This window comes from Thalassophryne amazonica, chromosome 11, assembly GCF_902500255.1.
Source record: "Thalassophryne amazonica chromosome 11, fThaAma1.1, whole genome shotgun sequence".
In the NCBI taxonomy this organism is placed as follows: Eukaryota; Metazoa; Chordata; class Actinopteri; order Batrachoidiformes; family Batrachoididae; genus Thalassophryne; species Thalassophryne amazonica.
Genome location: NC_047113.1, coordinates 46,557,826 through 46,628,733, shown reverse-complemented (window position 1 = coordinate 46,628,733; position 70,908 = coordinate 46,557,826). Strand labels below are relative to the sequence as shown.

Genomic DNA, 70,908 nt, shown 5'->3' with positions numbered 1-70,908 from the left:
CGCTCTCAGACTGCAGGCTTACTTGTAGTTCCTAGGGTTTGTAAGAGTAGAATGGGAGGCAGAGCCTTCAGCTTTCAGGCTCCTCTCCTGTGGAACCAGCTCCCAATTCAGATCAGGGAGACAGACACCCTCTCTACTTTTAAGATTAGGCTTAAAACTTTCCTTTTTGCTAAAGCTTATAGTTAGAGCTGGATCAGGTGACCCTGAACCATCCCTTAGTTATGCTGCTATAGACTTAGACTGCTGGGGGGGTTCCCATGATGCACTGAGTGTTTCTTTCTCTTTTTGCTCTGTATGCACCACTCTGCATTTAATCATTAGTGATTGATCTCTGCTCCCCTCCACAGCATGTCTTTTTCCTGGTTCTCTCCCTCAGCCCCAACCAGTCCCAGCAGAAGACTGCTGCTCCCTGAGCCTGGTTCTGCTGGAGGTTTCTTCCTGTTAAAAGGGAGTTTTTCCTTCCCACTGTCGCCAAGTGCTTGCTCACAGGGGGTCGTTTTGGCCGTTGGGGTTTTTACGTAATTATTGTATGGCCTTGCCTTACAATATAAAGCGCCTTGGGGCAACTGTTTGTTGTGATTTGGTGCTATATAAATAAAATTGATTGATTGATTGAAATTGATTGATTCTAGATTGGACTACTGCAATGTTCTATTTTCTGGTTTACCGCAGTCTAGCATTAGGTCTCCAATTGGTTCAAAATGCTGCAGCCAGACTTTTGACACGAAGCAGAAAGTTTGACCACATTACACCCATTTTGGCATCTCTTCACTGGCTTCCTGTCCCACTGAGAGCAGATTTTAAGGTTCTGCTACTAACCTATAAAATTATTCATGGACTGGCACCTCCCTACCTAGCTGACCTAATTAAACTGCTCTGACAGTGCAGTAGTTATTAAAAATGAACACAAAGCTCAAAACTTTACTGTAGAGTTTGAGCAGATGTCACTATATCAACCTGGAGTCCAAATGGACCTAATATCATGGAGCCCACAGTATTTAATAAAATATGATCAAAAGAAGTGAAATTGAAGACAATTTCACTTCCTTGGTTAAGGCCTAAGAAGGTTAATGCCCCAGCAATTTTTACATCATAAAATTTCAGTTGAATAAGTATAACTGTGCATAAAATATATCCAAAGGGGTCCACTAGGACCCCATGTGTTCTCATTAGGTTATGGCAAACAATGCTAATTTTCCATCAGTATAAATAAATAAATAAATAAATAATCATCAGGTCATTCAGAGTGTTTTCTGGAAAGAATCGGTTTTGTAGAAGCTGCACTCTTGCTTCCTAATGCAGACTTGTGAAATCAGTTATTTCACAGAAAGAAGAAATTAGATTATTTGGACCCCCCGCTCATATACCATATGCACATATCACAGCAATACGTCCCACAATGGTAGCGTGGGAAGAATTTAGAAGAGATTTAATGAATTTAATGAAATGAAGGGCAAAAAGCATGTAATAAACAAACAAACAAACAAATACAGCTGGAAATCTTGCAATTCTAGGTCTGTTGGCCATGCTGCCCTGCAAAACAGTAAAATATAATGATTAGAGTTGGCAAATTACAATACCATCTGAAGCTATAATGTTGAAAATCTCATAGATCTTCCCGGGGTCATAAGTGCGCCTGCACAAGTTTGGCTTATACTTGTCACATGGATGCACCAATCCTTGCAAAATTCTATGAACAACTACAGGACCTGTTGTGTGGGCCGCCAGAAGAGGAGGTACTGCTGGCCCACCACCAGAGGGCGCCCTGCCTGAAGTGCGGGCTTCAGGCACGAGAGGGCGCTGCCGCCATGGACACAGCCGGGGGTGACAGCTGTCGCTCATTACCTCTTGACAGCTGTCACCCATCTACTCACATCATCTCACTCCATAAAGACCAGACGTCATCTCCACCTCGTTGCCGAGATATCATACTTCATAGGAGGTAATACTCTCAGCCTTTTTGTGAGATTTGTAACTCTGTTATTGTGAGAATTTGCAGGAGAACCGGTCGTTTGTGAGGAGGCTGTGCAAGACGGCGCTCCTTTTCAGCTGAGACCGCTGCAACATATTGAATGAGAGGTGGAGGTGGCATTCCCACCGTTGTTGTTACTGGGTGTACACACACCCACACTTGACTGTCTTTGTTCTTCGCCAGCAGTACCAGATCCGACAGTCGGGGACGGTGATCACCTGGGAATTCGGGACTTGGCGGCTCCAGTATTCACCAGGTTCTGGCGCGGCGGAAATCGTGTGGTTCCGGCTCTTCTCAGGACAGACGTCTTCTATCCTCGAGCCTGCCCACACGTCACCTCTGTGTATTGACTGTTATGATATTCTGTGATTGTCTGTATGTTCGTTGTGCACATTCACAACATTAAATTGTTACTTTTTGGCTCATCTATTGACCGTTCATTTGCGCCCCCTGTTGTGGGTCCGTGTCACTACACTTTCCCAACAGGATATCTCGGCCAGAGCTGCAGTCTTGGACTTCTGTCACGGTTCCAAGCTCTCCTGTCATCCAGGGGTGCGAAGGACCGTGGCAGTTGTCCGGCAGCGCTTCTGGTGGGCGTCTATGGAGGCCGACGTCCGGGAATATATCCAGGCCTGCTCCACCTGTGCCAGGGGCAAGGCAGTACATAAGAAGGCCCAAGGACTCCTCCAGCCGCTGCCGGTGCCTCATCGCCCCTGGTCCCACATCGGCCTGGATTTCGTCACGGGCCTCCCGCCGTCCCAGGGCAACACCACCATCTTCACGATAGTGGACCGATTCTCCAAGGTGGCCCACTTCGTGGCCCTCCCGAAGCTCCCAACAGCCCAGGAGACAGCAGACCTCCTGGTCCACCACGTCGTCCGTCTGCATGGGATACCCTCCGACATCGTCTCTGATCGTGGTCCCCAGTTCTCCTCACACGTCTGGAGGAGCTTCTGCAGGGAACTGGGGGCCACCGTGAGCCTCTCGTCCGGGTACCATCCACAGACGAACGGACAGGCAGAGCGGGCAAACCAGGACTTGGAACAGACCCTCCACTGCGTCACATCCGCGCACCCGACGGCCTGGAGTAACCATCTGGCCTGGATCGAGTATGCGCATAACAGCCAGGTGTCTTCTGCCACCGGCCTCTCCCCATTTGAGGTGTGTTTGGGGTATCAGCCCCCGTTGTTTCCCGTGGTGGAGGGAGAGGTCGGTGTGCCCTCGGTCCAGGCCCACCTGCGGAAGTGCCGTCGGGTGTGGCGCTCCGCCCGTTCTGCCTTGTTGAAGGCCCGGACGAGGGCGAAGACCCATGCAGACCGCCGGCGATCCCCGGCCCCTGCTTACCAGCCCGGGCAGGAGGTGTGGCTTTCCACGAAGGACATCCCCCTCCAGGTGGACTCCCCAAAACTTCAGGACAGGTACATTGGCCCCTTCAGGATCCTCAAAGTCCTCAGTCCTGCCGCAGTGAAGCTCCAACTCCCGGCTTCACTGCGGATCCATCCGGTTTTCCACGTGTCCCGCATCAAACCTCACCACACCTCACCCCTCTGTGCTCCCGGACCGGCGCCGCCTCCTGCTTGGATCATCGACGGGGAGCCGGCTTGGATGGTGCGCCGGCTCCTGGACGTCCGTCGGATGGGTCGGGGGTTCCAGTACTTGGTGGACTGGGAGGGGTATGGACCCGAAGAACGTTCCTGGGTGAAGAGGAGCTTCATCCTGGATCCGGCCCTCCTGGCCGACTTCTACCGCCGACACCCCGACAAACCTGGTCGGGCGCCAGGAGGCGCCCGTTGAGGGGGGGGTCCTGTTGTGTGGGCCGCCAGAAGAGGAGGCACTGCTGGCCCACCACCAGAGGGCGCCCTGCCTGAAGTGCGGGCTTCAGGCACGAGAGGGCGCTGCCGCCATGGACACAGCCGGGGGTGACAGCTGTCGCTCATTACCTCTTGACAGCTGTCACCCATCTACTCAACATCATCTCACTTCATAAAGACCAGACGTCATCTCCACCTTGTTGCCGAGATATCATACTTCATAGGAGGTAATACTCTCAGCCTTTTTGTGAGATTTGTAACTCTGTTATTGTGAGAATTTGCAGGAGAACCGGTCGTTTGTGAGGAGGCTGTGCAAGACGGCGCTCCTTTTCAGCTGAGACCGCTGCAACATATTGAATGAGAGGTGGAGGTGGCATTCCCACCGTTGTTGTTACTGGGTGTACACACACCCACACTTGACTGTCTTTGTTCTTCGCCAGCAGTACCAGATCCGACAGTCGGGGACGGTGATCACCTGGGAATTCGGGACTTGGCGGCTCCAGTATTCACCAGGTTCTGGCGCGGCGGAAATCGTGTGGTTCCGGCTCTTCTCAGGACAGACGTCTTCTATCCTCGAGCCTGCCCACACGTCACCTCTGTGTATTGACTGTTATGATATTCTGTGATTGTCTGTATGTTCGTTGTGCACATTCACAACATTAAATTGTTACTTTTTGGCTCATCTATTGACCGTTCATTTGCGCCCCCTGTTGTGGGTCCGTGTCACTACACTTTCCCAACAGGACCAATAGATTGGCGAATTCATGGTAGGAAACGTTTTTCCGATTAAAATCAGACAAATAATGCACAAAAATATATGTCTGGGGTCACAAATGACCCCACTTGGTCGCTTGAGGGTTAAACTTTCTGCTGTCTAAGCTCTGGGCTGTAATAGATATTGTGTTGTGAGCAAGATGCATTCACGTCCGGCACATGATGTGTGCAGTGTTGCTATGTGTACAAACCTACAGTGCATCCAGAAAGTATTCACAGCACTTCACTTTTTCATATTTTGAATTTACTCCATTCCAAAATGGAATAAATTAATTTTTTCCCCTCAAAATTCTATTCACAACAGCCCATAATAACAACATGATTTTTTAAAAATTATTATTTTTGCAAATTTAAATAAAAAATGAAGAAATCAGAAGTACCTGAATATTCACACCCTTTGCTCAATACTTTATTGATGCACCTTTGACAGCAACTACAGCCTCAAGTCTTCTTGAATATGATGCCACAAGCTTGGTGCACCTATCTTTAGCGGTTTTGTCCATTCCTCTTTACAGGACCTCTCAAGCTCCATCAGGTAGGATGGGAAGCGTCGGTGCACAGCCATTTTCAGATCTCTCCAGAGATATTCAATTGGATTCAGGTCTGGGCTCTGGCTGGGCCACTCAAGGACATTCACAGAGTTGTCTTGAAGCCACTCCTTTGATATCTTGGCTGTGCTTAGGGTCATTGTCCTGCTGAAACATGAAATGTTGCCCCAGTCTGAGGTCAAGAGCGCTCTGGAGCAGGTTTTCATCCAGGATGTCTCTGTACATTGCTTCATTCATCTTTCCCTCAATCCTGACTAGTCTCCCAAGTCCTGTCGCTGATAAACATCCCCACTGCATGATGCTGCCACCACGATGCTTCACTGTAGGTTATGGTGTCTGGTTTCCTCTAAACATGACGCCTGGCATTCACACCAGAGAGTTCAATCTTTATCTCATCAGACCAGAGAATTTTTTTCTCATGGTTTGAGAGTCCTTCAGGTGACCTTTGGCAAACTCCAGGAGGGCTGCCATGTGCCTTTTACTAAGGAGTGGCTTCTGTCTGGCCACTCTACCAAACATGCCTGATTGGTGGATTGCTGTAGAGATGGTTGTCCTTCTGGAAGGTTCTCCTCTTTCCATTTCCATTTACAGATGATGGAGGCCACTGTGCTCATTGGGACCTTCAAACCAGCAGAAATGTTTCTGTACGCTTTCCCAAATTTGAGCCTCAAGACAATCCTGTCTCGGAGGTCTCCAGACAATGCCTTTGACTTCATGCTTGGTTTGTGCTCTGACATGCACTGTCAACTGTGGGACCTCATATGTAGACAGGTGTGTGCCTTTTCAAATCATGTCCAATTAACTGAATTTACCCCAGGCGAACTCCAATTAAGCAGAAAAAAACATCTCAAGGATGATCAGTGGAAACAGGACGCACCTGAGCTCAATTTGAGCTTCATGGCAAAGGCTGTGAATACTTATATACAGTAGTGTTCAGAATAATAGTAGCGCTATGTGACTAAAAAGATTAATATTTCTTATTGTTACATGGGAAACAAGGTACCAGTCGATTCAATAGATTCTCACAAATCCAACAAGACCAAGCATTCACGATATGCACACTCTTAAGGCTATGAAATTGGGCTATTAGTAAAAAAAAAGTAGAAAAGGGGGTGTTCACAATAATAGTAGTGTGGCATTCAGTCAGTGAGTTTGTCAGTTTTGTGGAACAAACAGGTGTGAATCAGGTGTCCCCTATTTAAGGATGAAGCCAGCACCTGTTGAACATGCTTTTCTCTTTGAAAGCCTGAGGAAAATGGGACGTTCAAGACATTGTTCAGAAGAACAGCGTTGTTTGATTAAAAAGTTGATTGGAGCGGGGAAAACATATACATAGGTGCAAAAAATTATAGGCTGTTCATCAACAATGGTCTCCAATGCTTTAAAATGGACAAAACAAAAAACAAAAAAAAACAGAGACACGTGGGAGAAAATGGAAAACAACCATCAAAATGGATACAAGAATAACCAGAATGGCAAAGGCTCACCCACTGATCAGCTCCAGGATGAGCAACAACACTCTGGAGTTACTTGTAAGTGCTGTGACAGTTAGCGTCACACAAATTAGCTTCACACAGACGCCTGTGTGAAGCTAATTTATTTGCAAGAATCCCCCGCAAAGTCCATCTGTTAAATAAAAGACATGTGCAGAAGAGGTTACAATTTGCCAAAGAACACTTCAACTGGCCTAAAGAGAAATGGAGGAACATTTTGTGGACTGATGAGAGTAAAATTGTTCTTTTTGGGTCCAAGGGCCGCAGACAGTTTGTGAGACGACCCCCAAACTCTGAATTCAAGCCACAGTTCACAGTGAAGACAGTGAAGCATGGTGGTGCAAGCATCATGATATGGGCATGTTTCTCCAACTATGGTGTTGTGTCATATTGCCTTATGCTGAAGAGGACTTCTTCTTTGTCTTTTGGCTGTTCCCGTTAGGGGTTGCCACAGCAGATCAATCGTTTCCATCTCACCCTGTCCTCTGTATCTTCCTCTGTCACACCAACCACCTGCATGTCCTCTCTCAGCACATCCATGAACCTCCTCTTTGGCCTCCCTCTTCTCCTCCTGCCTGGTGGCTCCATCCTCAGCATCCTTCTCCCTATATACCCTGGGTCCCTCCTCTGCACATGTCCAAACCATCTCAATCTCGCCTCTCTGACTTTGTCTCCAAACCGTCCCACCTGAGCTGTCCCTCTGATATGTTCATTCCTAATCTTGTCCATTCTTTTCACTCCCAAAGAGAATCTCAACATCTTCAGCTCTGCCACCTCCAGCTCTGCCTCCTGTCTTTTTGTTAGTGCCACTGTCTCTAAACCATACAACATAGCTGGTCTCACTACTGTTTTGTAAACTTTCCCCTTCACTCTTGCTGATATTCTTCGGTCACAAATCACTCCTGCCACCTTTCTCCACCCACTCCACCCTGCCTGCACTCTCTTCTTCACCTCTCTACCACACTCTCCATTACTTTGAACAGTTGACCCCAAATATTTAAACTCATCTACTTTCACCACTTCTACTCCTTGTAACTGCACTATTCCACTGGACTCCCTCTCATTCACACACATGTACTCAGTCTTGCTTCTACTGACTTTCATTCCCCTTCTCTCCAAAGCATATCTCCACTTCTCCAGACTAGACTCAACTTGCTCTCTACTCTCACTACAGATCACAATGTCATCTGCAAACATCATAGTCCATGGGGACTCCTGTCTGATCTCATCTGTCAACCTGTCCATCACCACTGCAAACAAGAAAGGACTCAGAGCTGATCCTTGGTGTAATCCCACCTCCACCTTGAATGAGTCTGTCATTCCGACTGCGCATCTCACCGCTGTCACACTATTCTTGTACATGTCCTGCACTACCCTAACATACTTCTCTGCCACTCCAGACTTCCTCATACAATGCCACAACTCTTCTCTTGGCACCCTATCATAAGCTTTTTCTAAGTCCACAAACACACAATGTAACTCTTTCTGTCCTTCTTTGTACTTTTCCAACAGTATTCTCAGAGCAAACATTGCATCTGTAGTGCTCTTTCTCGGCATGAAACCATATTGCTGCTCACAGATCTTCACCTGTTTTCTAAGCCTAGCTTCTACTACTGTTTCCCATAACTTCATGCTGTGGCTGATCAGCTTTATGCCTCTGTAGTTACTGCAGCTCTGCACATCAGCCTTGTTCTTGAAAATAGGAACCAGCACACTTCGTCTCCACTCCTCAGGCATCCTCTCACTTTCCAAGATTTTATTAAACAATCTGGTTAGAAACTCTACTGCCATCTCTCCTAGACATTTCCATGCCTCCATTGGAATGTCATCTGGACCAACTGCCTTTCCACTCTTCATCCTCTTCATAGCAGCCCTCACTTCTTCCTTGCTAATCTCTTTTACTTCCTGATTTACTCTCACCACATCATCCAGCCTTTTCTCTCGCTCATTTTCTTTATTCATCAACACTTCAAAATATTCCCTCCACCTTCTCAGCACACACTCCTCACTTGTCAGCACATTACCATGTGCATCTTTTACCACCCTAACCTGCTGCACATCCTTTCCAGCTCTGTCCCTTTGTCTGGCCAATCGGTACAAGTCCTTTTCTCCTTCCTTACTATTCAACTTCTTGTACAGCTCGCAATATGCCTTTTCCTTTGCTTTTGCCACTTCTCTTCTCGCCTTACGCCGCATCTCCTTGTACTCCTGTCTACTTTCTTCATCTCTCCGACTATCCCAAAACGTTTTCGCCAACCTCTTTCTCCTTATGCTTTCCTGGACCTCTTCATTCCACCACCAAGTCTCCTTGTCTTCCTTCCACTGTCCAGATGTCATACCCAGTACTGCCCTAGCTGTCTCCATCACCACATCTGCAGTACCTTTCCAGTTGTCCAAAATTGCTTCCCCTCCAACTAGTGCTTCTCTCACTTGCTCACTAAATTTCACACAACAGTCTTCCTTTTCAGCTTCCACCATCTGATCCTTTGTTGAGCTCTCACTCTATTCTTCTTCTTTACCTCTAAAGTCATCCTACAAACAACCATCCTATGCTGTCTAGTGACACTCTCTCCTGCTACCACCTTACAGTCTGTGATTTCTTTTAGCTTGCATCTCCTATAAAGAATGTAGTCCACCTGTGTGCACCTTCCTGCACTCTTATATGTTACCCTGTGCTCCTCCCTTTTCTTAAAGTAGGTATTCACCACAGCCATTTCCATCCTTTTTGCAAAATCAACTACCATCTGTCCTTCCCCATTCCTATCCTTGATACCATATCTACCCATTACTTCCTCATCACCTCTGTTCCCTTCACCAACATGCCCATTGAAGTCTGCTCCTATCACCACTCTTTCATGCTTGGGCACACTCTCCACCACCTCATCTAACACACTCCAGAAATCTTCTTTCTCCTTCATCTCACAACCTACCTGTGGGGCATATGCACTGATGATATACATCATCACCCCTTCAATTTCCAACTTCACACTCATCACCCTGTCAGACACTCACTTAACCTCCAACACACTTTTAACATACTCTTCCTTTAAAATGACCCCAACACCATTTCTCTTCCTGTTCTCACCATGGTACAACAACTTGTACACACCACCGATGTTCCTGCTCTTACTTCCCTTCCACTTGGTCTCTTGCACACACAATATTTCTACCTTTCTCCTCTCCATCATATCAGCCAGCTCTCTCCCTTTACCAGTCATACTACCAACATTCAAAGTCCCCACTCTCATTTCCACCCTTCTAGTTTTCTTCTTCTCCTGCTGTTCGTGGCAACGTTTTCCTCCTCTTCTTCATCATCTTCGCCCAGCAGTAGCCCAATTTCCACCGGCACCCTGTTGGGCAATAGCACCGGTGGTGGACGTTGTTAACCCGGGCCGCGACCGGTCCGGTATGGGAATTCGATTCTGAGTCTGCATAGTTGGGTTGGCTTGTTTTACGCCGGATGCCCTTCCTGACGCAACCCTCCTCATTTATCCGGGCTTGGGACCGGCACTCAGAATGTACTGGCTGCACACCCCATGTGGCTGAGTTTATGCTGAAGACGACATGCCCTTGAAATGGGTGTTTCAACAAGACAATGACCCCAAGCACACTAGTAAACGAGCAAAATCTTGGTTCCAAACCAACAATATTAATGCTTCGCAGATGTGAAAAAATCATGAAAAACTGTGGTTATACAACTAAATACTAGTTTGTGATTCACAGGATTGCTAAAAAAGCAGTTTGAACATAATAGTTTTGAGTTTGTAGCGTCAACAGCGGATGCTACTATTATTGTGAACACCCCCTTTTCTACTTTTTTTTTAACTAATAGCCCAATTTCATAGCCTTAAGAGTGTGCATATCATGAATGCTTGGTCTTGTTGGATTTGTGAGAATCTACTGGTACCTTGTTTCCCATGTAACAATAAGAAATACACACAAAACCTGGATTAATCTTTTTAGTTACATAGCACTACTATTATTCTGAACACTACTGTATATGATTTCTTAGTTTATTATGATTATTATTATTATTATTAACAACAACAATAAATTAGCAAAAATCTCATAAAAACCTTCTTCACATTGTCATTATGGGGTATTGTGTTGTAGAAGAATTTTTAGGTCCATATTTGAACTGTGATGAACTATCAAGTGTCCTGATCCGAACTGTATGTCCTCTGGTTGAACTAGCAGGTGTTCAACCCAAAAAAAGGGCTCTATTAGTCATTTAGTCTGTCAGGGGCTTTCCAAGGCCTTTTAGGTGCTTTCCCGCAGGCCACGTGCGGGGGCCTCAGGCCAGCTGCACGTGTGGCTGAGGCCACGTGCGGAGGGGGCCTCAGGCCAGCTGCACGTGTGGCTGAGGCCACGTGCGGAGGGGGCCTCAGGCCAGCTGCACCTGTGGCTGAAGGTCTTTTAAAAAAAATCAGTTGTAAATCCTTCATGTTTTAATGGGAGCGTTTGTCACATTGAAATAATGGCCTAACACCTGCTTAGGGTTCACTAGAGGACGCTTCCAATAGAAAACCATGTCTTGGGAATGAAATAAATAAAAAAGTCGACGGAGGAGCGATGCCCGCGGGTCTCCAATAAATAGACGAGCGCGGTTGTCATATTCAGTCTCTCTAGAGGACTCAGTTTGTCTAAGCTTTGTGTCGAAGGCTTAAATAAACTTAAAAACTCTGTGCATTTTATCTTGCTTAAGGCTGAATTATTCTAAAGTGTTGTGTCATTTTCTAGCATATCACTTGCAATTAGTTTGTGTTATCTAAAAGACGACATCCTGAGAAGACTAAAGACGAGCCGCGACAGAACTTGGCGAGCCAGCTTCAGGAGGGTCCAGGGGCATTCCGGCAGCCTGGGGCAGTCCAGCTCATCCCTCCAGACCGTAAATAACAGTGATCACGACTAAAAGGTAAGCAGAAACCTTTTATAATTTCTGCACGATCTGGAGGAGTGAGTCGGGATTTCCGCCCAAGTTGACAGGTGATATTTTTTAATTGCCTCTTACCCAAAAGAACCTGGACTAAGAAAATTGATAAGAGACTAAAAAAAGATAAGATTGAAAATTATCAGGCCTTGTAGATAAAATGCTCAGAAGGTGTGTGTGTTCCAAGGGAAAAAGAATGTCTATGTGAGTGAAAGTTCAGGAATGTTCATGAACTCTGGTGCGGAAAGAGTGCGTGGAGAACTAACCTGGATGCTTGGGGAATAATTGGTGTTGAAATTCGTTACTAACGTGCCGGCTGATAGCATGCGCTGTAGGGGTTAATTTAGGGGAGTATACTGACAAATAGATACAAGGTAATACAAGGTTATTTAAAGAGTTTAACAGAGACTGAAGTGAAATAAGTGAGAAAAAAGAGTTTAACAAGAGAATACGTGCAGAGAAAGCACAAGATAAGCGCCTGAGGGGGCGCAGTAGAAATACCGTACATGATAAAGAGATTTAAAGAGGAAAGTGCAAAGTGGCACCGCTGACAGTAAGTAAAAGAGCTCAATAAAGGACGTCATTTTTTAAGAAAAGAGAAAAACTGTAAAAAAATAAAAAAAAATAAATGAAGAGTTAGTGTAGAATACATGAGAATTAATGAAGCAGAAAATAGTGCAGTAAGGCACCAGATACACGCTTGTGGGGCGTGGGAGAAGAATAAGTAATTAAGTACACAGTAATATGAGTTTTTTATAAGACAAGAAAAATAATATTTTCAGTGCAAAGGCACATTAAGCTCATGAGGAGCTCAGTAAGTGAAGAAAAAAGGTAGAAGAAAGTGCAGAAAGGCACAGGATACGCACGCGAGGCGCGGTAAGGCGTAGAAGTAAATGAAATATTGTATGCTCAGAAAGGAGCTGGTGAAAAATAATATATTAAGCCCAGGATACGCACGCGAGGCGCGGTAAGGCGTAGAAGTAAATGAAATATTGTATGCTCAAAGAGGGTTTGTAAAAAAAGTAATATATGAAGTTGCTGACAGCGCCGGAGAAGCTGTCTAACGTGAAGAAGAGATACATGCTTAAACAGAACACATTGGTGTTAAGTGAATAAAAAGGTTGTTTAAAGCCGCGGAGTGAAAAGTGGCAGAAGTCTAGATAGAGATATATAGAAAGTTGTTTTTAATAATTTTTGTGTATAAAGCTTTTGAAGATTGGTGTGTGGGAGAGTGGAGAGTAATCTGTGTAAAGCTGTGAGAACTTGCAGGCTGGCTGACATACAAGATTAATGTGAAAGAGTACGAGGGGGAGGTATTTAGACCCAACAGGAGGACTTGGGAGGTGCATGACAGGCAGAGAGGAAAGTGTGAAACAGAGGCAGTGAAGAAAAAGACAGGAGAAGAGTGCTATGTAAATACAGAGAAGGTAGATATTATTTCAAAGAGAGAAAACTAATAAACAAACATAGCAGAAAAAGACGAGAAGCAGAAAGTTAAAAAAAAATAAATAAATAAAATAAAAATTAGAAGGGAAATAGAAAGTCGGGAGCAAAGACATTAGGAGGTGTTAGGGTTGTAAGAGGATTAAATAAATAAAGTTGGTTATAAATCAAAAGAGTTAAAGCTTAGATTATAGTGAAAAAGCTGACAGACTGATCAATGCTTGGGACAGTCATTGATGGGAGACTTAAGTGATGATGAAATAATACTCCCAGAACATTACTTGACTGACGGAGACATCGAAACCCAGGGAATCAGGACACATTTTTGGCTGGAAAGGACCTATTTTGACAGGGTAGGAGCAGAACATTGGCAGGACGAACAAGAGATCAATCAGAAATTATGGCAGATTACTAAGGTAATCAATCTGAAGCAAAAGAAAGAACAATTCCCTCTAATTAATTGGGAGCTGCTGATAAGACGTCTGTGGCATCAGGGTTTAACCCCGTGGCTGGAGCTGCTTTGTGCTGACCCTAATAAAGAACTTAGCATACCATTAAATCATTTAGTAACACTACCAACCGATCCAGGTGAAGAACTGGAAACAGGAAATGCATGGAACCATTCTCCAGCAACTGAAATCCTGTTTAAAATAACTGTAAAAAAAGGCTCTACCAGATGAGGTTCAGAAAGCCCTAGATGGAGTTGTGGGACTATCGAAAATGAATTGGGCTTTATACTCTGAGCATATTTGTCACCATCTTGAAATCTACAAGAAAGAAAAACAAAAAGAAGAAGATGCAGCAAAATCCCTGACGAAAAAATTGGTGCAGATGCAGTTGGGAGAGCTAACCAAAGTCAAGAAAGAAAAAACAAAGACCCAGGCACCAATGATGACCCCTGTTCCTTCTGAGTCGGCAAGCACAGGCCCTACGGCAAACACTGCTGCCACCATACAGGCACCTGTGGTAACAGCCACACAGAGCCCCCAAGGAGCAGCAGGGAGCACTGCTGCAGGAGAAGTCTCAGCACCAGTGGAGCATCACTATCACTACCATAGCACTGGCACACCCGGAAATGGACCCACCTACAGTCATGGGTGGAGAGGAGAGTCACGGAACTTTCAAGGTTAAAAAGGAGGGTGGCGAAGAGGATCTCGCCAACCTTCATTTGGAAGTAGATTCCAAAACTCAGCTCCCAGGAACAGTCAAGCGGGACCGCCTATGGGACCAACACCCCCAATAGGGGATCAACCCTCTAATGAGTGTTGGAGCTGTGGACAACCTGGACATCGAATGAGAAATTGTCCGGCCCGACCTTGGGTTGGACCCTCTGCCTATTGGCAATAGGGAGGCCTAGAGAAGACAGAGGGGGAAACGGTGGCATTGGCTATTTCGATGATACCTAAGGAAGAGCCAACCGTCACTGTTAATATACAAAACAGAGATTTCCCTTTCATGGTGGATACAGGGGCAACATACTCTTGCATAGGGAAAATGGGCGCTCATCTCCCCCTCTCTGGGTCTGTAATTAAGACCATCGGCTTCTCTGGGAAGACTCAAATAATACCTTTTACACGCCCACTTCCTGTAACGATTGCAGGAAAAACAATTGAAGCACCCCTGTTATACTCACAAAATACACCTGTGAATTTGCTGGGAAGAGACATTTTATGTAAGCTACAAACCCAGATAGTGTGTACCCACCAAGGACTGCAAATACACTTTCCTGACGAAGCACTCGCCAACATTATGGTGCTTATGGACATGGAAAACAAGGTCCGACCTGTGCAACCCATGGTATACTGGCTGAAGTTACAACCAGAAAATTCAAATCTTCAACTGGAATGGGAAAAATGGAAGCCCTGGGCAGAACAACACTATGAAGCAGTATGTACACCTAGTTTACCTTTACATGTCACCCTGATGTTCGACGCCAAACAAGAACAAACTGACTATGCATGCTGCTGGGATGCATTGATGAATCAACGGCTGTTTCACATAACCACCACAGAAATTTATTTAGGCCCCCAAGGGGCCGCAGCTTCTGTCAAGCTAACTTCAGCTGAACAACAATGGTATCAAGTGCCGAATGCCACACCTCATGTGACCCTTTTAGTCTCAGAAAAGTACGAATCCCATGACCTAGGTCCAATGGTAAAGACAGCCTCAGAAGTTGAAGAATGGCAAAACATGGAAAGTCCACAAGTACATCTGTCAAAAGACCAGCAGTTTATACGAATTAATTTAAAAGTAAATGATGAGGCTATAGCTCAAAAAGTGGAGCTCAATCCTAGACCAGAGGGACAGATGGTGTTATCGGCCCAACAAGAGAGATTGTTAGAGCAAATACCACCAGTGGTGTGGTCCAAAAGCAAAACGGATGTAGGACTAGTAAAAACAGCCTTACCAGTAAAAATAAAAGTAAAACCGGGAGCAAAACTGCCTCACCAAAGGCAGTATCCATTAAAACCTCAGGCTATTGAAGGCATAAAACCAGTAATCAAGGGACTAATGGCAGCTGGAGTTTTAATAAAAACTGCAAGCCCATGCAATACTCCTATCTATCCTATCCCTAAAAACAATACCAAAGAGTATCGGCTGGTACATGATCTGCGTCCTATCAATGCAATAATAGAAATGGATGCACCTATAGTACCTGATCCGCATACTATACTATCAAGCATCCCTGCTGGAGCAGAATGGTACACAGTAATAGATCTGTGTTCAGCCTATTTCAGTGTGCCTGTGCACCCAGACTCACAACATTTGTTTGCATTCACATTTCTGGGACAACAGCTAACGTATACACGGCTACCTCAGGGACTGAACCTGTCCCCAGCCATCTTTAACAAAGTCCTGGCTGAAGATTTACAACACCTTGACATACCCAGTACATTGGTGCAATATATGGATGATCTCCTTATTGCATCAGAGACTCAAGAACAGTGTGAAAAAGATTCATTAATTGTATTGCATGCATTGGCAGATGGAGGTCATAAAGTAAGTAAGGACAAATTGCAGTTCTGCAAACAACAAGTAGAATACTTGGGAAGACAGTTGTGTGGGACCACGCGATGTATAGCCCCAAGCCAAGTGGAGGCTATAATCAAGGCTCCCAAACCCCAAACAGTGGGACAGATGCTTTCATTCCTTGGGATGGCAGGGTACAGTCGGCCGTGGATTTGTGATTATGCTATAAAAACTGCACCTTTGCGTGCCATGATTAGAGCAGTGGGGCAAACAAGCAATGCAGCTCTCCTCGTCTGGACAGATCAGGCAACGGGAGCTTTTGAGGCCCTAAAAACAGACATGCAATCTGCTCCCGCGTTAGGTAACCCAGATTATAGGAAACCTTTCCATTTGTATGTTACTGAAAAAGCTGGTTATGCTTGTGCTGTACTAATGCAGGAAACAAATGAAGGAAAACAACCATTGGCCTATTATAGTACAAAGCTTGACAACATTGAAACAGGATTGCCACCATGCTATCAGGGTCTAGCAGCAGCTGCCTTTGCATTTCAAAAAGCATCATCCATAATCATGGGACATGCAGTAACGTTGTACACGTCGCATCAGTTACATGCCCTGCTAACCAGTCAACGTTTTGTCTTAACACAAGCTAGACGCACTGGATATGAAGTTGTGTTGTCCGCTCCAGAAATAACAATACAACGTTGTCACACGGTGAATCCCGCCACCAAATTGACCACACCGTTAGATGGTACTCCACATAACTGTGTGGCAGAGACAGAGAAATTTTTGAGAGCCAGAGAACATTTGTATAATCACGCCATAGATGCAGATCTAACCCTGTTCGTGGATGGCTCATGCTTTCGGGATGCCGCGGGATTGCATGCGGGTATGGGGATTGTTAAACTAAACACGGATGGCGAGACCTTTGAATTACTGGAGTCCCAAGGAATTGATCAGCCTTGTTCAGCCCAACTGGCAGAAATCAAAGCCTTAACTATGGCTTGCCAGATAGCTAAAGATCAACGTGTTAATATCTACACAGACTCAGCCTACGCTTATGGCGTATGTCATGTACATGCAAACATTTGGAAACAAAGGGGATTCCTGAGAGCAGATGGCACCCCTGTCACTCATGGAGAAGCGATTTCCCAACTGTTACAAGCTCTCCAATTACCGTCTGAGGTAGCCATCATTAAATGTGCAGGTCATCAAAAGAATAATAACATCATAGCTCAAGGTAACAATCTAGCAGATGACGCAGCGCGCAAAGGAGCACAAGGAGAAAATATGTTTCCCCTGCTAACCATCCAAGATTGTGCCCCACTGGTTTCACTTGACGCACTGATAGTGGCTCAAAGTAGGGCCAGTGGAGAAGAAAAACGAATGTGGGTTAAACGAGGCGCTATTGAGACACGCAGTCAGGGGCCAGCGGACAAGCTGTGGCGCAGTAGTCATGGACATTTTGTGTTACCCACCAATTTATTACGACATGCAATCATTTGGGCCCACGGACCCGATCATTGTTCGCGAGTCCAAATTATGAACAAACTAAAAGCTGTCTGGTGGTCACCATATATGGCAGCAACAGTGGACCGTTTGTTGAATGAGTGTGAGGTATGTGCACAGTACAAGGTCCGGAAATCATTCACAGCCCCTTTAGCCCACATTCCGGTCCCTGATGGGCCATTCAGACATCTTATGATGGATTTCATAGACATGGGAGCTGAAAATCGAGTTAAACGAATGAGATATGTTTTGGTAGTGATATGCAGATTCAGCCGATGGATTGAGGCAGTAGCCTCTGCAAATCAAGACCATAAAACGGTAGCCAAATTCTTGTGCCGAGATGTCTTTCCAAGATTTGGCATTCCAGATACTATCTCATCTGACAACGGTAGGGCTTTTGTAGCCAAGGTTACACAAGAAACATTCAAACAATTGGGTATCAAACAGAAGTTTGGGTGTGTTTATCACCCCCAATCAAATGGGGCGGTGGAACGGGCTAATGGCATTTTAAAGAACAAACTAGCAAAAATCATAGCAGACAGCAATGGCAAACTAACCTGGCTGGATGCGTTGCCGCTTGCTTTATTGTCAATGCGCTCACAAACTAACCGACTAACCCATTTGACACCATTTGAAGCTCTTACAGGTCGGCCGATGCCTATTCCATACCTGAGAGGACCCTACGAAGGACCATCGCTGGAGCAGCTACAAGACGAATGGCATAATTATCTGAGACAGTTAACCCAAATACACAAAACTATCTTTTTGCAGGTCAAAGGTGCTACAGAAGACAGAGAAGCAGAGATTCCACTTGAAAATCAGAGCATCCAGCCTGGTGATCTGGTTTACGTCAAGGTGTTCAAAAAGAAGTGGGACAGGCCCCGCCGAGAAGGTCCTTTCAAAGTTATTCTTGCCTCACGTACAGCAGTCAAAGTAGACGGTAAGGACACTTGGTTTCATTTAAACCACTGCTGTAGGGTTGGTAGCCCAGCGCCCCTGCGGCCTCGGCAAGCTCGTCTTGGCAGAGCCGCCGGGCCAAGGGGGGAAGCAGGAGAAGCCAGAGACCCTACAGCAGCACCGAGGGACGGCCACGCCTCCCTGCAGCCAGAAGAAGCACCGAGGGAAGGCCACGCCTCCCTGCAGCCAGGCGAACACCGGCCAAGGCGCTCACAGAGACTGATTGAACAAAGACGACGCACAGCTTCAGAGAGTAGTGGATCCCTGCCAGATAGAGCAGCGACAGACTCAGATGCAGACTCAGAGACAACTGGAGACGCAGGCCAACAGACAGACAGAAATACAGACCGACAGATAGACAGGCCACAGGAGACATCAGACTCGGACAGCAACTCAGTAGATTTACCGACAGAAGAACCGCAGGAAGTACAACCCAGACAAAGCACAGATACACCACACATCCCTAGTGACAGCTCATCTAGTGATGGCTCACTTAGTAGCACATCTAGTAGCACATCTCAACAGTCATCAGAGCAATGATTAAGGAATTATTCAAGGGATTGACAACACTACTGGTGGTCAGTATGGGAGAAAATAGACATCCAAAACATACAACGGACTGTGCCGTGGCCATGGCCGCAATAGCAGCTAAACAAGGCATTCTAAACACAGGAAAAACATATAATTTGGTATACATTAAATCAAAAGCCTACAAGAACATAGGAATACAGGGAAAGCTGGGGGATTACATATTAGGCGAAGCCATTAGCATCAAATGTGAAGAGGAGGGAACACTCAACATAGAGGCAATTTGTGATAAAAGAGGATGCAGGGAAACCAAGCAAGACGTAACTGTTACAGTACATGAAGCCACAAAATGGGTAAAAATCAAACCAAGGAAAAAGAGGACAATTAGAAGCCTAGAAACAAGCAGTCAATTAGGGAGATGGGATCCCAGTACAGACCTAGCCCGCACACAAGGGTTGAAGACCAATTTATTTTACCAATGGTTGAAATTTTCGGCTAGGCAGATCAGTGAAAAGCCTTGCATAGCCTGTCACCGGAAAGGTGTGATACCTCAGGCTAAACCCCTACCTGATATCAACAACTGTTATAGGAGTCCCCAACATAACTCAGACCAAGCAGAATGCTATACACAATGTGTTATGAAAATGGCAGTAGGTGATGAAAAATATGCTGCCGACAGTAAACTTTGTCCAGTGCCCCTAAGTACAGAAGGAACCGTTCCACCTATGATTAAAATAGAGAAAGGGATGATACACCCATTCTGTATAGCTAAAGGCTTAGTAGCACAATACATAAGTGATTGGCAGGTAGGGACGACCCAGCCAAAACACCACATACAGTGTATGCAAAAGCAGCAAGAATACAAACCGGCCAAAACAGCATGGAACATTACCGTCTGTCACACCCTGCTAGCAGCAGGCATACAGTGTGAACAAATAGTACCGGCCACAGGGGGGTCTGTAATTGGACTGAATCTCACCCATGCTTCATGGGTATCTACTCCAAATTTAGCTAAGGGAACGGTACCCTTAGCTGACATCTTTTGGATATGCGGACAAAAAAGGAAACTCCTGTCATCGCTGTCCCCTAATTGGAAGGGCCTTTGTGCTCCTGTGATGCTCACAGGAGCTATAACAGTAATTGAAATGCCAAATTCAATACAACCCATGCCACAGAAACTTCGTAAGAAAAGAGGAATAATGACGTTTAAAACAGACTACAACATCACAGTAAGAAACGGGATACCAGAAGGGATACCCCGACAGTTAGAAGCCATAGACAGTAGCAGAGTTAAAGCAGATGAAGATGCGGATAAATGGGGATGGGCATTGGCTCTGTTCGGGGTTACTCCAAAAATCCGTTCTAGGTTCCAGGAGGTGCAGTGGATTAATTACTTGTGGTATAATCAGCAAAGATACCTGAACTGGACATTGGCAGCAGTAGGAGCCTTAACCGAACAACTGCACGCCACCTCGCTAATGACAATGCAAAATAGATTAGCTATCGAGATGATGATGGCTGATGAACAAGGAGTTTGTATTATGATCAAAGCCACCGAATGTTGCACAGCTATTCCCATGCGTACAGGGGAAGACGGAAATTTGACAGAGCTCTTAATCACACTTGAAGAGATGCAACAGGAACTGTTAAGTAACTCCATAGGAGGGAGAAATGAAACTGACGATTCTGGATACATTGTAGGGAATGGAATGAATATTGGCCCACTGTTTTCACTGTTTGGGACTCTAAGGAGAGGGTGGATATCATGGAAAGACTGGTTGTACCAGATAGGTGTAATCTTGGCACTAACAGGGGTGGCGGTCTTGCTGGTAATATGTTGTGGTATTCCCTTGATAAAATTTCTGGTCAATAAATTGATTTCATCCACAGTAGGACAGCTCCCACTGTTAGCCATCCGAGCCCTAGAAGAAAGCACAAACGAAACAGACAGAGAACCAGAATATATGGAAATGGATGAAATACCAATTATCCTCCCCGACAGCCCCCAGCTCCCTAATATTGTGGCGTACACCCCAGATAGGGAGGACTGGGATGGACCGTGCTTGGTGATATTGTAGACGAGGAAGAAGACATGCACACACATTTACATTTACACACATGCACCCACAAAAATGAGGGATAGGATAGACAATATCTGAAAGAATGACATGGAGCTGTAATAATGAACGTATATGTATATTACTAGGACACAGGAGTATGGCTGAGAGACCAGACTCCCCTGATCAGGGACCTATGCCTGATCTGCCTCTATCAAGTCTGATTTTACTCTCAGAACTGTTTGGAGAAGAGGATATACAGGAGGGATGGTCGAGACATGATTGGTCGCCACAGCCGCCTTCCATCCAGCAGCTAAACCAGTTGGCAACAGAAGGATCTTCATCGTTCCAGCACCTGGCGATGACGGCTTCACAGAATCTGCCTGCAGCAAGAGTCGGCCCGAGGACTCCACCATCACCTGAAAGACCCTTTGGACTCAGGAACAGCCATGGAGACAGTCACATGTGCCAGTGGCAACGATACCCTCCAGGGGAGGCAGCCAAGGTCGGCCATATGCAGCAACCGCCCGAGTGCATCCTAGACCCAATTCACTGCTAGGACCTGTCCCCAGCTTTCCATCCCCAAGGCAGGAGAGATATTCTGATCAGCCCAGTACCTCTGGAGGAGGATCAGCAGGGGTAGACCTTAGCCGAACTCACCCACCAGGACAGAGGGGAGCTTTGTACAGGCTGCTAAATGCCCAGAGTGTCCCACCCACTTGCCTGTGCGACATCAACAATACTCCCCCCACACACGAAATGCCTTCCCCCTTGTACTTCCTGTCCCCTGGACAGCACAACCTTAATCTGGTCATGGTCACCCCACAGGACATGGCAATCTTGGTTCGAGAGCTTCGTCTTCCACAAGAGTCTGTTCCAAAAACCTTGGAGCAGCTCCTGCCCCTCACAAATCACATTCCCCATGAGCTATTTGAGGAAATCATGCCACAACTAAGTCAGACAGCTGCATACCTGTTCAGGATACACCGTGACAATGCCAACATCTCTTGTGCTCAGGAGGGCCTCCATACTCAACTGTGTGGTCTTCAGTCTAGTATGGACATGCTAGCCAGCATGATGGAGCATATGGAAAGGGAGCAGCTAGGACTGGCCACCACCACCCTGAATGTGGGCAAGAATTCTCTGGGGGCCCTGTACAACCTGGCCAAGCAGCACAAGGAGCTGGAAAGATCCATCAGAGAACTGCACGACTGTCTGAAAGCCAGAATTCCTGATCCTCCCCCCACTACCCCTGAAAGGCCAACCTCCCCATGTTCCCCAACTTCTCCCAAAACTTCAGATGCTGAGTAAATGCTGAGGAGCGCGGACTGACGTAATGGCACTGAACACGGACTATGATCTTGGTTCTTGAGTTTGAATTGCGGACTGGTTTCAGAAATCTGAGTGTAACTAAAAACAAAGAAGGATATATGTTAGTAACGAAAGTTGGGTAAATGTCTGTCCTTACCATCATCTGCGTAACACAGATAAAGCTAAATGCATACACATAGATATCACATTGCAAAGTTATAAAAAGGGGACCCTTACACGGCGTGTTTGTAGATTTAGTAGTAAAAATGCACCATAGGGACCCCTTTTTCTTAAATTATAGCATGCCTCAAGAGACATGCATCGCCTAAATTTGGTGTCTGGCCAAAAAGGGCATTAGAAAACAAGCTGAAAAAGAAGAAAAACAAAGTGGAGAATGTTGAGAAATGGCCTATAATGAAAACCATTATATGATTGACTAAGGCAAATGACTTAAGGACGGACATGAAGGGAAACCATTTATTGTGTTTATCATTTAACTAGACATAGCTGCGCTAACCTTAGAATAGTTTCTTGATTGGTTGACTAAATAGTGGTAACGTAGGGGTTATTTGATGCATTTAAATAATAAATGTGTGACGCTTTAACAAAATAATATGTAGAACCAAGTATAATGGGTTGGAGCCTCTGGTTGAGTGAGTCAATAGATGCCAGAAGATGATTGGTTGCACTGATGTCAATGTGAAGCCTTTACTTTGCCATGATTAAGAGGTTGATGTAACTTGTTTTATGTGGCCATTTTAAGTGCCTTGAATTACACCAAAACTCAATGTTTGAATGTCACCTTGTGTTGATATAATCCAGCTAATTGCTCACCTTGTGCCTTAGTATGTAGGTTCACCTGCACTGCAATATATTTACCGTGTGAAGTATCACTGATATTCATATCCGCACCAGAGTTATCAGTAACTCGAGTGATGTGTTTTTCTTTTTTATTGCAATGCACAAATGAGGATGTCTTGTCAGCAAACAACCCAAGAGTATAGTTGATGTAATGGGACTCTTTCGAGTCCCAGAGGAGGGACTGTAGAAGAATTTTTAGGTCCATATTTGAACTGTGATGAACTATCAAGTGTCCTGATCCGAACTGTATGTCCTCTGGTTGAACTAGCAGGTGTTCAACCCAAAAAAAGGGCTCTATTAGTCATTTAGTCTGTCAGGGGCTTTCCAAGGCCTTTTAGGTGCTTTCCCGCAGGCCACGTGCGGGGGCCTCAGGCCAGCTGCACGTGTGGCTGAGGCCACGTGCGGAGGGGGCCTCAGGCCAGCTGCACGTGTGGCTGAGGCCACGTGCGGAGGGGGCCTCAGGCCAGCTGCACCTGTGGCTGAAGGTCTTTTAAAAAAAATCAGTTGTAAATCCTTCATGTTTTAATGGGAGCGTTTGTCACATTGAAATAATGGCCTAACACCTGCTTAGGGTTCACTAGAGGACGCTTCCAATAGAAAACCATGTCTTGGGAATGAAATAAATAAAAAAGTCGAAGGAGGAGCGATGCCCGCGGGTCTCCAATAAATAGACGAGCGCGGTTGTCATATTCAGTCTCTCTAGAGGACTCAGTTTGTCTAAGCTTTGTGTCGAAGGCTTAAATAAACTTAAAAACTCTGTGCATTTTATCTTGCTTAAGGCTGAATTATTCTAAAGTGTTGTGTCATTTTCTAGCATATCACTTGCAATTAGTTTGTGTTATCTAAAAGACGACATCCTGAGAAGACTAAAGACGAGCCGCGACAGTGTGTTGAAGTTTGAGGGAAAAATTAATTTCATCCATTTTGGAATAAGTCTGTAGCATAACAAAATGTGGAAAAAGTGCAATTCTGTGAATACTTTCTGGATGCACTGTATACATGAATATAATACATTCTATTTCCTCTTTTTTAGGTGGGATTAGTACTTTATACATATCATCAGACAACTAAGGTTTGTGGGAAGGGCTAAATCTACTTTACATTGAATTAAGTAGAGATGAATACCAAATATATATTTTTAATTTTCAACCCCCTGTGCAAAACATTTTTTTAAAAATTGATGACCATCTATTATTATTTCATAGAGGGTGATTTTCTTAAAAAGAAGACCTGAAATTTCAGCTACAATTTGCCAGAAGGTACGTCTGAGATGCAAGCCTAGATTTGGTGTTTTGGTGAAAGAAAATCCTCCTCTGTGCCACTTCATCATGAAGCTGTATAACTGGGGATACAAAATACGAACTTTCATCACGCACAATTTTTCCAATGACAGCCAGAGAACCCTACACAGCAAAATCACCAGTGTAAAATTAACACTGAGAGTGTTAAATTAACACTGCCAGTGTCTATATATTCCTCACTGACCCAGTGTGGACCCATACAGACACTGTCAGGGTTAATTTAACACTTCTGATTTTGCTGTGTATAACTTTTTCTGGGTTGTCTGGGTGTCTTGGTGTCTTTCCTCACCCTTTTCCTTCTTGCTCAGTCACTTAGTTTTTGAGAACTGTCTGTTCCACGCAGATTTACCTCAGAGTGCCATACTATTTGTATTTCTTCATAACTGATGTAAATAGTCCAAGACATATTCAGTGACTTGGAAATGTTCAAGTATCCATCCCCTGACCTGTCTGAAGAAAACTGGCAATAAAACTGATTATTTTCAGGTATCATACCAAAGCATTTCATTACTTATGCAACCAGTCATCTTGGCTTTTATATTTTTAATTAATTTTCATCAAGTTGTAGAGATTTGCTTTGAGTTTGAGTTTCAAGGATGATAATTTTAGAATTTTTATTTTTTTTGTATTTGAAATGGCATAAACAAAGTGTGAAATACCAAGTGTTCCAATACTTTTGGAGGGGACCATATATGTCTTGAAGCATGAACCAAGTCTTTTGTAACATTTGTGTCTTATATTGTAATTTAACAGTTCAATTGCAGTTGAATTCAATATATTTATTTATATAGCACCAAATCACAACATAAGTCACCCCAAGGTGCTTCACAAGGGTAAGGTCTAACCTTGCCCAATCCCCCTGATCAAGGCAACACTGGCAAGGAAAATCCCCCTTGTGTGTTTTTAAGCATCAGGTTGTTCACTATCAACAAGGGCGTTATGTGTTTGTCAATTAACAACTAAATTCAAGATCAAATCTCCACAATGAGGATCAAATATCTGGATCAAAGGAGGAGCAACCAGGATCAAAGGCCAGGATCAAATGTCAGCAATGAAGATCAAAAGTCAGGATCAAAGATAATGATCAAAGAACAGCGATGAGGATCAAAAACTGAATCAAAGATGACTGATCAGGATAAAAGATCAGGATCAGTGGTCTACGATAGAGAAAACTCATGACCAAAGGAGGATCAAAGGAGGATCAAACTAGGATCGACGAAGGATCAAAGTAGGCATGGGCAGGATAATAGGTACACAATGAACATCACATATCTAATCCAAGACCAGTATAAAATGTCAGCAATGAGGATCAAAAATTCAGATCAGAGATGAGGGGTCAAGATCGTAGGTGAGAGATCCAGATCAAAGACCAGGATTAAATTAGTTAATGAGAATCACAGGTCACAGTCAAAGATAACTGATAATGGTAGAATATCAGGATCAAAGGTCAGCAATGGGAATCAAAAATCAGGATCAGTGATGAGTAATCAGGATCAAAGGGTAACAATCAGAATCAAACCTCAGCAAAGGTGAACAAAGAAAGAAAAATGTCAACAGAGACTGTAAGAACTGAGCTCCTGTGGACCTTGGTGGACCTTTTTCACTCTGAATGCCCTCTAATGGGTTTTGTTGTTCTCTCTTCCATAGCTGCTTACTTCCAAAACATTGTTGTCTGCCTGACAAAATCCTTGGATTTGACTGAAAACTACATCTGTAAAAATGAGTGAAGAAGTGATTTTTGGGCATTCTGAGCTGGCTTTTGCTGAACCGGGTGTTTTCTAGGCAATAATGAACACATTATAATCCGAAGTGGCTGAGAGTGAAAATAGCGACATTGTTGGTATTTCCATCATGTGGGAGGATCATCCAGGCCAGTCTTCACAGTAACAATCACGTTTTCTTCACCCGAGTTAATGGGACAGCTGGTTGACCATTTCTGACCACACAGCCATCGACATCGCCGGATTAAAGGCAAGGTAACGAATTTAACAGGAGAAAATTATAGTCAGCATTGGAAATGAGCTAAACTATGAGGAGCTGTGCAAGCCATAATTTATTATTAGAGCCTCACGTCATATATACTTTTCCATATACATATATTGAAGGATTTATAGTTTGTGTGGTTTGAGTTTGCATGCGTATAATGTAGTGATGGGTTGCAACAGTAAAAAAGTACATAAAAAAATAATGCATTTATGGTTGTTAAGTGAATTTTAGTGTGATAAAGATCAGCTTTATCATCAAACGCATGCACAGCTGCTGCCAAAGTCTTACCCTGTTATCCCTCTCCAACTGAGATATACGATATATATATATAGCAAGAGCTACACATTTGCTCAAAAATACGTTGACCATCTATACTTCCTGATTACTCGCTGGTATACTAAAGCAGATGCCAGAAGGGATTAGGTAAGATGAAATCCCTTGATAGGAGACGGGAAACCAAAGGTTCCTTTGAAAGATTAAATGTGCAACCTGCTGCATGTGTAAGCCATGAAAGCTGCTTTGTGCTGTGTTTCTCCTGTTTCATTAAAATTCAAAGAGTCATTATTCTGGCATGATCACTCACACCTCCAGATTCCCAAAATGCAGCCACACAAACTCCAACATAACTCCCTGTACTGCAGCAGATAACAGAATACAGAGTAATCTTTCAAATAGTTATACAAGCACCAAATTCAGTAGAAATACTCCTTAGACATTACTCTTTTGAAAACACAAACAGGCCACATGAATTTTCAGTAGGCAGCCAGGTAGGGGTCAATGAAGGATTACACAGGGGTCAAAAATTGTCTTTCTGTTAAGGGTGTTAACATTTGGAATAAGTGTCCTGATAACATCAAATTATTTGGCAACTTGGTTGGCTTTAAAAGGCTTTTTAAAAATCATTTAATTACTTATTATACAACCCCTGGCAAAAATTATGGAATCACCGGCCTCAGAGGATGTTCATTCAGTTGTTTAATTTTGTAGAAAAAAAGCAGATCACAGACATGACACAAAACTAAAGTCATTTCAAATGTCAACTTTCAGGGCTTAAGAAACACTATAAGAAATCAAGAAAAAAAAAATTGTGGCAGTCAGTAACGGTTACTTTTTTAGACCAAGCAGAGGAAAAAAAATATGGACTCACTCAATTCTGAGGAATAAATTATGGAATCACCCTGTAAATTTTCATCCCCAAAACTAACACCTGCATCAAATCAGATCTGCTCGTTAGTCTGCATCTAAAAAGGAGTGATCACACCTTGGAGAGCTGTTGCACCAAGTGGACCGACATGAATCATGGCTCCAACACGAGAGATGTCAATGGAAACAAAGGAGAGGATTATCAAACTCTTAAAAGAGGGTAAATCATGCAATGTTACAAAAGATGTTGGTTGTTCACAGTCAGCTGTGTCTAAACTCTGGACCAAATACAAACAACATGGGAAGGTTGTTAAAGGCAAACATACTGGTAGACCAAGGAAGACATCAAAGCGTCAAGACAGAAAACTTAAAGCAATATGTCTCAAAAATCAAAAATGCACAACAAAACAAATGAGGAACGAATGGGAGGAAACTGGAGTCAACGTCTGTGACCGAAGTGTAAGAAACCGCCTAAAGGAAATGGGATTTACATACAGAAAAGCTAAATGAAAGCCATCATTAACACCTAAACAGAAAAAAACAAGGTTACAATGGGCTAAGGAAAAGCAATCGTGGACTGTGGATGACTGGATGAAAGTCATATTCAGTGATGATCTCAAATCTGCATTGCGCAAGGTGATGATGCTAGAACTTTTGTTTGGTGCCGTTCCAATGAGATTTATAAAGATGACTGCGTGAAGAGAACATGTAAATTTCCACAGTCATTGATGATATGGGGCTGCATGTCAGGTAAAGGCACTGGGGAGATGGCTGTCATTACATCATTAATAAATGCACAAGTCTACGTTGATATTTTGGACACTTTTCTTATCCCATCAATTGAAAGGATGTTTGGGGATGATGAAATCATTTTTTAAGATGATAATGCATCTTGCCATAGAGCAAAAACTGTGAAAACATTCCTTGCAAAAATACACACAGGGTCAATGTCATGGCCTGCAAATAGTCGGGATCTTAATCCAATTGAAAATCTTTGGTGGAATTTGAAGAAAATGGTCCATGACAAGGCTCCAACCTGCAAAGCTGATCTGGCAACAGCAATCAGAGAAAGTTGGAGCCAGATTGATGAAGAGTACTGTTTGGCACTCATTAAGTCCATGCCTCAGAGACTGCAAGCTGTTATAAAAGCCAGAGGTGGTGCAACAAAATACTAGTGATGTGTTGGAGCTTTCTTTTGTTTTTCATGATTCCATAATTTTTTCCTCAGAATTGAGTGATTCCGTATTTATATTTATATTTATATCCCTCTGCTTGGTCTAAAAAAGTAACCGTTACTGACTGCCACAATTTTTTTTCCTGATTTCTTATAGTGTTTCTTAAGCCCTGAAAGTTGCCATTTGAAATGACTTTAGTTTTGTGTCATGTCTGTGATCTGCTTTTTTTCTACAAAATTAAACAACTGAATGAACATCCTCCGAGGCCGGTGATTCCATAATTTTTGCCAGGGGTTGTAGCAAGATGAATTAGGTGTATCGATTTTGTTTTTTTTTGTTTTTTTTTTGGGGGGGGGGGGGGGGGGTATGCATTCTGTACTGTTGTTTGCATGGTTGTGTTTTGACATTTTAGTTCAGTGATTAATTTATACATTGTATTCATTATTGTGGGTATATATACATATGTATAAATTTTTATTTTTATGGTTAAAGGGATGGGCATTTATAAGCTTTTACTTCTGCCTACACCCTTTCAGGCACATGGGTATGTTGTTAAATTGTTTTCTTTATGAGCTTTTTTTTATTATTATTGATATTTGAGTCTGTGTGTGCCAGATGAATTAATTTATTCATTCAATCACAGGAGTCAAAATTTTAAAATGCTCCAATCATATTTATCTGATCACAAAATTTCCAAAAAGGTATAGTTCAGACTATCTACCAGAGGTGGGACGAAGTCACTGTCAAGTCATTCTCAAGTCATCAATCTGCAAGTCCCAAGGCAAGTCTCAAGTCAGCTTGCAAACAATTTGTGATCATTATGACTTGAGACTTGCCTTGGGACTTGCTGATTCATGACTTGAAAGTGACTTGACGGTGACTTCATCCCACCTCTGCTATCTACGAGTAGATGGTGCAGAGTTATGGGGTAAAAACTGCAAAAATGGTGACAAAGGTCAGTTTCAGTTTGTACAGGGGTCAAAAGTTGAAGTTGCTCCAATTTTGGTAAAAAGTGATGCAAACTACTGGATGCATTAATAGTATATTTTAAAGGTAATATGCACCATGTGTTATGCTAAGCTATCATGTTACATGTAACGTATTTTATTTTTGTCATAGAAGCCAATGTAGATTGACCTTAATTTTATTAATCATATTAACTCAACCAATAATTAGAATTTTTTTTTCTTTTCTTTTTTTTTTTTTTACCAAAATTTGAGCAACATTAACTTTTGACCCCTGTACAAACTGAAAGTGACCTTTGTGACCATTCTTCCTCTTTTTGCCCCATAACTCCACAGATGTCAGCCATAGATAGTCCAAACTATACCTTTGTGGAATTGTTATGATCAGACAAATAATGTGGGAAAGTTTTCAATATGATTGGAGCATTTTTAAATTTTGGCCTCTGAGTAATTCTTTGTTGACCGCTAACTGCCCACCTGTTGTCTGTGTGCTTTTTCAAAAGAGTAATGTCAAAGGAGAATTTGAGCAGAATTTGGTGCTGATATCACCATTTGAAAGACTGTTTCAGTTGTCTGCTGCACGACCGTGAAAAGGTCACAGCCAGTTTAAGAGTCAAAACCAGTTTAATGGTGTAATATGGAGCCACAATAACCACACGGTGTCCTGTTTTTATTGAGAGTTCAGGTGACATTCACGATGTTGACTTCCTTGAAATAAAGCCAGTAAGTAAAAATAAAAATGGGTAGTTAAGTTTTTTAGTTTCTGTTGTTGCTCAAGTATTTGGTTTCAGACAGTTCCTTTTCTAAAAGGTCCAAACTAGAAATAACATACTTATATAAGCCTGACAGTTTACAGCAGCTTACCTTTATAACCACAAATCTGAAAATGTTGGGACAAAATGGAAAAATAAGCAAATAAAAAATACATAATGATTTTTACATTTACTTTGACTACTCTTTCACTGCAGACAGTATGAGCCCAAAATATTTAATGTTTTGTGTGGTCAACTTTATTTCTTAATATACAGTACAAGTCAAAGGTATGGACACTCTTTCCCTTTTGACTAATAGTGAATATGCATTGCTGCATTTCAGGACTGCACATTCCAAAAAAAGTCTAGACGCTAAAACATTTGCCACTTTGTAATGTTGTCATTCCTTCTCACAACACTTAAAAGTAGAGCTGGGCAATGACAAAAAATTTTTAATAGCGATTAATTGCATGATTTCCATGATTAATCGCGATTAATCACATTGTTATATGAAAAATGAATTCAGAAGTACTGTATAGCACAATTGTATTTTAAATGTTCTGCCATATGAATGAAAGTGCCATAACGTTTGTTCTGCAAACACTTAACAACAGCATTTTGTTTATGCAGTTGCAGTTAACAGGGTTCTCAGCACGATTTTTTCTCAGCATAATGGGATGGAAAAATCACCTTAAAACTGGAGGTTTGGGGATGCTTATGTTCCCCTGAGGCTTTTCCATTGTGGGCTTATAAAGGGCCTTCTTTGGTAGTCTAAATAAATATACCAAAATTTGAAGTTCCAGAAAAGTCATTTTCTGGAAGTTTGACCTTGTATTTTTAAACAAGACAGTGCAAAATCACCTTCTTCACACACATTATAGAGGCATAGCTCTGGAGGAAGGCACTCGTATGAGGGCACTCTGAATATCATTCAGAGCAGTCATAATGCACAGCGTGGTGGAATCTCTGGACTGTAAAAAGAGCTGAGAAGCAGACTGTGACAGCACTGGGGGAAACAAGGAGGCATTTGTGAACAGGTAACACATTTGTGGCGTAGTGACCCTCCATCTGCTTACAGAGAAACTTAAGTCTGCATTCCTCCAAACCAACAACACATGCCATCGCAGTTATACCAGTGCTTCGTTGCAGCCTTAGTGGGATGATTTTAGCAGTGTTTGGATTTGTTGCTCTAAGGAATGGTGTGGAAGGTTCCCAGTTCAAATCCCACCCCTGCCACATTTCTCCATGTAATGTGGAGTTTAGATTAGATAGAACTTTATTAATACCTTGGGAAGACTGCCTCAGGGAAACTAATGTTCCAACAGCATTGCATAGCAGCACAAAAAGTATCAAAAGTTAAAGTGAAAAGCAATTTGCAAATATAAATATACACAAATATATAGTAAATACCAGACATACTGCTTGCTGCTGGCTTATTGGCTACTACTGTTCCTCTCATTCCCGTCCTCTGTCTTCCTCTTACTCCTGCCTCCCATGAGTGAGGAGTTGCACAGTCTGATGGCCTGAGGGACAAAGGAGTTTTTCAGTCTGTTGGTCCTGCACTTGGGAAGGAGCAGTCTGTGGCTGAAGAGGCTCCTCTGGTTGTTGATGACGGTGTGCAGAGGGTGACTGGCATCGTCCATAATGTCCAGCAGTTTGTCCAGTGTTTTCTCTTCTCTGCCACCGTCACCAGAGTCCAGCTTCATGCCAACCACAGAGCCAGCCCGCCTGATCAGTTTATCCAGCCTGGATGTGTCACAAACATGTGTCAGAAAGGACATCTGGCATAAACATCTGCCAATTCAACATGCAGATCCACCTTGATCTGCTGTGGTGACCCTGAGTGAAAACAAGGGAGCAGCTGATCTCCTCTGTGAAACTTCCAAAGAGTTGCTTCATATTACAGTCAGCCCACACACAGGTAATGCAACTGCTCTGAGGAGTGGGGCAAAGTCTCTGACCTCTTCCCAATCAATTCTGGTGTTCACTAGTGATGTGGCTTCTTTTCTGTTCAATACTTACATCAACTGAGTGTTGTGTGAGGTGGTGGAGTCAAGCATCTTGGGTGGCTTTGTTGGTGAGGAATTCACTGACATTGAAAGGAAAGTTACTGACCTTGACTTTATGGGCAATACTGTCATGTGTTTGGAAATAATGAATGCCTTGATTGCAGCAATCCAAACTAAGATTCAGGCCTTCAATGATTTCCTGGACACAGGCATCATAAGTGTGTGTCTGTGGTGAAAGTTTCAAACCTGTAAAAGTAATCACTTACCTCTGCAGTGATATTCATTTAAGAGATGTCTGAGAAGATCTTATGGACTCATGAGGTCATTGGACAAAGAACGAAAGGTCCTGATACTTCTTGTGTCAATGAATGGTCGTGAGACTAGGATGCATTTGTGTTAAAAGAATGCTCATCTTGGGAGACACATACTATTTGCATTGTGTGAGAATATTAGCTGTGACATTTTGGACACGTGGTGCATGATCCAGTGTACAGGCATCTCAGTGATCAGGATACCAGTAAGTGGAAAAGGTTAAGGGAGGACACCCAAATAGCACATGGCCGTAGTAGATAGATGGCTACTTGATGTTCAGATGTGCAGTCACAACAAGGGTTTTGCCTCATAATGTGATGAGTTGGGTGTGAGTATGTGTCGATTTAAATTTTTTTTGGAGTGTTTAAAAAAACATGCCTGGCCAATACATAAGGAGTACAAAGTCAAGGAAAAATGCATATAATATAATGCTTACTAACACATTGCCTGTAGGGATCCACAGGCTCTAGATTGAGTAGAAATTTATAAAATAGATATCTGACAATTTTTCAAGGGTGGTAATAAATTATGTAAAGTTTATATAACGATTTTAACTGAAAGTGCAGGAAATGAAAAATGAGAGTTTTGTGAATAATTCTATTTATTATTTGGTACATTTAGTTGATGTCATGTTTTACAACTGGCAAGGTTGACATATTTCCTTTGTTCAGAGCTTGTCTGGTTACCAGGGACTGGTTATTGGTGATATCAATATCCATTCTTCACTGTTGTTACCTAATATCCCTAATTTTTTCAAAAATATTAGTTCTATTAACTTTCCGTTTTCGCGGCGAAATGGCAAATGTCAGCTCTCCCCAGTTTCTCCGTGATCAAAGTTACGTACATGTACACAGAGGCCACTTCGCTATTATATAATAAGATAATGCTGTAAGTTATTTCAGTGGTGAGTCAACTCAACTCAAAATTTTTAATTTAATCATTTTTATTAATTTTGTGACAAAGATCAAATGAAAAACCTAACTTTATTGCCTTATGACATCATAGAAGGAAAGTAAACATGACATCACAAATGTTCAGCATCTACACACACATGCACACGCACACACACCAAAGTTAACACGATCCAGGACAGATCCAGAGCTGGTAGTTTGGTATACTGAATATAAACTGTTCCATGAGATCCACAATGTGTTGGTTTGGAATTTGGTAAAAGTAAATCTATAATAAAGCCCTCAGCTCAGTGTGTACTTACAGTGTGTGTTGCAAAAAATGTCACAATTGTGACCACATTTCTGCATTGGTGGAGGTGTGAACTCTCTGAGTGCACATGAACGTTCAAAATTTTGCTGATTGGGGAACATTAGCAAATTAAAAACACATTTGGATGATGATACAGACTTCAACAGAAAGTTGTAGACATTGCGGAGGATCTGACAATAATTGGGTGACATGTTTGCACTGCAGTGGTCCTCTTGGTGTCTCGTCCCCTCACTCTCACTTCCCCTGTCCATAGCATTTAATTTCACTCCCTCTTGCCATTTGCTGTAATTGCCTCGTCTGTTATTTCCGTGAAAACTCTGAAAGAATGTCGTGCAGTCCTGTGAAGTCACTTTTGGCAAGTGTGTCTCGTAGAAAGCCCTTGGAACCTGAGGGTGAGCAGTCCACGTTTAACCGATGCCTTACCATTGTGGACCTGCTGGCCCTGGGCGTAGGTAGCACTTTAGGGGCCGGAGTTTACGTGCTCTCTGGAGAAGTGGCCAGAGATGCTGCAGGACCCAGCATCATCTTCTCCTTCTTCATTGCCGCCCTGGCCTCTGTATTCGCCGGGCTGTGCTATGCAGAGTTTGGGGCCCGGATTCCCCAGACCGGCTCGGCTTATCTATACAGCTACGTGACTGTTGGAGAGCTGCTGGCTTACATCACTGGGTGGAATCTGTTGATCTCCTATGTCATCGGTAAGCACAGGGTTTGTTTCATGCATTATTATTTGCGGTTTATTACAACATTTTTAATAGCAGGTTTTAAGGATTACTTTCAGAGCTTAATACACAACAAAATGGTTTAATCAAAACTTGCAATAGTCACTTAAGCATATATTCTTATTCTGTAATGTGCTATTATATGTTTCGACATGTTATAATAATATTTTAAGTTTGTTAATGTACATTTTGAATACTGTACTCTGCTAAATGTATATTTATTTTATTTTCACCAAAGTATTTCAGTGTGTTTCTCCTTGTAGTTGTGTGACCAGGTGATGGTGTAGGTTTGGTGGACATGAGCAGAGAAATGTCAGGTGCGGGTCGTCATAGACATTTTTGGCTATATTTTTAACAAGATGTAATGGATATATTCACCATAGGAGTGAATTAAAGCATCAGTGTTGTAACCAACAAGACTGAAATTAGGGAATAACCCTGTTGTGTCTGATAGTTTGCTGACATTCATGCTGGATTATGGAAATATCCACTTTACCGGCTTTGACTTAAATTCAATTTGCGACCGTAAAATCCAGCATGAACGTTCGCAAATCATCAGACACAACAGGGTTATTCCCATTCTAATCTAATTCCATCATTTGCATGGTTTATTTTTCTGTAAGTAATTCAGTCTGCAAATCGTTGTGAAAGGGTGTGATCGGTTTGTCAAAGCTTACCATCGCAACAGCGTCTTCATGCCAAACTGGAAATTCTGTGAGCAGACCCACAGATTTCTCCATCTCGTCAGCTGCATGGAGTTAAATCCATCAATCAATCCAGTTAAATCCACGCATTTCGGGATCATCGTCACCGCACTAGTTTCTGTCGGCCTCAGGTGACAGCGTCATTGTTGACACATGCGCAGCAATGCGGTCAGGGGGTGGAGTAACACATCAAATGTGAAACGGTTTTAATATTTTGCCACCGTCCACGTGATATTTTATAGTCTGAAATCTCACACGATTAACCAATCAGATTTGCAGAAAAATGTAACTGGATTAGAATATAAGTTAGTTGGCCTGCTGTAATGTTGTAATCAATATTTATTCCACCCCCTGTAGTGTGTGAATACATTGGCTTTCACAGTTAAGTAGAATTTAATTAAAACAAGATACTCTGCAGACTCAGTGGCCTAGAAATTTGGAATGTTGACATCTCTACTTAGGGGCATCCAGTGTGGCACTGGCATGGAGTGCGACATTTGATGACCTCATGGGGGGTCACATGTCTAAATACTTTGAAGAACATGCAGCCATGGGCCTTCCTGGACTGGCACCTTACCCAGACTTCTTTGCTGCTTCTCTCATCATGTTACTTACAGGTAACTGCTATTTCACTGGTAATTTCATTAGATAACACTACAGTGGTCCCCCTCATTAGGCCACACTTCATATACAGCCACATTTCTACTGCAACAACTGTCTTTCTATTGATTGTTGACATATTGATCATTGGGTATAACACAAATCTGTACTATTAAGAAAAATAACAAATGTTTCCTGTGAAGGTCTGCTGGCCTTTGGAGTGAAAGAGTCCACTACATTCAGCAAGATCTTCACAGGGATCAACATTCTGGTGCTGTCGTTTGTGATCATTTCTGGCTTCATAATGGGAGATCTCTCCAACTGGAAGATCAGTGAAGCGACTGCACTAAATGAAACAGCCATCCTGAAGTAATATCAATGACCAATCAAATCCTTTCTCCTGCAGTGTGCTGATTCTGATTGTATTTCCCTTCTGCCTGTAATGTGTTTATCCTGTTGTAAATAGGAATGACCATAGTTCTCTCTGCTTCTCTGGTGCAGAAACTTGACCTCAACTGTTAATCTGACGAGTGAGTTTGGAGTTGGTGGATTTTTCCCTTATGGTTTCACTGGAGTGCTGACGGGTGCTGCAACATGTTTCTACGCTTTTGTTGGATTTGACTGCATTGCTACAACAGGTACAATCATTTATTCTTTTGAATTTACTGGTGTGTGACAATGAAAGTTTATTATTTTTATTATAGTTATACAATTATTACAGGATGAAATATAAACAGCATGTGTGCAAAGAAGCATGCCTGATTTTTAAGTATAAAATTTTAAATAAGTGCTAATAAACAAAGGCACCAGAGGACTGATGCAAACCCTGCACACTGGGATATATCCATGTCCGATAGTTCACAGTTATTGGCAGACTGCATTGAATATACAGTGAATCATCATTTTTACAGCCAGTTTTATTTAGGCAAGTCAGGGGTGAATACATAAACATTTACAAGTGAGTGAATCTGTCTTGGGGCAGCACAGTGGCTTAGTGGTTAGCACTGTTGTCTCACAGCAAGAAGGCCACAGGATCAATTCCCACCTTTGGCCTTTCTGTGGGGAGTTTGCATGTTCTCCCGTGTTTGCGTGGATTCCCTCTGGGTGCTCCGGCTTCCTCCCACATCCTAAAATATGCAGGTTAGGTGGATTGGAAAACTTTAAATTGACATAGGTGCAGATGTAAATGAGTTTGTTTGTCTATATGTGGCATCCTGCCCCCGTCCCTGCCTAATGGCCTATGACTGCTGGGATAGGCTCCAGCACGCCGTAATCCTTCAGTAAGCGGTTGAAGATGAGTGAGTGAGTGAGTGATTGAATTCTTCTTGGACTTCATTTACAATGTCCATTAAGAACAAACAGTTTGGTACTGTATGATAAAACTGTCTGGTATAGGAAGCGCAAGAAGGAGACTAGTGAGTGAAGTCACCAAGAAACCCATGTCAACTCTGCAGGAGTTACAAACATCTGTGGTTGTGACTGGACAGAATTATAAATAAAAGTGATCATTTGCATTACTTACTCTTTATACAGGTGAACCTCATTAACTCGTGCAATTTGGGGTCTACAAAATCAAACCGACAGTTATCTGAAACAGAGAGTTAATGAGGTTGACCAAAAACATACAGCAGTCTTTATACAGTAGCCTAAATATTCAGGGTCCACAAATCAACCGTGAGTAAAGCCAAAACGGGAGTTACACATACGTGAGTTAACGGGGTTCACCTGTATATATCAACATTTTAAGGAATGGTCAACTATTATTAATGTGGGTTGCAGGGAATGACAAAGTCTTAAAGTATTAATTCATAACATTATTACTTCTTTTAGGAGGCTGTATACTGTAAATGCTCGCTGTCCTCTGTGTTCTTCTCAGGTGAGGAGGTGGAGAACCCCAAAAGGATGATTCCTCTGTCCATCATTGTCTCACTGTTGATCTGTTTCTTGGCCTACTTCGGTGTGTCTGCTGCTCTTACGCTGATGATGCCCTACTATGCTCTGAATAAAAAAAGCCCCCTGCCTGTGGCTTTTGACTACATCAGATGGGGTCCTGCCAAATACGCTGTAGCAGTGGGATCGCTCTGCGCCCTTACCGCCAGGTCTGAAACAAGACACTAGTTGTGGATATGTGATATACCGTTAGGGTCTTCTGTGTTTGGGCAAAGTGTTCTGCTGTGTGTCACAGTATGTTATTGTTGAAAGTAACGACTATGGCCCTGTAATGCAAACTGATATCTCCAATTTTTTCAATGTGGTTCCCTGTTGAGCAGATAATATAATGGTTGAGGAGTTGTTTTATAGTCAAGTGTGTGTGATCATGACTTAATTTTATCATTGACAAATCAGTCAATAAAGATTTTGGTGTTTATTTCACATCTTACATATCCAAATCAGTTCTTAAGAAATGGGAGCAGCCTGCCCTCAAAATCTGAGCCACTGTTCATGACAGACATCAAGACAACTATAACAACCCTGGGATTAGACAATTTTGCATCTACAGTGGTCCCTCGTTTATCGCGGGAGTTACGTTCTAAAAATAGCCCGCGATAGGTGAATTCCGCAAAGTAGCAGCATTATTTTTTTACAATTATTATAGATGTTTTAAGGCTGTAAAACCCCTCACTACACACATTTTCTCACTTTTCTCTCGTGTGTAAACACTTTCAAAGTTCAAACCTTAGTAGAAAAATAAGTCCAGTATTTTAGAATGAAACCAAAGATCAAAACCTGTTTTCAGGCCCAAACATTTGTTTGAGAAATAAAAATAGAACGTTTTCCTATAAATAATTATGATGGCTTTTAGAACTAACAAATTTAATTTTAACGATCAACCTACGAGGTTGGACACATAATAAATTCTTAATAGTAACTGACCAGTATTCCTCTGATCGCGCCTTCGTCGTGGCGCCGCTCCACAGCGTGTTTTTCCACCTCGGGGCAGGTGTCTTTTTCCGAGTGATATGGGTAGTTGTTGGCGCTCTTTTTTTCTTCGGAGCGAGAAGATTCTTATAAACAGACACACGCAGAACACAATGCGCATGCTTTTTCTTCGCTGCTGGAGCACTCTGCATCAAAACAGCAAGTGTAGTCTCTGGACCTGTTGCCAGATTTTGGCTGCAACTAAGCACAGATGACAGTTAAAAAAAAAGAAGCATGCAAAATTGCACTAAAGAAAATCCGTGAAACAGCGAGACCGCGAAAGGTGAACCGCGATATAGCGAGGGACCACTGTATAATGTTTTCCATGTTGTTTCACCAATCATGAAGCAGAGCAGGCGGGTCTTTGGAACAGGAGTTGAACTACCAATTTATAGACTGGGGTTTGACTGCAGTTGTCCACTTCAGGCCATGTTCCTGTGTCCACAGTGAAGACACTTCATCAGTATTGTCTCAGTCTACCCAGCTGTAAATGGGTACCTTGTCCTTGGTGCGGAAATTATGATAGACTGCCGTCCCATCCAGGGGGAGTTGTAGACTTTTGTTAACTACCTGCTACTGAAATCGCTGTTAACTCCAAGTCTGGTGGGTCACGGTTGCCCTGGTAAGGATTACTCTTCACCAGTCACAGCTTATAAAATAGTGCCAGAAAGCAAGATATTGCTATAAAGAAAATACAATGTGAAACCAAAGCAACGCTCCTCACCCCACCCACCTGTGCTTTGGAACAAACTCAAGACTTCACATTGTTTTTAAGATTGTCTTTCTCTTTGTTATCATACTATAAAATTTTTGCAAACACACTAATACCATCAGACTTATCAAGCAGTTATCAGTCAGGTGAGCAGCTGGATCAGCAGTCGTTTTCATGAAAGGTTGCTCAGTTTTTGAGGACTGCTCAAGTCTGCCAGAACTCATGAGAGATTTCATCAGTCTTCTTCTTAACAATACTTTATCTCCGTAATACCATTTTTTAAAGGAAGAAAAAGAAAAAAGCTGTTGTACTGTTAACATTAACACAGATTCAATTAACACTGAATCGGTGTGTAACTTTGCAAAAACAATGTTGGACTCTGTAGTTTTCTCTGGGCCCCTCCCCAGTCGGACCGGGAGTGACATGTTTAGCCGCATGTTCTCCTTGAATTGCTGGCTGTCTGAGTGGTGTCCAAAAAATGAGGTGGGCTTCATAGATAATTGGCAAAGCTTCTGGGGAAAACCTGGTCTTGTTAGGAGAGACGGCATCCATCCCACTTTGGATGGAGCAGCTCTCATTTCTAGAAATCTGGCCAATTTTATTAAATCCTCCAAACCGTGACTACCCGTGACTACCCAGGGACCAGGAAGCAGAGTTGTAGTCTTACACACTTCTCTGCAGCTTCTCTCCCCCTGCCATCCCCTCATTACCCCATCCCCGTAGAGACGGTGCCTGCTCCCAAACCACCAATAACCAGCAAAAATCTATTTAAGCATAAAAATTCAAAAAGAAAAAATAATATAGCACCTTCAACTGCACCACAGACTAAAACAGTTAAATGTGGTCTATTAAACATTGGGTCTCTCTCTTCTAAGTCCCTGTTAGTAAATGATATAATAATTGATCAACATATTGATTTATTGTGCCTTACAGAAACCTGGTTACAGCAGGATGAATATGTTAGTTTAAATGAGTCAACACCCCCGAGTCACACTAAATGCCAGAATGCTCGTAGCACGGGCCGAGGCAGAGGATTAGCAGCAATCTTCCACTCCAGCTTATTAATTAATCAAAAACCCAGACAGAGCTTTAATTCATTTGAAAGCTTGACTCTTAGTCTTGTCCATCCAAATTGGAAGTCCCAAAAACCAGTTTTATTTGTTGTTATCTATCGTCCTCCTGGTCGTTACTGTGAGTTTCTCTGTGAATTTTCTGACCTTTTGTCTGACTTAGTGCTTAGCTCAGATAAGATAATTATAGTGGGCAATTTTAACATCCACACAGATGCTGAGAATGACAGCCTCAACACTGCATTTAATCAATCAATCAATCAATCAATTTTTTTATATAGCGCCAAATCACAACAAACAGTTGCCCCAAGGTGCTTTATATTGTAAGGCAAGGCCATACAATAATTATGTAAAACCCCAACGGTCTAAACGACCCCCTGTGAGCAAGCACTTGGCTACAGTGGGAAGGAAAAACTCCCTTTTAACAGGAAGAAACCTCCAGCAGAACCAGGCTCAGGGAGGGGCAGTCTTCTGCTGGGACTGGTTGGGGCTGAGGGAGAATAATTTAATCTATTGTTAGACTCAATTGGCTTTGCTCAAAATGTAAATGAGTCCACACACCACTTTAATCATACCTTAGATCTTGTTCTGACTTATGGTATGGAAATTGAAGACTTAACAGTATTCCCTGAAAACTCCCTTCTGTCTGATCATTTCTTAATAACATTTACATTTACTCTGATGGACTACCCAGCAGTGGGGAATAAGTTTCATTACAGTAGAAGTCTTTCAGAAAGCACTGTAACTAGGTTTAAGGATATGATTCCTTCTTTATGTTCTCCAATGCCATATACCAACACAGGGCAGAGTAGCTACCTAAACTCTGTGAGTGAGATAGATTATCTCGTCAGTAGTTTTACATCCTCACTGAGGACAACTTTGGATACTGTAGCTCCTCTGAAAAAGAGAGCCTTAAATCAGAAGTGCCTGACTCCGTGGTATAACTCACAAACTCGCAGCTTAAAGCAGATAACAAGTAAGTTGGAGAGGAAATGGCGTCTCACTAATTTAGAAGATCTTCGCTTAGCCTGGAAAAAGTCTGTTGCTCTACGAAAAAGCCCTCCGTAAAGCTAGGACATCTTACTACTCATCACTAATTGAAGAAAATAAGAACAACCCCAGGTTTCTTTTCAGCACTGTAGCCAGGCTAACAAAGAGTCAGAGCTCTATTGAGCTGAGTATTCCTTTAACTTTAACTAGTAATGACTTCATGACTTTCTTTGCTAATAAAATTTTAACTATTAGAGAAAAAATTACTCATAACCATCCCAAAGACATATCGTTATCTTTGGCTGCTTTCAGTGATGCCGGTATTTGGTTAGACTCTTTCTCTCAGATTGTTCTGTCTGAGTTATTTTCATTAGTTACTTCCTCCAAACCATCAACATGTCTATTAGACCCCATTCCTACCAGGCTGCTCGAGGAAGCCCTACCATTAATTAATGCTTCGATCTTAAATATGATCAATCTATTAGTTGGCTATGTACCACAGGCTTTTGAGGTGGCAGTAATTAAACAATTACTTAAAAAGCCATAACTTGACCCAGCTATCTTAGCTAATTATAGGCCAATCTCCAACCTTCCTTTTCTCTCAAAAATTCTTGAAAGGGTAGTTGTAAAACAGCTAACTGATCATCTGCAGAGGAATGGTCTATTTGAAGAGTTTCAGTCAGGTTTTAGAATTCATCATAGTACAGAAACAGCATTAGTGAAGGTTACAAATGATCTTCTTATGGCCTCAGACAGTGGACTCATCTCTGTGCTTGTCCTGTTAGACCTCAGTGCTGCTTTTGATACTGTTGACCATAAAATTTTATTACAGAGATTAGAGCATGCCATAGGTATTAAAGGCACTGCGCTGCAGTGGTTTGAATCATATTTATCTAATAGATTACAATTTGTTCATGTAAATGGGGAATCTTCTTCACAGACTAATGTTAATTATGGAGTTCCACAAGGTTCTGTGCTAGGACCAATTTTATTCACTTTATACATGCTTCCCTTAGGCAGTATTATTAGACAGCATTGCTTAAATTTTCATTGTTAAGCAGATGATACCCAGCTTTATCTATATATGAAGCACACACACCAATTAGTTAAACTGCAGGATTGTCTTACAGACATAAAGACATGGATGACCTCTAATTTCCTGCTTTTAAACTCAGATAAAACTAATGTTATTGTACTTGGCCCCACAAATCTTAGAAACATGGTGTCTAACCAGATCCTTACTCTGGATGGCATTACCCTGACCTCTAGTAATACTGTGAGAAATCCTGGAGATATGTTTGATCAGGATATGTCCTTCAATGCGCATATTAAGCAAATATGTAGGACTGCTTTTTTGCATTTGCGCAATATCTCTAAAATTAGAAAGGTCTTGTCTCAGAGTGATGCTGAAAAACTAATTCATGCATTTATTTCTTCTAGGCTGGACTATTGTAATTCATTATTATCAGGTTGTCCTAAAAGTTCCCTGAAAAGCCTTCAGTTAATTCAAAATGCTGCAGCTAGAGTACTGACGGGGACTAGAAGGAGAGCATATTTCACCCATATTGGCCTCTCTTCATTGGCTTCCTGTTAATTCTAGAATAGAATTTAAAATTCTTCTTCTTACTTATAAAGTTTTGAATAATCAGTTCCCATCTTATCTTAGGGACCTCATAGTACCATATCACCCCAATATAGCGCTTCGCTCTCAGACTGCAGGCTTACTTGTAGTTCCTAGGGTTTTTGAGAGTAGAATAGGAGGCAGAGCCTTCAGCTTTCAGGCTCCTCTCCTGTGGAACCAGCTCCCAATTCGGATCAGGGAGACAGACACCCTCTCTACTTTTAAGATTAGGCTTAAACTTTCCTTTTTGCTAAAGCTTATAGTTAGGGCTGGATCAGGTGACCCTGAACCATCCCTTAGTTATGCTGCTATAGACTTAGACTGCTGGGGGGTTCCCATTATGCACTGAGTGTTTCTTTCTCTTTTTGCTCTGTATGCACCACTCTGCATTTAATCATTAGTGATCGATCTCTGCTCCCCTCCACAGCATGTCTTTTTCCTGGTTCTCTCCCTCAGCCCCAACCAGTCCCAGCAGAAGACTGCCCCTCCCTGAGCCTGGTTCTGCTGGAGGTTTCTTCCTGTTAAAAGGGAGTTTTTCCTTCCCACTGTCGCCAAGTGCTTGCTCACAGGTGGTCGTTTTGACCGTTGGGGTTTTTCCGTAATTATTGTATGGCTTTGCCTTACAATATAAAGCGCCTTAGGGCAACTGTTTGTTGTGATTTGGCGCTATATAAATAAAATTGATTTGATTTGACTGTTTTGTTTTTTCTTTCCTCTTCAGTCTATTGGGAGCCATGTTTCCAATGCCCCGTGTGTTGTTCGCCATGGCAAGAGATGGTCTTCTCTTTGAACCTTTGACCAGAGTTACTGCCAGGGGAAGTCCTGCTGTAGCTACATTAGCATCTGGAACCGTAGCAGGTACGGCTGTGTGACTGGATCTCACATTTCAACCGGGTCAGGCTTTGATGGCAGTAACCACGGAGCGAACGGTCACACCTACAATAGCTTTCACAGCTATGGCCGTGTGACCGTACAGTGCACTTATTTTCCTGTTGCTCAGTATGGCCCAAGAATGTAGACTGACAAGAAATGAAACTTATTTGGTCATTCCATTTTACAAAATCGGCATGTAGCAGCAGGACGATGCCGCCGCCATTTTAGACTATAGATGACTCGTAATCTATCAAACCTTTCAAATAATGTATCTCCCCCAGAAAATTAATTGTCCTATCTACATTACTAAAATAAATATCTCTTTACGCACTGATTTATTTGTTAATTTTATGAAAGCAGAAACCTGTAAAAATCATAAAAGAAAGTTTAATCTATTGTATTCTACTTGGTAATTAAAACCTAGGCTACAGTCTTAAATTCATAGCATGCCAGTTTTAAATAAGTAGTCAGAAGAATAAGAAGAAAAAGAAGACATAGCATGACAAGATGCAAACAGGCTAGCATTAGCATGAACTAGGTGCCGCCTTTGTGAGCAACAGGATTTATAATGTGCTTTAAAAAATTTGAATTACAATTTTGTACAGATAAATCCTATTTTTATGCTTGTTTTTTGAGTTGTTTTTGTTTGCTTGTTTGTTTGTTTTCCAGACAAACTAACATAACAGACATAGATTTGGGCCTTTGAGCGTAATGGTATGGAATACACACTAGAAGGCAACACAGTCTTGGGCTTTTACAGATTTTAATGTCTATGCCATACCAAATAAATAAATAAAAAGTTTGGCTTTTCTATTTGAAAATTTCTAAAAGTATCCCCTTTAAACCATGCCAAAAATAAATGTATACAACATGATATAAATTAAATAAAAATATCAATGCTAAAATAAGTCTTGGCACCCAGTAGTATAACAAGTAAAGTGTGACTTTGGGATGATAGGTGAACTGGGAGTATACGAGTATAACATGGATGCAATGTAAGGGGATTTGTTAGGTGCCCTGGTGACCAATGTTGTTTTGTTTCCATACAAATTATTTTTTTATCTCATTATATATGATTTGATTGATAGCAGGCGGTCCGCTCTGTGTAAGCCTGATCCGTCAACTCTCAGAAGCTAAGCAGAGTGGGCCCTGGTTAGTACTTGGATGGGAGATCTCTTCAGAAGACCAAGATCACTTAAAACTGGAGTTGTGTCAGGAAGGGCATCCGGTGTAAAACTTGTGTCAATCCCAATGTGGATCTGTGGCGGATCCACTAAACAAATGGGAGCATCCAAAAGGCAAACAACAACATATATGATTTGACTGATAATGTATAAAAGGGGTAGGAGTAGCTATGCCTATTTGGAGCATGGAAGGTGGAATGTTCTACTTACCTGTTTGAATAAAAAATGAGTTTGAAATGTTTTTTTGATGGAAACTGGGAATTCATGCAGCTTTTGCATTGTACATAATCTATATCATTTTCGTTTATATAATACTTGGAATTCTCTTTCCTGGTTATGCTTTCTGTAGGTTCTGTGCAGGTCCAGTGTCGTTCTTAAGGCATCTTCACTGCAAAATGGCAGTAGTGCTACTGCACACCATCTAGTGGATGCTGTGAGAAAGCAACCAAAAAAAAAGCTTCCAACTTTTCAACAACATTGTTATAATACAAATCAGTCATTACCTTTACATGAGCTAATTTGTGGATCTTCAGTGTTGAAGCTGGACTCCTCAGGCCAGTGGAAATGCTATTCTCCTGGAATTGCAAACCATCTTTCTTTTGATCTGGGAAACAGATATCATGCCTGTCAGATTGCAAAGAAGGACTTTTCATCTAACTCTGGAAAGGAAAGGGTGCTCTCCTGTATTACAATAACTATACATTTGTATGCACTGCTTGATGTGCCATAAAAGGTACGTGAAGGAATTATTCTGAACGCCCATCTCAGACTACATACTACCTTTGAGAATACTCGCTGAACGCAAGCGCCAATAGCGGCAGCGCTTCTTTGCAGCCTGTGTTGAGTTTCACAAAGTCATTGATTCAGGTGTTGAGGCTGCTCTCTGTGACATCCTAAAACTTTGTAGGATCCACAACAAGTTGTTGGACATCACATCGGGTTGTTGAATAGTCTGTTTCCCCAGTGACCTCTGCTGTTCATCAGGGATGTAGTCTGGCTCCCACACTGTTCAGTGCTTTCATGGACTGGGTGTTGGGTAGAGTTGGGTAGTGTTGGGTAGAGAGCAGGGGCTTAGGTGTCTTTGTTGGTGAGGATGCATTTACTGACCTTGACTTTGAGGTCATTGCTGTGATCAATAGGTGCCCTGATTGCAACACTTTAGAAGGAATTGGAATGTTTGTCCTGGATCAAGAATTATCCAGGCTTTCTGTGACTTCCTGGACTCCTGAACTATCAAAAGTGCATTTGTATGTAATGAAGGTTTCTAACTTGAAGAGGGGTTTACATATCTTGACAGTGACATCTATGTCTCTGGGTACTTGGACTTTGAGATTGAAAGACACCTTATGCGGCTGTGAGGTCACTGGATAGAGGTGTTTGGTGATACAATACCTATGCAGGAGACTGAAGGGCCGGGTTTTTAGGGTACTAGTGCTTCCTGTCTCACTATGTACAAGTAGTTGTGGGATGATAACCAGTGACCAAAGGCAATGTCTTTGGTACTCTATCTGTTCTGAGTATCCTTGGTTATCACTGAAATGACACGATTATTTAGTTGTATTATATTAAGGGGTGTACGCACTTTTAATATTGATCACGATGTAGAGATTTGTTCTGACCATGAGATAGAAGAGAATCATTTTACTTTTTTTTTTAAATGTAGCCTATTTTGTATGTATTCTCATGAATAAGAAAGAAGAAATCTAAGAATCTGTAAAAGCTCAGATGTGTGTTGTCCTTTTAGAGTCATTGCTCTGCTCATTCAGCTCTAGAAAAGGCAAAAGTCTTCCTCATGAATTTAAAACCCACCATTGTCCATTTTGTATGTAACATGTTGTGATGTCTCAAAACCAAAATTTTCACCGTCTTCCCCGTTTTGTTTGTTTGTTTTTATCTTTAGCCGTCATGGCTCTGCTGTTTGATCTGGCAGCCTTGGTGGATTTGATGTCCATAGGAACTCTGTTTGCTTACACACTTGTGGCCATAAGCATTCTAATACTGAGGTACATTTCTTTATTTCGCCTACAGAACCCTGTTGATCCATTTATTGTGTATTCTAATGAGCGTTCTTTTTTCTTCTTTTTTTTTTGTTTGGCCCCTGAAGGTACCAGGTGGTTCCAGCAGAAAACAAAGACCCAGGCCGCCATGCCAGAGAACTAAAATACAAGTTTGGCTGCCTGAAGCTTCCTCCGTCTCCTACTTCTTTCACCTCAACAACTGTTACAGTCTTGACTGTTATCTGTGGTATGTATGAGCTAGAGATTGGTAGAATTATAGTTACATTTAGGTGTAACAAATCCCAAGTTCTACTTTGTTGAACTTACCAATATAAAGTACACTATAAGCAGTGTTGCCCCAGTTACTTTGAAAAGTTACTTTATCAACAAAGTAACTAACAGTTACTTTTCTGAGTACTCAATCTTAAAAATAACCAAGTTAGATTACTAGTTACTTTATTAGTTACATTCAGCAGCTGCCAACAAGTTTTCCACAGCTGCTATTGAAGTAACTGTATAAAGTAACTACTAAAGTAACTTTTCAAAGTAACTGTGGAAACACTGACTAAGTATATAGTATACTTTGATTATACTTAATTTGAGGAAAAACAAGCACATTTACGTATTATGTAACAAATTAGTGTAATTTTTTTAATGTTTCACTTTTATTAAAAAGGTGCTGGACACAGGTTGACTACAGTTTTAAAATGAACAGTTTATCTGGAATTGCTATGTGTCTGATTTAAGTACAATAAGTTACCAATTAAAAAAAAAAAAAAAGGTAACACGCACATTTCTAAGATGAATGGATGTAAATGAAAGAAGTTAGAATCATTTAAATGAAATAATTTGGCTACTAAACACCAAAACCTTTTAATTAAGTTAGTTTGACTTCATTAATCTTGTAAGCTACTCTCTAAGGTACTTAAATAAATACTTTGCTAAACTAGCATTAGTCTTACTATAACAAATCTCATAGCATTTACTCAGTAATGGCTGAGTTGAAATTACTTCAAAAGATTCATGCAAATCATTATCATAGTATAAGCTGAGTCAGTATAGTATTATTTTTTTTAAGACTGCAGCACTATTTCTTCCTCACGTACCCCTGCCTCTCCATGTCTGTAGTGATCTGCATTTTCGCACTGTCTGTCACGCTGACCCAAGCCTCAGACGCTCTGTCCCGTGCCGACGGTTGGAGTGTGTTTTGCCTTTCGGTTGTGGTCGTCTCCCTGGTGCTCACTGTTTTCTTTATGTGGAGACAGCCGCAAAATGACATCAAGGCATCGTTCATGGTGAGAAGATTCTTATTTCATCATTCAGACACCTTCCTTTTGTCATGTGTTAAAAAACACAAAAATCCATATAGAAAAGTTTTCCACATCCCTGCTTTTCTCTGGTCACAGGTGCCTTTTGTCCCCGTTTTGCCTTTACTGAGTGTGTTTATCAATGTCCACCTGACCGTCCAGTTTGACAGAAACACATGGCTACTATACACCCTCTGGATGTTAGTGGGTAAGATCACAGAGTTGTCTGTATATACGTATAATGGTGTTACTAAAGTTATTCACTGTTTGAATTCCAAATGATGGATACACATTTTCAGAGTTGTTTTAAAGCAGCATATATTTAAGGAACAGTCAATGGTGTTTCTAGGCATAGGCAACCTAGGAGGTCACCTAGGGTACCAGCTGAAGGGGTATGTCGAATACCCCTCCACATCAAAAAAGCTGGATGGACAGACAGACAGACAGATCGATGGATCATGCCTAAGGTGCCAGAATGATCAGAAACATCACTGGGTAGAACATTTATTAACGTGTTAGCAAATGTTTCAAAGAAAGTTAAAAACCTCAGAAGCCAAATAACTATCAAAGAAAGAGCAGCTCGTAAACCATATTAAGCTGGTACAACTCTACAGACATGAACTGTACCACGGGAAGCAACAACTCAACATAGCAATTAGCAAGACAGTAAATGCAGGCCTGTTGCAACAAGGCAAGCACACCAGTCAATGCCTTGGGCCCCAACCTGGCCTGGGGCCCCAGACGACTGGTTATAAATTTTATGCAACAACAAACTGTGTGAGCGCCCCTTTACATTCTGTAACAGTCAATGCAGGAAAGTGCAGCAACATGGTTATCAAAATGATCTCCCTCAAGGTGGCCCCTCCCACAGTAACCAGCCAAGTGAGGTAGCTCAACTTGACGGGTGAGGTGAGCGCAGTTGTGCAGTGGAGCTCATCTCGATGGGTACTAGTTCATACAGGACTAGTACCCATCAAGCAGTCGACTAGTACAGGACATGATACCAGCAAAATGCAAGACTTCAGCAATTATGAAGTTATCTGTCAGGAAGCCAGAAAAGAAAGAAGAGAAAGGAAAGGTAAGAATAAAAAACAGGACAGCGGTAAGCGACCATTTACATTGATAAATAGGATAAATTAGGCCTACATGTCAACAAAATATAATGTTTATGTTATGTTTATGCTACCTGCCTGGCTGTGATATATTAACAGTGTTGCATCTTCAAAAATAATTGTCCACTTCTGAACTGAGTTTCCCAAAAAGTAATCAACTGAACCACGCTCAACTTCCTTGGTCTCACATCCCCCTCTGCTGGACTCTTATGAGCATAACATCCAAGGACTCGACATACAAACATAATATCTATGATATCTCCTAACCCCTTAACAACTTATACCTGTTCACATTTAAATATTACTTTTGTTAATACCTTATTTTTAATAACATTTTTAAAGTATGTATGATTTAGTTACTGTGCACATTTTTTGAAGTATTTTGGATTTTGTAGTTACGACACAATGTCCACTCTCTTTATTTGTTGGTTATTATGGGATGGTTGTGGGGTTTTTGCAAATAAATATTTTATTGCCAAAGAAATATTTTATTGACATAAAGTATGACCTTAAACGGTGTGTCTGTGTTGTATTTTGTGTGGGCTTTGGGCAGACAGGGTAGGGTGATGAGGCGTAGGGGGGCCTCCAAGTCCATTCTGCTTGGTGCCCCCCGATGCCTTAAAACGGCCCTGAGTAAATGACCACCTGATACTCATCGTACAAATTTGTTGACATGGCCTAAAATTAGCTTAACCTCTGTTAAAATAGCCTTACCTGATTTCTAAAAGTAGAATAAAATGATCATGCCTCCACAAAACCCTGTGGGAAGGATTTTGTATGAATGTAGCCAAAGTTGCCACTTCTTGCCCCCACTCACCCCCCACCCCCCCTCTCTCCATATGTGTGGTTATGAAGTTACACATAGCTTGTAATTAACTTCTACAACATTTTCTTTCATTTAGAAAGCCTAGGTCTGGTGGTGACTATGAAGTCCGAGTTTATCGCACTATGTAGCAAGTGATGATGAAGCAGCGCTGGCGTTGGTAGCCACCAGACCTTTGGCTTTGGAAGTTCAGGGTACAATGGCTCTTTAGTGAATTAACTGAAATGATCGTCCGCTTCCCTCTGCAGCTTTGGTCATTTACTTTGGTTACGGGATCTATCACAGCACTCAGAAGCAACGCGTCATGACGGAGAAGCTAAAATTTGAAAGAGTCGGTGGCAAAACAAACTAAATTGTGGAGGAAAAGATTGTGAGGTAAGTAGAAAGTGGAAAGCTCCAGAAATAGAGATGACGTACGTACAATGACTTACTGCTGTTAGTGTGAAACTGCTGATATGCTGATTTGTTTCTGTTTTTTAACGTCTCGCAGCATCATGGGACCAGCGAAAAAGTGAACAGACTGCTGAAGCAGCGAGACGACGTTCTGTTTTTTTTTTTCCCAACAGTCATGTGGAGACAGTCTGACTAAACTCACATATATTTTTAAAACCTAAGTTCAGTTTGTGATTTTAAAAAATATGCTTCATAAAATCCTGATTGTATGAATCATCACAGTGATTAAAAATTGGTTTAAAACTGTTTGTCTATCTACAGTTTAGACTTTGTCTAATCTCATTATTGGAGAGGTGCATTGCATCAACTCTGCTTACACACACACACACACACACACACACACACACACACACACACACACACACACACACACACACACACACACACACACACACACACAAAAACTACTTTATCCATGTACAGCTTATTATCGTGATTCATGAAACAAACCTTTACACTGTGCTGGAAATGATTAATCTCTCATTAACTTCTGGATCTGTTCCTAAATGTTTCAAATCTGCTGTGATTAAACCTTTACTTAAGAAATCTAATCTTGACCCTAGTATATTGAAAAACTATAGACCAATATCAAATCTATCATTTCTCTCTAAAATTCTGGAAAAATGGTTTCACGGCAGCTTGTGGACCACCTTACCGAGAATAATCTTTTTGAGCCACTGCAGTCTGCTTTTAGAAAATATCATTCCACAGAGACGGCTCTCACTAAAGTGGTGAATAATCTTCTGCTTGTAATGGATTCACACACCACTATGGTTCTTGTGCTGTTAGATCTTAGTGCTGCATTTGATACCGTGGATCATCATATTCTACTCGATAAGATGGAGAATCATTTTGGGATTATTGGGAGTGCCCTTGCTTGGTTGATGTCATGCCTGACCAGTCGTTCTCACTGTTTTGTACAATAACACTACCTGTAACATTAATGACATGAAATTTGGGGTTCCACAGGGGTCCGTCTTAGGTCCTCTGCCTTTCTCCCTTTATATAGCACTCCTTGGGCACATATTGCAGCATTTTGGGATTACCTTTCATTGCTATGCTGATGATACTCAGATATACATGCCGATAACTGCTGGTAATCTCATCCACATAAAATCCTTATAAGATTGCCCTGCATCCGTAAGAAGCTGGATGTCGAGCAACTTCCTACTTTTAAATTCTGAAAAGACTGAAATGATGGTTCTTGGTCCAATGAGAGATTGGCATCAATTTGACCAGTTAACACTTAGCTTAGGCTTGTGTGTCATACATCACACTGACAAAGTGAGGAACCTTGGGGTCATTTTTGATCCTACATTGTCCTTTGGCCTCCATATTACAGATATTATGGGGACTGCTTTCTTCCACCTGCGAAATGCAGCGCAGATTTGTTCCATCCAGTCTATGGCTGATGCTAAGACCCTGATTCATGCGTTTGTCTCTTCTAGATGGGACGTCTGCAATATTTTATTTTCTGGTTTACTGCAGTCCAGCATTAGGGATCTCCAATTGGTTCAAAATGCTGTTGCCTGACTTTTGACAAGAAGCAAAAAGTTTGACCACAGTACAACCATTTTGGCGTCTCTTCACTGGCTCCCTGTCCCAGTGAAATCAGATTTTAAGGTTCTGCTACTAGCCTCTAAAATTGTTCACAGACTGGCACCTGTGTACCTAGCTGACCTAATTAAACCCTACGTACCGGCCTGGGCTTTGTGTTCTCAGGGTGCAGGACTACTTTGTGTCCCTTGGGTAAATAAAAAGTCTGTAGGTCACAGAGCTTTCTCTTATTGTGCCCCTGGTCTGTGGAATAATCTCCCTGCATCAAAAAAGCCAGATTCTATAGAGACTTTCAAATCCAGAATTAAGACGCACTTATTCTCCCTTTTGTATGGCTAGGATACTGGTATAGTATGTTTCTATGCTTTTTACTCTTTTAAATTCATTTCATTAGGAAACAGAACGTGCCAATTCTGGGTCTTTTAGTGAAGCTTAGGGCTAGTGGCTGGAGATCACCTTAGTATTTCATCTGTTTTTCTTGTTGCTTAATGCTGACAACTTACACTATATTTGTTGTCTTTCTGATGCTTGATTCTGCTTTTTTCTTTTCTCTCTGTTTGTGGTGCGGCTCCATCCAGAGATGGGTGTGGTATCTGTTCCAGAAACCATCCTGTGCACCAGCAACATTTCCTATATGTTCGTTTTGTGAATTGTTTTGTCTGTAGCATGGCCCAAGCAGAGGTTCACCCCTTTGAGTCTTGTCTGCTTGAGGTTTCTTCCTCAGAGGGAGTTTTTCCTTACCACTTTTGGGGTTGGTAAGGTTTGACCTTACTTGTGTGAAGCGCCTTGAGGCAACCTTCTTGTGATTTGGTGCTATATAAATGAAAATAAATTGAAATTGAAATTACAATTTGAATAAATAGTTTAATAAAAAAGTTTACACTTTTATATCAAATTTACATTTACTTCACTTGTATACCTTTGAAATTGTGGTTCAAAAATGAAATAAAATTTGCCTTCACATATGAAAGAAATGAAAACAGCGCACACCTTGCCAAAGCCTGAGCATAGTTACGGCTTTAAAGAATTCAACTCTGTGTGTGTGTGTGTGTGTGTGTGTGTGTGTGTGTGTGTGTGTGTGTGTGTGTGTGTGTGTGTGTGTGTGTGTGTGTGTGTGTGTGTGTGTGTGTGTGTGTGTGTGTGTGTGTGTGTGCGTGTTTTGTTTGTGTATGTTTCCCTTTCAGAAACGTAAATATTTTATTTAAAGCTACAATGAATGGTACAATGATGGCAGTGAAGATATATTTTGATTTTTATATATAATAACAATAATAATAATAATAAAATTAAAATGCTCCTTGTATGGGAACCTCGTTTTCCATATTCGCAAGATGGCGCCAACGCACTCACATACTCAGCATTTCCAGTCCTGTATTCTTACCCAAGGCCAAAAAAAAAGACAACAGAAAAACAAAACAAAACCCTAATAAATATAATAACTAAGAACTGAAGAGAACAGGACAGAACTAAACTTCAGTGAACACTAAAACCAAACCAGGACCAAACCAGATCAAAATGTATTTAGAAATAAAGCTCAGGTAAAAATCACACGAAACTAGCGTGTTGCTCGTTGGCTCTAGATTGGGCAGTGTTTATAAAATAGGTAGCTGACATATTTCAAAGGTGGTAATAAATTAAGCAAAGCTTGTATAATGAGGTGGAATGTCATGTGAGTCCAAAATGTTTTTAGATACCAATTTTTAGAAGAGGAACTCAGCCCTTTGATTTCCTGTTAATTATGTAATTTTTTAAATGTTAATTTACTGTCTTAATGTATTTATAAATTGTTTTGGTTCTTGTTATCATATACACACTATTATTATTATTATTATTATTATTATTATTATTATTATTATTATTTCTATTATATCATTTGATTTTTAAATGGACCACAATGGAAATAAGTGTTTTCACTTTCTTGTGTCATCCATGTATTTTTAACATATTTACAATTATATTATGTACTCACGTTGAACTTATTAAATAAAACTATGCATGCACACACTCATGCTTTTAATATAAAAATGATTCACTGCCCCCTGCTAGAATGCCATGTTAGTCCAGAATGTAATTAGCAACGTTAGCTAATATACGTAGTTTCTCCAAAAATATCAGTCCTATTAACATTCCATTTTGGCGCCATTCATCCTTGACTCAAAATACATAAGCATACCAAATGGCAAATGTCAGCTGTCACACACATGCAGAACTTTTTTTTTTTTCTGCATTCTGCTGCAAACAGGTGCTTTTAATTTTTACAAACACACAAAAAGAGATGGTGGCAAAAGACATCAAAAGCAATACTCTTTTCACTCATGGTAATGACAACATTACACTTAATTAAACTGACTAAACCAAATGAACTACAAAAACACAATAAATCAATACAGCACTGTTAAACTAACATAAACCACAATAACAACATTTCAAACCCCAAAACCACAAACTCCCATGGTCCATTGCAGCACAATGTCCATTGTTTTGTGGTTAGCTTCCAGACAGAGGAGGTCCCACACATAGTATAAAAGAAGAAATCTTGTGCAGTGGCAGGGCTGACTCACTGGTTTACCTCACTACTTTTGACATTCAGTCTTTACTAGTCCAGACTCTGCTGACTCATGAGCCTCGTTTTGATGATTTAACTGAAATTTTGTGGAGCTGGTGAAAAAGTTAAACCTGGGATTTCTTGCCACTTCAGTTTAAATGTTCAGTCCAACATGCAGAGTTAAAATTATACAGACACTAAGCTTTTAAAGATTTAAGTCATAAAAAGAATTTTCTTTGGAACCAATATGATTTTATTCATTAGCATTTAATAAATAATATGACATTGCCAATATGATCAAAATTCACATTGTCTAGAAATAAATTAATAAATAGTTCCCGTAAAGGGGAAAACTTCCAAAGAACAGACAGCCTTGAACTAGTTATGGCAGTGAACTGTACAGTCTATGGTCGCAATGTCATAGATCACATCCTCCCCCAACTTGTGCAGGGGATGCATTGAGGCTCACGGCAGCAGCCAATCAGATTGAACAGGCACCATATAGTCAGCTGGTTGTGAGCTCAAATAAAATAGTCCAACATGGCGGAAAATACTCTGAAACAGCTGTGTTTCTGTATAAATTATGTGTTTCTCATATCGTAAAAGTTAGAAAGAAATAAACACTTCTAAATTTAAAAGGACTATTTTTGTAACTAGATAACACCTCTGAAGTGATTTACAAGACATCTCATGGACATCTGTGTGCACGCTGTGTGTGTGGGCATCACCCGAGGTCAAAGGTAGCTTTCATTCATTTCAAAAGCTCATGCATGTGCACACGCACTAACTCCTGTAGACGACTCAAGAAGGAAAATAAAATATTTGTTATGGAATTGCCCCCAGGTAAATGTGTTTTATACATTAAAATACACTGATTTTGAAGCACTTTTCAAACGTAAACTGACATTCAAATCCAGTTGCATTTTTTCACAAATCTGATTGGTTAATCAGTAACAGAATTAATAACAGTTTCATTTCCACTAGGGGTTTTCAAAGTGTGGGAGAGTGAGCTCCCCCCCCCCAGAGAACAAATGAATAACTCCCCTCCCCCACGACACACACACACACACACACACACACACACACACACACACACACACACACACACACACACACACACACACACACACACACACACACACACACACACACATACAATTTCACATCTTTGTGCATTTCTTTTTATTCTTTTACATGTTAAACACATTTTAAATGTATTTATACCATGGTCAGTGAGAATTCCATGTCTAACTGGCGTGCATTATTTTCGTGTATACGCACACGTAGTTCGGCGAGTTAAGTCACTTGTTATAATCACTCCACTCTGGTCGTCACCATAGCAACGCGCAAATGAATTTTAATATTTCTGGCCAAAATAAAACATTTGGGGGATGAAGAGGAGAGCAAACGAGAAGAACAGCAAAAGCAACGGCGTAAAGATTTAACATCGGACGAACTGGACAAGATTGAAGACAGGAAAGAAGAAGAGAACAGTTCTATCCTTGCGGGCCGCATCAAAACAGTGAGTGTAGTTTCTGGACCTGTTGCCAGAGTCTGCCACAGCTACACACAGCAGAGAGGGGGGTGGTGTGAGTGGCCCGCTGCGGCGCGAGCCCGCAGACTCGGTAAGCGCATCGGAGACAAAATATCTTGAGACTGGTATAAAATAGTCCCAAATACTTACGCATTTTTATCAAGTTCTGTTAAATAAATACGAGGTCTGTGAGAAAAGTATCCCACCTTTTTATTTTATGCAAAAAATATATGGATTTGATTCATATGTTTTTACGTCAGCCAAGCTTGAACCTTCGTGCGCATGCGTGAGTTTTTCCACGCCTGTCGGTTGCGTCATTCGCCTGTGGGCAGGCTTTGAGTGAGCACTGGTCCACCCCTCTCGTCGTTGTTTCATTGCGAGGAAATGGCGGAATGATTTGGGCTTTTTTTCCATCAGAGTTTTTTCAGAAACTGTTAGAGACAGGCAGCTGGAAACCATTCGAAAAATTTATCTGGCTTTCCGTGAAAATTTTACAGGCTTCACAGAGAATAAGGAGTGTTACTACAGCTTTAAGGACAGCCCACAATGGCGCACGGTGCGCCGCACTCCGAGCCACCATCGAGAGGCAGAAACCACCACATCATTTCTAAACAGATCGCTGTGTGGAGCCGGGACCGTCGTGTGCAATTTCTCTGGTTATCACAAGAGCTGGACATCAGCAGATTTCATCGGCAGATTTCACTTGTAACAAAAGATTTTGTCATGGAAAGCCGCACGGAGGCTTCGCGCATCACAACCGATTCGCTGATGAAGCGAGACAAAGGAACACCTCCGTTTCGAAGTGTTAGAGGACAAGTTGGGACATGCCTATCTCAGCTTTCAGTGCTTAACAGTCGAGTGAGTATAAGAGAAATTGTGGAGAGCGGGGCATGTCCCAACTTGTCCTTTAACACTCCAAAACAGAGGTGTTCCTTTGTCTCGCTTCATCAGCGAATTGGTCGTGACGCGGGAAGCCTCCGTGCGCCTTTCCATGACAAAATCTCTTGTTACAAGTGAAATCTGCCGGAAAATGGCTGATGTCCAGCTCTTGTGATAACCAGAGAAATTGCACACGATGGTCCTGGCTCCACACAGCGATCCGTTTAGAAATGATGTGGTGGTTTCTGCCTCTCGATGGCGGCTCAGAGCGCGGCACACCGTGCACCATTTTGGGCCATCCTTAAAGCTGTAGTAACACTCCTTATTCTCTGTGAAGCCCGTCGTGGTGTTTTAGACTCCGCGTCGTGCATTCAAACCGTGTAATGCATGGCTTCTTGTTGTTTAACCCTCAATTATATGTTTTTAAGGAACTGTCTATGCATTTACATATTTTACAGACTTTGTAAACATTTTAAACATTTTTAAAGAACTTTCTATTCTTTCACACATTTTACACCCTTTTCAAACATTTTAAACATATTTTGAAAACTTTCTATTCTTCTATTTTTAACTTTTCTGATATTTTAAACATCATTTTTTACATTTAAACATCTCTGTATGTTTTTAAATGTCTTTGACATAACTAGCACATTTTAATATAAATAATAATTAAGCTTTTATACATATTTAGTCTCTCATATAGTCTCACCTCTTGTTTAGTGTGAGCACGTACAGGCGGCTGATGCGGGGATGCACTGTGGAGAGGAGCAAACGAAGATCAGCCTCTACTTTCTTCTTTTTTTGGTTGCCCCAAACTCTGTCTTCTCACTGGTAGATTTATGCACTAAAAATTTATCCATTTTGCTCCTGGCATGTTAGCGAACAACATTTTCTTTTTCCTTTTTCACCCTTCTTCTTTTGTTGGTTTATGCCGCGTTCACACCAGACACCATGCGGCACCCCAAATTTGCATCCCTCGCCTGGCGATGGCCGCCACCATTGGCCGGTGTGTCGCTCTGCTTTCGCTGCGAAAATTCACCCCAATGTGTCATTAAATAGGAGGAGCTTCCATTCTGCTCACCGTCAAGTCAACATGGCAGACCTTGATCACATGGAGTGAGTTGCTGTGCCTGCCCTATTTGTTGTGGAAAGCTGACAAATGTCGCCAGCAGCGCCGTCCCTGGGTTCACAACATCCTCATGAGACGTTCCCAATTCGGGGAGTTTCATTATTTGCTGCAGGAGCTGCGTCTGGATGACGGCCACTTTCAGCGGTACTTCCACCTCTCCAGGACCCAGTCTGAGGACCTCCTGTCCCGTTCGCGCATGCACATGTGAAGAATGAAAAAAACCTTTCTGCCACTGCAGTTCCTCACTCTCCCCTCCAACTCTGTCATAATTGTGTTATAAACCAGTCACCATTTGATTTGTTATACATCAGTGTAGTTATAGTTAATAAAATTATCTTCACGGACGATTCGTTCGCACGCGCACGTAAAAAAAAAGAAACTGGCTGCTGCTGCAGTGCTGCTACTCGCTCTCCCCTCAAACTCTGTCATAATTGTGAAATACAGGATAAAAGGAACATAAGTCCTGCTCACAGGCTGGCTGCCAGAGACAGGACATGTCCACATCAAGTATAACTCCAGACATCTCCACGTCACTACATATCCAGTCCCTGATTGGTCATCGCGGCGTGACAAGACAAAAAAGTTCAGATTTTTCAACTTGGGGAAGAGGGCGACGTGACGCGATACAGCGTGATATCGTGCCAATCGCTCAAAATCGCTTCATTCGCGTCCATCGTGTCGCATTGCATGGCTTGGACTTTTGTGGCACCACAACGTGTCCTTCCATAGGGATTACATGGCAGCCTGTCGCCGCCATCACTCGCGTGGCATCTGTTGTGAATGCGGCATTACAGTTTTTTTGGGGTTTTTTTTTTGCACCCTTCCCCCCTGAAGAACTCTGGCACCCCCTGGGGGAGCACGCCTCACAGTCTGAAGAGGATTTACATTATATCCTTGTGTACACTGAAAAAAATGCTACTTTGGATCAACTTAAAAAAATTAATGTAATTTGTTACAGCTAATTTTTTTAGTTTCTCACAATGTATATTTAGGATTTTGTAAAGTGATTCCAGCAGATTTACAACCCCTGGCAAAAATTATGGAATCACCGGCCTCGGAGGATGTTCATTCAGTTGTTTAATTTTGTAGAAAAAAAGCAGATCACAGACATGACACAAAACTAAAGTCATTTAAAATGGCAACTTTCTGGCTTTAAGAAACACTATAAGAAATCAAGAAAAAAGATTGTGGCAGTCAGTAATGGTTACTTTTGTAGACCAAGCAGAGGAAAAAAATATGGACTCACTCAATTCTGAGGAATAAATTATGGAATCACCCTGTAAATTTTCATCCCCAAAACTAACACCTGCATCATATCAGATCTGCTCGTTAGTCTGCATCTAAAAAGGAGTGAACACATCTTGGAGAGCTGTTGCACCAAGTGGACTGACATGAATCATGGCTCCAACACGAGATATGTCAATTGAAACAAAGGAGAGGATTATCAAACTCTTAAAAGAGAGTAAATCATCATGCAATGTTGCAAACGATGTTGGTTGTTCACAGTCAGCTGTGTCTAAACTCTGGACCAAATACAAACAACATGAGAAGGTTGTTAAAGGCAAACATACTGGTAGACCAAGGAAGACATCAAAGCGTCAAGACAGAAAACTTAAAGCAATATGTCTCAAAAATTGAAAATGCACAACAAAACAAATGAGGAACGAATGAGAGGAAACTGGAGTCAACGTCTGTGACCGAAGTGTAAGAAACCACCTAATGGAAATGGGATTTACATACAGAAAAGCTAAACTAAAGCCATCATTAACACCTAAACAGAAAAAAAACAAGGTTACAATGGGCTAAGGAAAAGCAATTGTGGACAGTGGATGACTGGATGAAAGTCATATTCAGTGATGAATCTCGAATCTGCATTGGGCGAGGTGATGATGCTGGAACTTTTGTTTGGTGCTGTTCCAATGAGATTTATAAAGATGACTGCCTGAAGAGAACATGTAAATTTCCACAGTCATTGATGATATGGGGCTGCATGTCAGGTAAAGGCACTGGGGAGATGGCTGTCATTACATCATCAATAAATGCACAAGTTTACGTTGATATTTTGGACAATTGAAAGGATGTTTGGGGATGATGAAATCATTTTTCAAGATGATAATGCATCTTGCCATAGAGCAAAAACTGCGAAAACATTCCTTGCAAAAAGACACGTAGGGTCAATGTCATGGCATAGGGTCAATGTCAATGAGCAGATCTGATTTGATGCAGGTGTTAGTTTTGAGGATGAAAGTTTACAGGGTAATTCCATAATTGTTTCCTCAGAATTGAGTGATTCCATATTTTTTTCCTCTGCTTGGTCTAAAAAAGTAACCGTTACTGACTGCCATAAGATTTTTTTCTTGATTTCTTATAGTGTTTCTTAAAGCCAGAAAGTTGCCGTTTGAAATGACTTTAGTTTTGTGTCATGTCTGTGATCTGCTTTTTTTCTACAAAATTAAACAACTGAATGAACATCCTCCGAGGCCGGTGATTCCATAATTTTTGCCAGGGGTTGAAAAATGGAAACCACAATTTTCCATTAGACCAATGTAAATAAGTACTTTGAATAAAGTGCACTGTTTCACTTTTTTCAGTGTATTATGTATTAGTAGGCATGTGTTAGGTCAAGAATAGTTGTCATGGCTATTACAGTACGTATTCCTCAGATCATACGAGAGTGTGACTTATAAAGCACAAAGCAGAGAATGATGTAGGAAGTATAAAAGCATAATCGGATCAAACCTCTTCAGGCTCAATCTTCCACCAGACATAAATTTTTTTTGCACAGCACAGCGTAAATCTCAACAATAGTTTCTACCTGCCATGAACTGTCATTTTCACACACAGTGAAATATTATTTAAACAGTGTGTATATGTGCCCCCGTGTGCCCAACACACTCTGTTTCTGGTATTTAAAGAGCTCAAACGCTAGAAAGCTTCACATGACGGCTCCCCAAGGTATACATGCTGTACCTCGCTGCCACAGAGACACACAAAGTGCATCCATAGACCATCAAACAAAACTGAACACAAAAATGAACAATGATATAATGGCAATAACTTTAAGAACTCTGGTTCGTACCATACTCCCACACTGCTGTTCTCAGTTGGGGCGGGTGGAAAAACAGAAGCGGATTCAGTTTTCACCGGGGGGTCTGGACTTTGAACATGATCTGAAAAGAAAACAGTCTCCTGATAATGCTGATAATACACCTTTGTGAGAAAAACACATCAAAACACTTATCACACACTTCCACCTTTACAGAAAAAGTGCACAGAACACACAACAATGTGCATGGCAGGAAATCTCCAGTTAAGGACACACTGAAGAGTTTTCCACCTACTGTAAAAAATACTACAAGTGATGGATCTCAGTAGTTGCGTTAATTCTGTAATTTGCACATAAGGACCTTCTCAAAGCTGCACCATGACCGCTGAACAATCTTCATTCACAACAAATTGATCTGACAATTATTTCAACTCTTACAGCAGTCAGTACACTTTGAAGTGTTTTGTGGTACCTGTGTCTACTGTACACACACACATCATGCTAAAATAAAAATCAGCCCCTTGACAGAAAACCTTCTCAGTATGTCCTTTTGATAACAGCAAACTACAACTTGGCGCACTCTGCTTGCAGTAATAAGTGTCACTCTGATTGGTTAAATTCATGGTATGACAACACGAGCCCAACACACCCATGAACAATGTGAACTGTAATCCAACTCCTTCATTCAGATCACCCTGATTTGCTGAGATTCATGTGCACCAACTGTCATGATAGGGCAATGGAATTATTTTGTTCACACACAAATGGGCAAATAGAACCAAAAACAATTCCCTACATACAGTACTGCCAGTGACGTAATTACAACAACACTAGTACTGCCAGCAAGTGAAGTTATAACCCCAATTACAATGAAGTTGGGACATTGTGTAAAATGTAAATATAAACAGAATACAATGATTTACAAATCCTCTTCAACCTATATTCAATTGAATACACCACAAAGACAAGATATTTAATGTTCAAACTGATAAATTTTATTGTTTTTGTGCAAATATTTGCTTATTTTGAAATGGATGCCTGCAACACGTTTCAAAAAAGCTTTGACGGGGCAACAAAAGACTGGGAAAGTTGATGAATGCTCAAAGAACACCTAAATGGAAACAGGTGAGTATGTTTGCCACTGTGTTACATCACCTTTCCTTATAACAACACTCAAAAGCTTTGTAGGTGGAATTCTTTCCCATTCTTGCTTGATGTATGACTTCCGTTGTTCAACAGTCCGGGGTCTCCGTTGTCATATTTTGTGCTTCATAATGCGCCACACATTTTCAATGACAGGCCAGTCGAGTACCCGCACTCTTTTACTATGAAGCCACACTGTTGTAACACGTGCAGAATGTGTCTTGGCATTGTCTTGCTGAAATAAGCAGGGACGTCCCTGAAAAAGACATTGCTTGGATGGCAGCATGTGTCTCAGCACAGATGTGTAAGTTGCCCATGATATGGGCACTAACACACCCCCATACCATCACAGATGCTGGCTTTTGAACAATTTGAAATGCGGACTAATCAGACCACAGCACACTTTTTCAATTTGCGTCTGTCCATTTCAAATAAGCTTGGGTCCAGAGAAGGTGGCAGTGTTTCTGGATGTTGCTAATGTATGGCTTTCGCTTTGCATGGTAGAGTTTTAACTTGCACTCGTAGATGTAGCGACAAACTGTGTTAACTGACAATGGCTTTCTGAAGTGTTCCTGAGCCCAAGCGGTAAGGGCCCTGTCCCACTGGCGTTTAGGAAGATTTGCGCATGAAATGAGGAGACAAAAGCTGAGCGTCCGCAACAAAGGTGGGCGGAAATGACAAATGCCCCGGGGTGGATCACGTAGTGCACAGCAAATACATGAGGAAGAAAAGCGGATATAACAGGAAACAAGTGAAAGGCGACCATGGAGGCGCCCCCATCAGGGGCACAGCAGCCGTGATGCACTCGCCTCATCCATGCCCACTCTGTCTGCATGCGCGACATACCATATGTGACCGTGATGTGGCCATGCTGGGCACGCGTTATATCTGTTTTGCATGCTGTCCCGGTCCGCTGCCAAGCCGCGCCAACCCGTCGGTTGCGGATATCAGTGGATGACAGCAGATATGCAGCGCGTTGGTTGTGTATGTCCTGCGTATGTCTTCAGTATGTGTTCAGGAAGTGATGCGGATCTCATCCGCATCAGGATTTTTGAGCCGCTCAAAAATCCTGGCTGCGGACATGCGTGCCTCTGCGGATGATCACGGACGTGTTCGGATGTCGGCCGACTCATACAGGAATGTTACACGGATATTGCGGTTGTTTGGCGGATGTGGGCCACTTTTGTGCGCATTTCCATCTGCAAATCCTCCTAAACGCCAGTGGGACAGGGCCCTAAGATTCTTTACACAATGATGTCGGTTTTTAATGCAGTGCCGCCTGAGGGATCGAAGGTCACAGGCATTCAATGTTGGTTTTCGGCCTTGCTGCTTACGTGTAGAAAGTTCTCCAGATTCTCTGAATCTTCTGATTATATTATGGACTGTAGATGATGGAATCCCTAAATTCCTTGCAACTGAACATTGAGAAACATTGTTCTTAAACTGTTGTACTATTTTTTCATGCAGTTGTTCACAAAGTGGTGATCCTCGCCCCATCTTTGCTTGTGAATGGCTGAGCCTTTTGGGGATGCTCCTTTTATACCCAATCATGACACTCACCTGTTTCCAATTAGGTGTTCTTTGAGCATTCATCAACTTTCCCAGTCTTTTGTTGCCCCTGTCCCGACTTTTTTGAAACGTGTTGCAGGCATCCATTTCAAAATGAGCAAATATTTGCACAAAAACGAAAAGTCTATGTTGGAATTTAAATATCTTGTCTTTGTGGTGTATTCAATTGAATATAGGTTGAAGAGGATTTGCAAATCATTGTATTCTGTTTTTATTTACATTTCACACAACGTCCCAACTTCACTGGAATTGGGGTTGTACAACAACACTACATATGTGGGGGTGAATATTGACTAGGGTGAGTTTTGATTGTTGTGAGTGTTGTTTTGGATGAATAATGTTTGGGCACAGTGTTTGGGGTGACTGTTAATTGTTGTTTGGGGTGAATATTGTCAAGGCTGAGGCCAGGCATTGCTTGGGGTGATTATTGCTGAGGGTGACTATTATTTGGGGTGATTAGCATTTTGGAATGAATATTGTTTGGGTTGGGGGTAACCATTGTTTGGGGTGAGTATTACTTGGGGTGAGTATTGTTTGTGGTGAATGTTGTTTCCAGTGAGTACTGTTTGGGATTAATATTATTTGGGTTGCTTACTGTTTGCAGTGAGGGTGAGCATTGTCTGAATTATTATTATTGTTTGAGGTATTTGGGCTGAATATTGTTTGAGTGAGTATTGCTTGGGATGAATACTGATTGGGTTGATTACTGTTTGGGGTGAGGGTGAGCATTGTTTGGGAAGAATATTGTGTTGTGTGGGCCGCTGAAGAGGAGGTACTGCTGGCCCACCACCACCAGAGGGCGCCCCGCCTGGAGTGCGGGCTCCAGGCTCCGGAGGGCGCTGCCGCTGAAGAGGAGCAGCCCAGGTGACAGCCGTCACCCATCACCTGAAACAGCTGACATCCATCAGCTGAGGGGTATATCAGCTGGACAGCATCTCCATCTCATTGCCGAGATATCGTTCTACCAGGAAGGTAACGCACTCAGCCAGTCATCATATTTCTGAGGACTAACCTGTTTTTGCTTGTGCTTAAGACAGCTGAAGACTGAACTTGATCCATATCGGATAAGTACCCTTCACTGCAATATTGTTTGTGACTAGAGGTGGAGGTGGTGTTTCCACCCTACGTGTTGCTGGGTGCAGCCGCACCCACATCTGACTGTTTCTGTTCCTCGCCAGCAGTACCGGATCCGACGAGCGGAGGCAGTGGCCACCTGGGAGTTCGGGACTTGGCGGCTCCAGTATTCCCGGGGTTCGGTGGCAGAGGAAATCGGGTGGTTCCGGTTTGACTCGGACGGACGTCTCCTATCGTCGAGCCTGCCCACACGTCACCAGTGGAATTGGTTTATTCTTACAATTGTGATCTGTTGTGTTTGTTGTGCGAATTCACAACAGTAAAACCGTGTTATTTGACTTCTTCATTGTCCGTTCATTTGCGCCCCCTGTTGTGGGTCCGTGTTCCTCACTTTCCCCTACATATTGTTTGGGACAAATATTTTTCAAGTGATTGTTGTTTAGGGTGAGAATTGTTTGTGTTGATTATTCTTTGGTGTTTGGGGTGAATATTTGCTTGGGTGAATATTGTTTGGGTTGAGTATTGTTTGAGTGATTATTGTTTGGGTGAACATTATTTGGAGTGAGCATTGTTTGAGGTGAGCACTGATTTGGGTGAATATTGTCTGGGTTAAGTATTGTTAGGGGTGATTATTGATTGGGGTGAATATTGTTTGGAAGGAGTAGCTTTGTAATTGCTGTTCTGTGTTGCCCAGGATGAGTATAGTTTGGGGTGATTATCATTTGGAGTGAGTATTGTTTAGGGTGAATATTGTTTGGAATGAGTATTGTTTAGGGTGAATATTGTTTGGAATGAGTATTGTGATTATTGTTCTGTGTTGCCCAGAATGAGTATTGTTTGTGGTGGTTATCATTTGGGGTGAGCATTGATTGGAATTAGTATTCTTGTGGTTATCATTCTGTGTGAGTATTGTCTGGGATGAGTATTGTTTAGGGTGGATATTGTTTGGAATGAGTATTGTCATTATTGTTCTGTGTTGCCCAGAATGAGTATTGTTTGTGGTGGTTATCATTTGGGGTGAGCATTGATTGGAATGAGTATTCTTGTGATTATCATTTTGTGTGAGTATTGTCTGGGATGAGTATTGTTTAGGGTGGTCATCATTTGGAGTGAATATTGTGTTGTGTGGGCCGCTGAAGAGGAGGTACTGCTGGCCCACCACCAGATGGCACCCTGCCATGTGGTAAGCTTTTTGCCCAGAAGAGGGCGTTTTGGCCTGTTGGCCTCTGTTGGCACCACCAGGTGCACCATTTAGGCTGTCAGCTGCTTTTCATCTTCATCATCCACTCCATAAAAGCCTGGGAGAGACACCATAACTCTGCCGAGTTATCAGCTTACCAACAGGTAATCATACTCAGCCGTTTTGTGCCATACGCACATTCATTGCTACTGAAGTCTTGGCAGTTGTGATTATATACTTGCAGCTTGGAGCCGAGTTTGTGGAAAGTTTGGAGGAGTTGGCATCTCCACTCCTCACTTCTTACTCGCTAAGTATAACAATTGACACTGCACGTTTTCCAGTTTTCCTTGGCACTCTAGGAGTATATGGATTTATTCCTTCAGGATGATTACTGTTTTTTTTGCTTGACTGTTTGCTGGGTGTACACACACCCATCTAATCTGTTTTTGCTCCTGCCAGCAGTACCAGTCTGACAGCCTTGAGCGGTGGCCACCTGGGGGTACCAGGACTTGGTGGCTCTGGTGTGTTGCAGGCCTCTGGCTGGAGGTGGAACTTCGTGGGTCCCGGCTCTTCTCTGGATGGGCGTCTCCTACCCTCGGGCCTGCCCACATGTCACCATTATTGTTAATTGAACTCAGCATATTTGGACTCTGTTTGCACCTTTTGGCATAATAAATTGTTATTTATTGGAATTCCTATTGACCGTTCATTTACGCCCCCCTAACGTGGGTCTGTGCTCACTTTCTCAACAGGATAACTCGGCCACATCATGGACTCTGAGGGGCGTTTACCACCTAATGACCGACCAATGGAAGTGCAAGGTGCGCAGGATCCACCAGGAGGATTGCTGGGTGAGCTGTGGCACATTCTGTCTAACCTCACTGCTCGGTTGGATTTGTTAACTGAGCAGGACGCTCACCTCAGCCGTAGGATGGAGGCTCTCACCGCGCAGGTAGACATGCGCGTCAGGCGCGGCTGCAGCCGCTCCCCCTCCAGTCGATCTGCCGCCAAACAGAGTTATTCCAGTAGTCATTCAGAGGTCCCCCCCCCTCGTCGCCCGAAGCTTACATAAGTCCCCCGGAACCGTACGGTGGTTGTGTTGAAACGTGCGCGGACTTTCTGATGCAGTGCGCGCTCGTTTTTTCACAACGGCCCGTTATGTACACGTCAGAGCACAGCCGGGTGGCTTACGTAATCAATTTACTTCAGGGCAGAGCACGCGCCTGGGCTATGGCGCTCTGGGAATGAGATTCACGGGTCCTCTCTACTTATACTGAGTTTATAAGGGAGTTTCGACTGGTGTTCAATCATCCCAATAGAGGCGAGGCCGCTTCAAATATGCTGCTGTCAATGAGACAGGGACGATAGAGTGCGAGGTCCGGTTGGAATTCAGTCTCACTCCGCGCCGTCTTTGTAAACGGGCTGTCTCTGGCACTAAAGGAGCACCTGGTGGCTAAGGATCAGCCGCGGGACTTAGATGGGCTTATTGATCTGGTTATTCGTTTAGACAATCGGCTTGAGGAATTCAAGCGGGAGCGAGACGAAGGGCGTGGCCGGGTGCGCACCGTCCCTCTCCCCTCCAGATCCGCATTAGCGCGTCATCTCCCTGCTCCAAAGCCGGGGCTCTCCACGTTGCACCAGCTCTCCCTGCTGACGTTGCTATGGACACGAGCAGGGCGAAAGTGAAAGTAAAACAAAGGAGGCTGGCATGTGGAGAGTGTGTTTACTGTGGCTCGAATGAGCATGTGCAGAATAAGAGGCCCCAGACGGTTAAACACCAAAGCTCAACCTTAGAGACTGGGCTAAGAGTGAGCCATACAAACCACACGGGTGTCCCACGCAAATGTGCACGACTCCCAGTCACAATCCTTTGTGGGGATTTAACCCTTACCGCTCCAGCACTGATTGACACAGGATCGGAAGGGAACCTACTGGATAGTAGGTGGGCTAAGGCTGTAGGGCTCCCTCTGGTGGCCGTTCCTTCACCATTAAAGGTGCGGGCGCTAGATGGCACCCTACTACCAGAAATTACACACCAGACACAGCCTTTAACCTTGGTTGTCTCTGGTAATCACAGGGAGGAGATTGTGTTTTATGTAACACCTTCTACCTCCAGAGTTATTTTGGGTTATCCATGGATGATAAAACACAATCCCCGAATTGATTGGCCATCTGAGGTTGTGGCTCAATGAAGCGAAACCTGCCCCCAGGAGTGTTTGAGATCCTCGGTGCCACCTGGCGATGAAGTTAAAGAGGAGGTCAGAGTCCCCCCCAATCTCACTGAGGTGCCAGCTGAGTATCATGACCTTGCTGACATCTTCAGCAAGGATCTGGCACTCACCCTGCCCCTGCACCAACCGTATGATTGTGCCATTGATTTGGTTCCAGGCGCTGAGTATCCGTCCAGCAAACTGTACAACCTCACATGTCCTGAACGCGAATCAATAGAGACCTACATCCAGGACTCATTAGCTACTGGGCTAATCCGAACTTCTTCATCCCCGTTTGGTGCAGGTTTCTTTTTTGTGGGCAAGAAGGACGGCGGTCTCCGTCCATGCATTGATTATAGAGGGCTGAACGAGATCACAGTTCGCAACCGATACCCGTTACCTCTATTGGATTCAGTGTTCATGCCCCTGCATGGAGCCAAAATTTTCACTAAATTGGATCTTAGGAATGCCGATCACCTAGTTCGGATCAGGAAGGGAGATAAGTGGAAGACGGCATTTAACACCCCCTTAGGTCACTTTGAGTACCTGGTCATGCCGTTCGGCCTCACTAACGCCCCCGCTACTTTCCAAGCCTTGGTAAATGATGTTCTGCGGGATTTCCTGCACCAATTTCTCTTCGTTTACCTAGACGACATCCTCATCTTCTCTCAGGACTCTGAGACTCATGTCAGGCATGTCCGTCAGGTCCTTCAGCGGTTATTGGAGAACCGGCTGTTTGTGAAGGCAGAGAAGTGCAAGTTCCATCGCACCACTCTGTCCTTCTTGAGGTTCATAATCTCCTCCAACTCCGTCGCACCGGATCCGGCTAAGGTAGCTGCGGTGAGAGATTGGCCCCAACCGATTAACCGTAGGAAGCTTCAACAGTTCCTAGTGTTCAGTAATTTCTACAGGAGGTTCATTAAGGGCTATAGTCAGGTAGCTAGCCCCCTTACGGCCCTGACCTCCACCAAAGTCCCCTTCACCTGGTCGGATTGGTGCAAAGCAGCGTTTAGGGAGTTGAAACACCAGTTTTTGACTGCACCAGTTCTGGTGCAGCCCGATCCTAGCCACCAGTTTATAGTTGAAGTGGATGCCTCTGACTCAGGGATAGGAGCTGTGTTGTCCCAGAGCAGGGAGTCCGATGGTGTTCTCCACCCTTGTGCTTACTTCTCCCGCAGGTTGACCCCCGCTGAATGGAACTATGACACTGGCAATCGGGAACTCCTGGCAGTGAAAGAGGCCCTTGAGGAGTGGAGACATCTATTGGAGGGAGCTGTGGTCCCATTCGTGGTTCTCACCGACCACCGGAACCTGGAGTACATTCAGACCGCTAAACGGCTGAACCCCAGTCAGGCCCGGTGGTCACTGTTCAATTTCACCATCACCTATTGCCCCAGGACTAAGAGCATCCGGTCTGACGCCCTGTCCCGGGTGCATGAAGAGGACACAAAAAACAGGCTGTTGGACCCACCGGACACCATCTTACCGGAGTCCACTATCGTCGGTGCCCTCACGTGGGACGTGGAGGAAGTTGTCAGGGAGGCCCTGACCCGACACCCGGATCCGGGAGGTGGACCCACCAACAGACTGTACGTGCCACCAGACGCTCGGACTGCCGTGTTGGACTTCTGTCATGGTTCCAAGCTCTCCTGCCATCCAGGGGTGCGAAGGACCGTGGCAGTGGTCCGGCAGCGGTTCTGGTGGCCGTCAGTCGAAGCGGACACTCGGGACTACATCCGGGCCTGCACCACCTGCGCCAGGGGCAAGGCAGTACATCAGCCGGAGAAGGGGCTCCTCCAGCCATTGCCCGTGCCTCGTCACCCCTGGTCCCACATCGGCCTGGATTTCGTCACGGGCCTCCCTGCATCTCAGGGGAAGATTGTCGTGTTGACGATAGTGGAGCGGTTCTCAAAGGTGGCCCACTTCGTGG

At 42.6% G+C, this 70,908-nt stretch overlaps 1 protein-coding gene and 1 long non-coding RNA gene across 3 annotated transcripts; both read left to right on the top strand.

Moving 5' to 3' along the window:
* Positions 1–16,606: 16,606 nt before the first annotated feature.
* On the top strand, positions 16,607–32,329 carry LOC117520709. Its single transcript, XR_004563740.1, has 3 exons — positions 16,607–16,618; positions 20,686–20,691; positions 32,263–32,329. It is a non-coding gene; the product is annotated as an uncharacterized LOC117520709 (long non-coding RNA).
* Positions 32,330–34,308: 1,979 nt separating this feature from the next.
* LOC117520359 (cationic amino acid transporter 2-like) lies at positions 34,309–51,289 on the top strand. Of its 2 annotated transcripts, XM_034181687.1 has the most exons (12): positions 34,311–34,723; positions 35,913–36,068; positions 36,255–36,420; positions 36,553–36,689; positions 37,928–38,150; positions 44,085–44,221; positions 47,321–47,423; positions 47,525–47,664; positions 48,546–48,712; positions 48,824–48,932; positions 50,908–51,034; positions 51,140–51,289. In XM_034181687.1, exons 1-11 carry the CDS (start codon positions 34,354–34,356, stop codon positions 51,009–51,011), a joined length of 1,812 nt encoding a protein of 603 aa, XP_034037578.1. In that variant the 5' UTR covers positions 34,311–34,353; the 3' UTR covers positions 51,012–51,034; positions 51,140–51,289. The 2 variants fall into 2 exon arrangements, with proteins under 2 accessions (XP_034037579.1, XP_034037578.1); XM_034181688.1 differs by lacking the exon at positions 51,140–51,289 and having other exon boundaries at positions 34,309–34,723; positions 48,824–49,022; positions 50,895–51,022.
* The last annotated feature ends 19,619 nt before the right edge of the window (positions 51,290–70,908 follow it).

Excerpts from the sequence above, each read along its gene's own strand:
- LOC117520359 (XM_034181687.1), top strand. The coding sequence starts at position 34,354 with ATGTCGTGCAGTCCTGTGAAGTCACTTTTGGCAAGTGTGTCTCGTAGA. Across the intron at positions 36,690-37,927 it reads TGACTGCATTGCTACAACAG|GTGAGGAGGTGGAGAACCCC; the intron begins GTACAATCATTT and ends TGTTCTTCTCAG. Across the intron at positions 47,424-47,524 it reads ATAAGCATTCTAATACTGAG|GTACCAGGTGGTTCCAGCAG; the intron begins GTACATTTCTTT and ends TGGCCCCTGAAG.